This window comes from Cucurbita pepo, chromosome LG04 (assembly GCF_002806865.2).
Source record: "Cucurbita pepo subsp. pepo cultivar mu-cu-16 chromosome LG04, ASM280686v2, whole genome shotgun sequence".
Lineage (NCBI taxonomy): Eukaryota > Viridiplantae > Streptophyta > Magnoliopsida > Cucurbitales > Cucurbitaceae > Cucurbita > Cucurbita pepo.
In genome coordinates, this window is record NC_036641.1 from 9531570 (window position 1) to 9595309 (window position 63740).

The 63740-nt window shown below is 36.7% G+C and overlaps 9 protein-coding genes across 15 annotated transcripts; 3 read left to right on the forward strand and 6 right to left on the reverse strand.

Annotated features, from left to right (window-relative positions):
- Positions 1-170: 170 nt before the first annotated feature.
- On the reverse strand, positions 171-1215 carry LOC111792222 (mitochondrial import inner membrane translocase subunit TIM17-2-like). Its single transcript, XM_023673570.1, has one exon. It carries the CDS (start codon positions 1077-1079, stop codon positions 405-407), a length of 675 nt encoding a protein of 224 aa, XP_023529338.1. The 5' UTR covers positions 1080-1215; the 3' UTR covers positions 171-404.
- A 1132-nt stretch (positions 1216-2347) lies between these two features.
- Positions 2348-6827, forward strand: LOC111792110. The gene is made up of 14 exons (XM_023673445.1): positions 2348-2791; positions 3120-3175; positions 3240-3414; positions 3485-3586; positions 3718-3789; positions 3917-4033; positions 4143-4220; positions 4310-4372; positions 4451-4547; positions 4657-4735; positions 4823-5034; positions 5212-5357; positions 5455-5577; positions 6361-6827. The coding sequence occupies exons 1-14, from the start codon at positions 2684-2686 to the stop codon at positions 6520-6522; spliced, it is 1590 nt and encodes a 529-aa protein (XP_023529213.1). The 5' UTR covers positions 2348-2683; the 3' UTR covers positions 6523-6827.
- A 3912-nt stretch (positions 6828-10739) lies between these two features.
- LOC111793457 (putative ABC transporter B family member 8) lies at positions 10740-16965 on the forward strand. Its single transcript, XM_023675348.1, has 9 exons — positions 10740-10970; positions 11077-11131; positions 12006-12184; positions 12256-12713; positions 13466-14006; positions 14086-14265; positions 14348-15616; positions 15719-16125; positions 16213-16965. Exons 1-9 carry the CDS (start codon positions 10740-10742, stop codon positions 16568-16570), a joined length of 3678 nt encoding a protein of 1225 aa, XP_023531116.1. The 3' UTR covers positions 16571-16965.
- LOC111793456 (probable protein phosphatase 2C 53) lies at positions 16802-18837 on the reverse strand. Its single transcript, XM_023675347.1, has 4 exons — positions 18399-18837; positions 17605-17892; positions 17405-17510; positions 16802-17308 (listed from the first exon to the last, which is right to left on the reverse strand). The coding sequence occupies exons 1-4, from the start codon at positions 18771-18773 to the stop codon at positions 16998-17000; spliced, it is 1080 nt and encodes a 359-aa protein (XP_023531115.1). The 5' UTR covers positions 18774-18837; the 3' UTR covers positions 16802-16997.
- Positions 18838-19786: 949 nt separating this feature from the next.
- Positions 19787-25626, reverse strand: LOC111793455 (NADP-dependent malic enzyme-like). Its single transcript, XM_023675346.1, has 19 exons — positions 25409-25626; positions 24028-24148; positions 23887-23961; positions 23654-23805; positions 23488-23593; positions 23333-23398; positions 23167-23262; positions 23022-23093; positions 22858-22941; positions 22687-22785; positions 21951-21998; positions 21826-21879; positions 21618-21716; positions 21466-21555; positions 20709-20786; positions 20543-20617; positions 20354-20444; positions 20106-20234; positions 19787-20026 (listed from the first exon to the last, which is right to left on the reverse strand). The coding sequence occupies exons 1-19, from the start codon at positions 25513-25515 to the stop codon at positions 19950-19952; spliced, it is 1719 nt and encodes a 572-aa protein (XP_023531114.1). The 5' UTR covers positions 25516-25626; the 3' UTR covers positions 19787-19949.
- Positions 25627-27214: 1588 nt separating this feature from the next.
- LOC111793930 (probable RNA-dependent RNA polymerase 5) lies at positions 27215-35714 on the reverse strand. 4 transcript variants are annotated; one of them, XM_023676009.1, is made up of 19 exons: positions 35223-35714; positions 34959-35112; positions 34727-34856; positions 34443-34517; positions 33971-34160; positions 33170-33368; positions 33006-33093; positions 32705-32845; positions 32344-32418; positions 32172-32243; positions 31171-31277; positions 30221-30369; positions 29910-30132; positions 29343-29568; positions 28948-29093; positions 28664-28829; positions 27882-28020; positions 27633-27796; positions 27215-27562 (listed from the first exon to the last, which is right to left on the reverse strand). In XM_023676009.1, exons 1-19 carry the CDS (start codon positions 35590-35592, stop codon positions 27320-27322), a joined length of 3057 nt encoding a protein of 1018 aa, XP_023531777.1. In that variant the 5' UTR covers positions 35593-35714; the 3' UTR covers positions 27215-27319. The 4 variants fall into 4 exon arrangements, with proteins under 4 accessions (XP_023531777.1, XP_023531780.1, XP_023531779.1 ...); XM_023676011.1 differs by having other exon boundaries at positions 27360-27562; positions 27643-27796; XM_023676010.1 differs by having other exon boundaries at positions 27360-27568; positions 27643-27796.
- A 3268-nt stretch (positions 35715-38982) lies between these two features.
- Positions 38983-39570, reverse strand: LOC111792972. Its single transcript, XM_023674610.1, has one exon. The coding sequence runs from the start codon at positions 39568-39570 to the stop codon at positions 38983-38985; it is 588 nt and encodes a 195-aa protein (XP_023530378.1).
- A 970-nt stretch (positions 39571-40540) lies between these two features.
- LOC111793639 (cell division cycle protein 27 homolog B-like) lies at positions 40541-47675 on the reverse strand. 2 transcript variants are annotated; one of them, XM_023675607.1, is made up of 16 exons: positions 47487-47591; positions 46687-46759; positions 46427-46536; positions 46145-46191; positions 45829-45926; positions 45221-45525; positions 44578-44742; positions 44260-44476; positions 43338-43561; positions 43134-43199; positions 42563-42682; positions 42114-42190; positions 41793-41912; positions 41450-41669; positions 41077-41358; positions 40541-40949 (listed from the first exon to the last, which is right to left on the reverse strand). In XM_023675607.1, the coding sequence occupies exons 1-16, from the start codon at positions 47589-47591 to the stop codon at positions 40899-40901; spliced, it is 2280 nt and encodes a 759-aa protein (XP_023531375.1). In that variant the 3' UTR covers positions 40541-40898. The 2 variants fall into 2 exon arrangements, with proteins under 2 accessions (XP_023531375.1, XP_023531376.1); XM_023675608.1 differs by having other exon boundaries at positions 40795-40949; positions 44578-44733; positions 47487-47675.
- A 1443-nt stretch (positions 47676-49118) lies between these two features.
- On the forward strand, positions 49119-60356 carry LOC111793685 (dolichyl-diphosphooligosaccharide--protein glycosyltransferase subunit STT3A). 3 transcript variants are annotated; one of them, XM_023675686.1, is made up of 24 exons: positions 49119-49329; positions 49618-49680; positions 49857-49912; positions 50027-50098; positions 50286-50391; positions 50479-50529; positions 51112-51207; positions 51507-51566; positions 51697-51810; positions 51983-52069; positions 52706-52809; positions 52923-53018; positions 53471-53591; positions 53673-53753; positions 53849-53977; positions 54089-54319; positions 55235-55378; positions 55517-55703; positions 56661-56758; positions 56898-56977; positions 57092-57179; positions 57939-58028; positions 58139-58241; positions 60039-60356. In XM_023675686.1, the coding sequence occupies exons 1-23, from the start codon at positions 49213-49215 to the stop codon at positions 58199-58201; spliced, it is 2334 nt and encodes a 777-aa protein (XP_023531454.1). In that variant the 5' UTR covers positions 49119-49212; the 3' UTR covers positions 58202-58241; positions 60039-60356. The 3 variants fall into 3 exon arrangements, with proteins under 3 accessions (XP_023531454.1, XP_023531453.1, XP_023531452.1); XM_023675685.1 differs by lacking the exon at positions 60039-60356 and adding an exon at positions 58540-59069; XM_023675684.1 differs by lacking the exon at positions 60039-60356 and having other exon boundaries at positions 58139-58407.
- The last annotated feature ends 3384 nt before the right edge of the window (positions 60357-63740 follow it).

The window sequence follows — 63740 nt, forward strand, 5'->3', positions numbered from 1 at the left end:
TGTTTTCAGATACTATTCACTAAGAGTTCATGTTTATAGTTTCATTTCGCAGACGACTTCATGTCTGATGGTGTGCAGCTCTGTGAAGAGGTGAAATCCATGTTTAGTCTTTTGGCTCATTCAATATTTTTCAGAAGGTGGGAAAATTCATGACAATTCCTAAACCAGGCTTCAGAATTCCTTGCCATTTCCCAAGTTAACTTGGTAAATGGTGTTCAAATTGATAGAATATTGTTCTACAATGTCATCGTTACAGACTCACTAACTGTTCCAGAACAAAAAACAATGAAAAAACATTTGCCACTGCAATTTCAATTTCAATTTCAATTCGCGGTGAATATAGAATTTCAATTCTAATGCACTTCCCCTAAGAAACCAAATCTTAGAAAAAGAAAAAGGAATATTTACTTGTATTCGAAATTCGGCACCGGCGGCGAATCAAAGCTCTCCAAAATCTTCGTTTCGCTCTCTCCACGAGTTGCTTCTGAATCCTTTTTCTGTCCGCCATTGAACCATCCTCCGAACCACGATCCCGAGCCCCCACCCGCAGCCTCCTGAGGAAGAGTCTGCGGCGGCGTTAGACCCGGAATCTGTTCCATAGGATAACCAGGAACACCGCCCATAGCACCGGCATCGTCGATCATAATAGGAGCGTTCTGCGGTTGACTAAGAACCTTATTCAGCATGATCCCGGCCCCCTCGATCAGAGCCAACAGAACACCGCCGAACACAGCTGATCGAGCGGAGGCGCCGACACCCTGACGCATCTGGAGGAAACCGCCAGTAGCGGCACCGGCTATGATCGAGTTCCACGGATCTTCCTTCTGGCGGAGGTAAACCATGGAGCAATCAAATGTGGAGAACAAGCCGCCCCATACGGCAAAGCTACCACCAATACGAGGTGCGTTCATTTGGACGGCTTGAGAACCGCCGAGGAGGCGAGATCCTTTAGGAGAACTGTAGACGCCTTTGAGAAAGTGGAAGGCCGAGCCACCAACGGCGCCCATACCAAAGGCGCCACCGATGTCATCGAGGATCCGATCTGGACAAGGCTCCCGAGAAGTCTCCGGCGTTCCCATGGAAGCTTGATCGGAGGGTTATATTGATCGATCAAGCCCTTCTTGTGGCGTAACTACGCAGAGAAAAAAGTCGGCTGAAAACTGCGAATAGGTTTTCTTCGCCCTTGGTTAATGCTAATTGCTACAGAACATACTGTTCGGGTCGGAATAAGAATGGGTTTGCCCTAAAAAATTACTTTAATATTAATTATTAATTTATTTTACCGTCGAATCTAGCCAATGGTTGCATTTTCAATTCTCTCACTAAATATGAATATTTTTTTTTTATATGTTAAAAAAAATCAATTAGCATATAATGTGAATAATTTAGGCCTCATTTTCTGTAACTATTTAGTTTTTATTTATTTTTATTTTCCTTCATTTTTCTATCATGTTCTTTTTTTTTCTAGAAAACATTAAAATTCTCTACCAAATCCAAAAACAAAAATAAGATTATTACTTTTCAAATTTTTATTAACAAATAATAGAACAATGTAACACCTCAAACCCACCGTCAGTCGATATTGTCCGCTTTGGCTTGCTATGTACCGACGCCAGCCTCACGATTTAAATAAGTTTCAAGTTTCTATATCTTTATAAAAATGTTTCACACTTCACTCCTTTAGGTCCAACATCTTGTTGGCAAATGGCCTCCTACTTAACTCTGATATCATGTATAACACAAAGCCCAAACCATCGGTCGGAGAGAAGAACCGGTATGCGAACAAGAATGGTGAGCCACAAAACTAGATTTTGAATTCATTGGTTGGACATGAGCTGACGCGCCCCCTTCCCCATGTTTATCCTTCATAAAAGGAAACAAAGTTGGAGATGGCCCATGGACAACTCATTTCTTCCCTGTGTTTATCCCCCAACTTATTCTTCTTCTTGTCCCGTTGTTCTTATTTTACCCAATTCCTCATTCAGATGGAAATTTATTTTTAAAGAACAGTTATTTTTTTATTTTCTAATCATTAAAATAGATTTTTCATTTAAACACGGGTGGAATGATTCGAACATCTCATCTCATACATTTAAAAAATGACTAACAAAACTAACAAAACTGTACGTGACAGGGTGGATTCAAACATTTAATCTCATACATTTTAAAAATAAGAATTTATTCATTAACAAAATTCCATGTGACAGAATGGTGGGAGATGACATGGAATAATTTGATTGGGACATAAAAGGGATTGATTAAATAAATGAAGTAAGATAAAAAGGAGTAATGTTATGAGTTTGAATTAATTAAGGTAAGGTTGGGCATGGGTAACGGTCTCTCCCTCGTCTCTGGTTTTAAGCTTTGGTGCCTCAATCTCTGCTCCACAACATTACACACTAAAGTTATAATTGTGGATGTTGTTTGCGTCAATTCAGGCCCGCCCCCCTTCTTCCCACTATAAATTCATAAAGACTCTTCCTTTACTTCTTTCCCCCTTCTTCTCTTCTCCATTTTCCTCTGTTTTTCCTTCCAATTCCACGATTTTTGTGCATTCAGATCTCATTATTTCGGCAGGGCGGAGAAAGGGATGCGCCCTTTCGTCCCTTTCTAGGGTTTCTTTTCTTCGTTGCCTTTCCATTGCTCTTTTCCCCCTCTTTTTTTTTTTTGTTTCCTCTTTTCGATGGACGGAGGGGGAGGAACATTCACGTCAATCGACGCCTTTGATTCCTTCCTCTTCTCTCTCAGCAATGCCTTTTCTACTCCTCTCGCTCTTTTCATTCAGATCCAGGTTTGTTTCTGTCTTTTTTAGATCCACCTCTGTTTCGCTCTTTTCAATTCCATATTTTCAATTTCTGGGTTTTTCTGTGCCTCTTTTCAATTTTGATATCTCGCATTCTCAGCTCGTTCTGGGTAATTTAGCTTTTTTCATACCTTTGGGAGTTTCTACTTTTCTCTTCGAATTTTCTAGTGCCTGAGTTATCAGTGTTGGTGAAAGGCAAAGTTTGAATGCATTTTGATTTCTTGCCGTTTGAAATGTGCTTTGCAATTTGAATCAACTTTTGGCTCATCAAACATTAACCTCTCAGTCTCATTTCTTTGAATTTTTGTTGTTGTAGGGATGCTTAATCTGCCTGATTGTTGCATTTGGGTGGGCTTGTGCTGCTTATGTCAGGTACTCAAGTAACCCGAGCCTGTTTGATCGTTGGCCTAGTCTTAACTTTTCATTCCTTGTGCAGGAATAGAGAGATTAAACGTATAAAGGGGAGAGCTCGAGCTGGCAATAGCTTTGCTTTTATTTGCAACGACATTAGTGAACTCGAGCACTCCAATCAGGTCAATTTACCTAGAGTGACTGTTATTATGCCTTTAAAAGGCTTTGGAGAACATAACTTACACAATTGGAGAACTCAGGTGAGCTTTCCTTTTTCTTTAACTGTTGGCACATGTTGTGTTGCCTTCTCATTTATGAATGAATTTCCAGGTAACATCCCTTTATGGAGGTCCTTTAGAGTTTCTTTTTGTGGTGGAAAGTACGGAGGATCCTGCTTACAATGCTGTACTGCGCTTGCTATCTGATTATAGGGTTTGTATAAATACATTGTTCTTCACCAATTGTTTTCATTCATAGTTCTTGTCATCACTATTCATAGGAAGCCTAGAGTTCACATTTTTTTCACTATCCACTTGCTTCACTTGTATGCATGTTGTTTACAGGATGATGTTGATGCTAGAATTCTTGTGGCTGGTCTAGCAACAACTTGCAGCCAGAAAATCCACAATCAGTTGGTATGTGATAAATTTGTATAATCTTGATTTAGTACTTTCTGATGCAAAAATCTGTCTCAGAAATAAATGATGGGATATAATAAGATTTGGTTCTTATCAACATTGAGAATATAATGCTCGTCTGCAGGTCGGGGTGGAGAAAATGCATAAAGATAGCAAATATGTGCTATTTTTGGATGATGATGTTAGGTTACATCCTGGAACAATTGGTGCTCTCACAGCTGAAATGGAAAAAAACCCTGATGTATGTTACCATTCATTAGGAGTAGTTTCTTGTCTGGATGTCTCTTTTGGACTGCATATTGCTTGCATAACTCAGTTTTACGTTTAATTCTAGTTGAGATTGTATGCAGATATTTATCCAAACTGGATACCCGCTCGATTTACCTTCGGGGAGTTTAGGGAGTTACTGCATCTATGAATATCATATGGTATTCTTTTTTAACTTTATCTAGAAGAAGAGGAATGTTTTTATGTAGAATTGTTGGGTTTGAAGTACTTTTATGTGTCAACTTTACAGCCTTGTTCAATGGGCTTTGCTACTGGTGGAAAGACATTTTTTCTTTGGGGAGGTTGCATGATGGTAAGTAGATTTGACGTCGTTGTACTATTGTAACATGTAAGAGATCGAGTTTTCATAACTCGAATTGACCTGTTGCAGATGCACGCTGACGACTTTCGATATGATAGTTATGGAGTGGTCTCTGGACTACGAGATGGTGGATACTCGGACGATATGACTCTAGCAGCTATAGCTGGTAACATACAAATTACTGATCCTTATCAAGAGAAGAGGATATTTAAAGGGGGAATAGAAGCACAAATTTACATTTAATTCATTCATTCAAATAAACTGTTTCATTTCAGGTGCTCATAAGAGGCTTATTACATCACCTCCTGTTGCAATTTTCCCTCATCCTCTTGCTAGTGATCTAAACTTGGGAAGGTCTGATATCTATATAGACAAATATAGTGTGCCAATCTTGTTTTGTTTATTTACTTCCATGTTTGTCCTCTTTTACTGACATGGCAGGTATTGGAATTACTTGAGGAAACAAACTTTTGTTTTGGAATCATACACGTCACACGTTAACAAGATGATGAACCGGGCACTGTTTACTTCTCATTGCTATCTGTCATGGGGGTTTGTGGCACCATACTTTATGTCTATGATTCACGTCGCTGCAGCACTACGTTTCTACGTTAAAGGGTACTCACTCGAGGAAACAGGTTTTAGTACTGTGGGTGAGTACACTGCTTTCCAATTTAGTTAGGTTGATCCCCGGGTGGGTTACGTTTCACGTTCACTTTGCTCGATGCTGAATGTGAATATGATGAATTGTTTTTGGAATTGGAGCTTTGCTGTTGTGTTCAGTTTTTTGAGTCGTCACAGCTAACTGTTTTGTTGTTCTTCCATAATAGGTATGTTAATGGTGTGCAGTCTTGCTGTGTGCACTGTTATAGAACTCTTCTCAATGTGGAACTTGACAAGGGTAGAAGTTCACTTATGCAACATTCTGTCACCGGAGGCTCCCCAGCTCTCTCTTGCTTCCTACAACTGGGGATTGGTAAACATAATACAATCCAGTTGTTTGGGTTAAGTTATTATATCATGGCATCTCTTGATTAGATTAGTAAATATAGCATTTGTTTTTGGATGTGCAGGTATTCATTGCAATCTTGGTGGATAACTTTTTGTACACTATTTCTGCAATACGTTCTCATTTTTCTCAATCAATCAACTGGTCAGGCATCCGATACTACTTGAAAGATGGGAAGATACACAAGGTAAGTTGGCTAAAGCCTTATATTATATGACAAGATAAAAGACTGCCCAATGAACTGGTGTGTTAGCTTAAGAAAATTGTCCGAGTTTATTTGTGTAGATCCCACATTGGTTGGAGAAGAGAACAAAGCATTCTTTATAAGGATGCGGAAACCTCTACCTCTCTCTAGCAGATGCGTTTTAAAAACTTTGAGGGGAAGTCCAAAGAGGACAATATCTGCTAACGGTGGGCTTGGGCTGTTACAAATGGTATCAGAGGCAGACACCAATCGGTGTACCAGCGAGGACGCTGGGCCCCAAAGGGGGGTGAATTGTGAGATCACACATTGGTTGGGGAGGAGAACAAAAGCATTCTCTTTATAAGGGTGTGGAAACCTCTCCCCAGCACACACATTTTAAAAACCTTGAGGGGAACCCCGAAAGGAAAAACCCAAAGAGGACATGTGATGTCCCACCTTGGTTGGAGAGGAGAACAAAACACCCTTTATAAGGGTGTGGAAACCTTCCCCTAGAAGACGCATTTTAAAGTCTTGAGGGGAAGTCCAAAAGGGAAAGTCCAAAGAGGACAATATCTGCTAGTGGTGGGCCTGGGTCGTTACAGGACAATATCTGCTAATGGTGGGGTTAGACGGTTACAATTTGCTTGCCACCCAGAGGAGGTGGTTGCTTTGGTTCTTGCTGGGCAAGAAAAGGCTATCTGAAGTTGATATTGTAGTTTAATGACCATGGTAACGAAAGAATAGCCTAGGCAGCCAGTTATGACTAGTTGTTTTCATGCTCTGCAGATTGAAAAAAGTATACCGAAAGTCGATACGGGTCCGATTTATACGGATTTGGGAGGGAAGCATTTGTATGGAAAGAAAGGAATGGCTCCAAAGGTTTCATTTCTGGGTTCCTTGGCTAAAAGTTTGGCACAATGGCGCCAGCCTAAGAAATTTGATAGCTAGGATAGGTGGTTGGGTTGTTCACAAGAAGTGCTAATTATTGATATGGCGTGTTCTAACTCTCTGGGAGTACTGGGCTGCCACTCCATTTGTTGATTGAACATAGAGTTATAGCTACTTTCTCTTCATTCTTTTCTTTATTCCATCAAATTTGATTCTTGTACACCAAACACCTCTCGCGATTTGGCAGTGAGTTTTTCCTGTTTCTTGTAATTTCAAATACACCGTGTAAACTTGAGCTGTGAAACAATGAACTTGTGATTTGCCATCTTGTTTTCTGTTTGAAATGATATGAAGATTTTAGTGAATGTCGATGGTGCAAGTGTTGATCTTAGCGTTGCCATAAATGTTATTGTGCATTTGGACACAAATAACTGGCTTTGGCTTTGTTAAGTAGTTAGTACAGACAACATGTGATGGGGTGGACTGTGCCACAATCATGGCACAATCGTATTAGACAGCAATAACTTTGATAGTACGGACTTCAAGCTATGTCAAAGGTTGAGAGAGATGTCATGATACAATTGACAAGGACAATGTATCATCTAACATACTAAGGAAAGTGTTCAAAAAAGTCATAAGTCAAGCTAAGATATAACCAAGATTGGAACGGTGTTAGTACTGTTGGTAATAAGCTAAACAGGGACCATAACTTTTTATGTAACTCGTCAGTGGAGGATGTAGAGTTGTTGAAACAATCCTGGAGGACGGCGTTTCCCTAAGTTGGCGACAATTTTAAAATAATTAATCTCACATACATATTTAGATCTAGAAGATTCTACTAAAAAACGAATAATTTCATATAAAAATATTTTTATATGGATTTTTTTAGAAAATAGAGCATAAAAAAAAAATATAAAGTTGAGAATTATAAATATAGAAAATAAAATAAAAAAGTTGAAGTGGGGGGAAGATGATGGAATGGGAACACACTTAGAATTTCCATAATTGGAAAAAATAAGTTATAAAGTGATTAACAACAACTCCACCTCCTAACTTGCGTTCATACTAATGAATCATTCACGACAATTTGACATACCTTTCTTGGGATAACATATTTAAACATACAACTTTTTTATTACTTAATTCGCCATTTAATCAATTGTAAGTGAGGAAGATTCCAATTCTCTTCTAATTAAATATTAATTATTCTAAACTTATTTTCTTTTTTGTTTAATTTTTAAATTATTCGAAACCGTACACCATTCACAATTTTAATAAAGATTTGGTTCATAAATCTCTTAGATTCATGAATAATTTTGGTACATTCCTCGCTTCAATTCATGAATCTACTCTCACATTGGTATATGAATTAATATTGTTACGCCGGTATACATGTTTGTCTAGCATTGCATTGTCATTTTGTATTTGTCTAGAGGCAATAGAGAGAAATCTTGTATGATAAAGTTTATAGTGTGAAAGTCACATGTGAATGTAGGAGAATTTCTTCTCTTTGAACTATGTAAAAATCTTTGTGTCTCTATGTTCATTTATATTTGTGGGTGCATGAATATAATCGATTTTACGTCCGCTTTCGCTATAACAATTGATATTAGAGCATTTTAGTCGTGACATTAAATAGTCACGAATTTAGTTTTATTATTATTAAAAATACTTTTAAAAAAATTGATTAAAATAGGTAGAGATGAAACGGTCTAATTTTTTTTTTTTTCAAATTATTAGCTAATTTAATTAATTAAGACAGAAAAAGGAATGGGAGGACAATTATTAGTGGAGGAATAATTAATTAATTAATGAATATAATGTTAACAAACTTAGGTTAAAAAGAAGCAATAAGATTAAAAAGCATTGCATTATAAATGGTCCCAAGAAACAAACAAAGCAATTTAAAAGCCAAATTAAGTGGGATATAAATCAGCCTAAAAAGCATACCCCAAAAAAAAAAAAAAAAAAAAAAAAAAAAAAAAAAAAAAAANAGCAAATCTTGCTCACTTTCGAAAAATCCACGTGTCAACTTTTAAATTGAATAAAATAAATAGAAATTGGGCTTTGGGCTTTGGGCTTTGGGCAAAATAAAATGAAATGAAACTTCACATTTAATTAATTATGCTACAAAGCTTAGTGGAAACACATGGAATTTAAATAATATTAATACCATACTCCTTAAACTCACATGATTAATGTGTTCAATTTATATACTACCAAATACATGTATTGGAATAGGAGTTTTAAGGGACCCTTTAATTAGGTGTCGAGGAATATTTGACCAAACTAAATTAATGAACATAATACATTCAAAAGTCTCAAAAGTCAGTGGATCTTCGTTCGCATTCTACACATTATTATATATATTTAATTCATAAAAAAAAATAATTATTTAACCTTTCCAACTACAAGAGAAATGATAATTAGGTTTGGAAGAGATTTGATGATTGTGTTGGAAAAAAGGTAATATAATAAATCCAAAAATTATGAGTAATATAATAAATTCTTTTTTCCCAAATATATATATTTATTTATATATATAACCCACCACTTCAAAAGTTGTACCCATAATTTTCTCCAAAGTTGCCCTAACCCTAACCCTAACCCTACAACAAATTGCCCTTTCAACCCACTCAGCTCTTTAATCACAATACTATATGAGTACGTCATAAATAAAGTACAAAATTTAAATTATTTAGCCCTTCAATAATTATTATTTTTTTTTTCAAAATTTAACTTAAATATATACCATATTTATATTTATTTATTTATTTATTTACCTTGTTGAAATATTAAGGATATTTCAAATGTCACCAAACACATTTTGTCATGATCGGATAAAGTTGATTTGATTGGGAAAATTTAAAAAATGTTAATTATTTTTTAAAGTACTTTAAAAAAACACTTTTTAATTAACATTTTAAAAAAATCAAGTCATTGTTTTTAAAAATGCTTTACTTTTTATTTAAAAATGACTCTAGAAAAGTTATACCAAACTTTTGAAATTAACCCTAGTTTTAGAGAGAAAGAACCACGCAAGGACAAGACAAGGAGACAAACTTCCAAACCATTAACCAATATGGTAGCTAAATGTATGTAAGAAAAATGTAACAAAAACATTGAGACATAGATTGCTTAATTTTGATATGTTCTTATTCTTTTCCTTTAATGTGTTCTTAAGCAATTGATTTTACTATCATCCTATACTATTCACCATCGTTAATATTACTATAAAATTTTCGTCTTTCAAGGCTTATATTCTAGATGTGCATCTTCCATTTCGAGATTCAATCGGTAGGGTTTATAAGTTGATGTATTTTTTTTAATCTTAATCTTAATAATTTATTGTGAGTTTCAGGATCACTAACTGTAACCGCTCAAGCAAAGTTTTCTAATCTTAATCTTAAATATTCAAAGTTTTTTAGAACGCGTATGCTAGTGAGAAGTTTCCACACCTTTATAAAAAAAATACTTCGTTCTCCTCTTCAACTAATGTGGGATCTCACAATCCACCCCTTTCAAGGCCCAGCGTTCTCGCTGGCACTCGTTCCCTTCTCCAATCGAAGTGGGACCTCCCAATCCATCCTCTTTCGGGGCCCAACCTCCTCGCTGGTATATCGCCCAATGTCTGGCTTTGATACCATTTGTAATAGCTCAAGCCTACTGTTAGTAGCTATGGTTCTTTTTGGTGTTTCACTTTTGGAGTTCTCCTCAAAGTTTTTTAAAACGTGTTGGCTAGGGAGAGGTCTCCACGTTCTTATAGAAAATGATTCGTTCTCATCTTCAACCGACGTGGGATCTCACAGTAACTAGAGCTTTTCGTTTGAATTATTGGAGAATTATAAATGGGAGAAAAGGAAAAGAAGACGATAAGGGTATCATGAATGTGATGAAAATCGATGGAGAAATGAAGTTTAGAACATAATGGTTACACTGTTTTTGCATAAAAAGGTTGATATGTAATCAGCATAGAACACTAAATAAACCAATATAAAAATGTATAAAAATAAAGACAACAAAAAGAGGTGCCTTTTATTTGACAATTGCGCACTACTCATCTTTGTTTAAACCCATTTAAAAGTTGTATAAACTAAACCCCACCAAAATCATGAATTTTTTGTGTGTTTTTTTAAAACCCCACATAAAGCTCATGCTCATTTGGAGTTGTGTTTCATGGACAATCAATACAAAACCACTTTTTTCTTGTTTTGTATAAATATAACGCATTGTCTCTTTCATTTTCCACCATTGAAGGAGAAGCTCAATTTGCAGAGATGAGTTCAAGAGATGGAAAGGAAGAGAGAAGGGTCGGAGATCAGAAGCAATCAGTTGGTGCCATTTTTAGATATGCTGATTGGGTTGATGTTTTGCTTATGTTTTTGGGCACAATTGGAGCAATTGGAGATGGAATGTCCACCAACTGTTTGCTGGTTTTTGCTAGCAGTCTTATGAACAGTTTGGGGAATGGTAAAGTCCATGAAAACTTCATGGATAATGTGGAGAAGGTTAGTGGATAAAACTCAAACGTACCTCTCATTAAATTCTCTTCCATCTTTTGGGGTTTTTTTGGGTTTCTGTTTCTTATTTCTTTTCTTTTGGGGTTTTCAACAGTGCAGCTTATACTTTGTTTACTTGGGGCTAGCTGTGATGATTGTGGCTTTTATGGGTAACTTTCAAAAACCCTTCTTTTTCATTCATCTTATCTTTGTTTTGCTTTATCAATATTGCATGAAAAGCATCTCGGTTTTGTCATTACTTAAGGGGACAATTATTTCCATCCCGACCTCGTTTCGTCTCGTGAAATTTTAGAACCAAACGTAACTCAACTCATAAGATACCACATTTCAAGCTTCGTCAAATTACATTAGACTAACAATAAACAAACCCCATGTGACACGCGTTTTAAAAGACTTCAGGGACAGCTTGAAAGAGAAAAGACAATATCTACTAGTAGTGGATTTGAGCGGTTTAGGGTTTAGGGTTTAGAATGAGTGGGCGAAATGCGGCAAAAGGAAGGAAAATCCATGAACCGACCCCATCGTCTCCACCTCGTAGGAACTACAGATCACCCTAAGGACGCCTTAGGTATCTAGGGATTGCAGACCGACCATAGAACCCTGTGCAATAAGTGGAACGCATTAGCTGTCCGCTATCCGGTTGGGCAGTGAGGGTCGGAGAAGAGCAATCACTCATTCTTAAAACCAGCATTCTTAAGACCAAAGAGGCGGGCAGAAAAGGGGGGAAAGCTCTCCGTTCCTGGTTCTCTTGTAGCTAGATTCTTCAAAACCACAAGAATTCTTAGTTAAGGACGCGGGCTCCCAAAAGGGGTGAATTGGGAGATCCCACATTGGTTGGAGAGAGGAACGAAACATTTCTTATAAGGGTGTGGAAACCTCTCCCTACTAGACACGTTTTAAAACCGTATGACTGATGACGACGATACGTAACGAGTTAAAATGGACAATATTTGCTAGCGGTGTGTTTGTGGTATTGTATAGTATAAACTAAAAGTATGTATGCGTTTCATTTGTGAACTGTAGAAGGGTATTGTTGGAGTAAAACAAGCGAGAGACAAGTATTGAAAATTAGACATAAATATTTGGAAGCAGTACTGAGACAAGAAGTAGGGTTTTTTGATTCACAAGAAGCAACTACATCAGAGGTTGTCAACAGTATATCAAAAGACACCTCTCTCTTACAAGAAGTTCTAAGCGAAAAGGTACAAACTTTATTCTTCATTTGCAATGATGATTCTTCCTCTAATGGATGGTTCTTAAACATTGTTCACAGGTCCCATTATTTGTTATGAACTCATCGGTTTTCTTTTCGGGGCTGGCTTTCTCGACCTACTTTTCTTGGAGATTAGCAATAGTAGTGTTTCCAACGCTATTATTACTGGTAATTCCAGGAGTAACATACGGCAAATATTTGGTATATGTAACAAACAAGAGGCGTGAGGAGTATGGGAAAGCAAACGCCATAGTTGAACAAGCGCTAAGCTCCATAAAAACTATATATTCATTCACTGCTGAGAAGAGGGTTTTGGAGAATTATAGAACCATCTTGGATAGAACAACGAGGCTGGGGATAAAGCAAGGCATTGCTAAAGGGTTGGCTGTGGGCAGCTCGGGGCTGGCATTTGCTATATGGGCTTTGATTGCTTGGTATGGTAGCCGTTTGGTGATGTATAAAGGCGAAAGTGGTGGCAAAATCTATGCTGCTGGCATCTCCTTCATTTTGGCTGGCTTGTACGTTTCTATATACCATCTCCATCTATCTATATCTTTTTCATTCATGTTATTAAAATGCTTTCACTCGTAGCTTATTGTCGTCAGTTTCACAGTTTTAAAACGCATCTGCTAGAAATAGGTTTCCACACCCCTTATAAAAAAACGTTTCATTCTCCCCTCTAACCGACGTGGGACCTCACAACTCACCTTCCTTCGGAGCCCAGCATCTTAGCTGTTACTTGTTTCTTTCTCCAATCGATGTGGGACCCCCCAATCCACTCCCTTTGGGACCTAGCATTCATTTCCTTCTCGAATCGATGTGGGACCCCCCAATCCACCCCGACTCAGCGTTTGTTCCCTTCTCCAATCGATGTGGGACCCCCTCCCCCAATTCACCCCATTTGGGACTCAACGTTCTTGTTGGCACACCATCTTGTGTCCACCTCCCCTCAAGGCTCAGCCTCCTTGCTCGTACATCGCTCAATGTCTGACTTCAATACCATTTGTAACAGCCCAAGTCTACCACATATATTGTCCGTTGTGGCCCATTCCGTATCACCGTCAGCTCATGGTTTAAAAATGGGTCTGCCACGTTTATAAATAATGTTTCGTTCTCCTCCCCAACAGACGAATCTCACATTTACGATCATTCTACTCCAACAAATTTGGGAAGGCTTTTAGTGTTTTGTTTAGTTTGATTGATCTGTTGTATATTCAATTACGGTTACATTATGATTCATTAGAATTGCTCCAACGAACTTGGAATGCAGGTCGCTGGGAGTGGCACTTCCGGATTTGAAGCACTTGACAGAGGCCTCAGTTGCAGCATCGCGAATATTTGAGAGGATCGATCGGATTCCATTGATTGATGGAGAAGACACAAAAGGCCTTGTTCTTCAAAATCTCCAAGGCCAAATTGAATTCGATCGCATCACATTTGCATATCCCTCACGCCCCGATTCATTCGTCCTCAAGGATTTCAATCTCAAAGTCGATGCTGGAAAGACCGTCGCCCTCGTCGGCGCCAGTGGGAGCGGCAAGTCCACCGCCATTGCTTTGTTGCAACGCTTTTACGATGCGGATGATGGAGTTTTGAAGATCGATGGCGTCGATATCAAGACATTGCAGCTTAAATGGATTAGAGGGAAAATGGGTCTCGTCAGTCAGGAGCATGCTCTGTTTGGAACTTCGATTAAGGAGAACATTTTGTTTGGGAAGCTCGACGCCTCCATGGACGAGATTATGGCTGCAGCCATGGCTGCCAATGCGCATAATTTCATTACCCAGCTTCCTGAAGGGTACGAGACGAAGGTTCGTAATGTTCTTCCTTGCCGTTTTATCTGCATTTCTTTTGCTTGTGAAATCAATTGAATGTCGTAGTGTAACCTAGGTTGGGGAAAGAGGGGCTTTTCTATCTGGTGGACAAAAGCAGAGAATCGCCATAGCTAGGGCAATCGTTAAGAATCCTGCCATTCTCCTGCTTGATGAAGCTACCAGTGCTCTTGATTCTGAATCAGAAGCATTGGTCCAAAATGCGCTTGATCAAGCTTCTCTGGGAAGAACCACTCTGGTAAGCCAAATTTGTCTAAATTTTGAGTAGTTGAGCAACTTTGAGATAAATTTTGAGTGTTCATTCACTGATTGATGATCAGGTAGTTGCACATAAGCTATCTACAATCAGAAATGCAGACCTTATAGCTGTTGTAAGTGGTGGTTGTGTAGTTGAAATTGGTTCCCATAATGATCTTATAAACCGAAAAGTTGGTCACTATGCAAAACTAGTGAAATTGCAGCGACTAACAAGCTATGATGATGTTGAACAAAACATAGAAATACATACCTCTTCGGTTGGAAGAAGCAGTGCTAAATCAAGCCCAGCAGTCTTTGCAGTATCACCACTGCCTATGGAGACCCCTCAATCAACTTCTCCTAAGCCACCTTCCTTTACTCGTCTCTTATCTTTGAACTCTCCAGAATGGAAGCAAGCGCTAACAGGAAGCTTCTCAGCTATAGCTTTTGGGGCAGTGCAGCCTATATATGCACTTACCATTGGAGGTATGATATCAGCTTTCTTTGCTCCAAGCCATTACGAAATGCAGGTTCGAATCAGGACGTACTCGTTGATTTTCTGTTCATTCACTCTGATTTCCATTATTTTGAACCTTGTTCAACATTATAATTTCGCGTATATGGGCGAGCATTTGACGAAAAGAATTCGGCAGAGGACACTTGAAAAGATCTTGACATTTGAAACAGCTTGGTTTGATAAGGAGCAAAATTCTAGTGGAGCTCTTTGTTCAAGATTGAGCAATGAGGCTTCCTTGGTCAAGTCTCTTGTAGCTGACAGAGTTTCTCTATTAGTTCAAACCACTTCAGCTGTGACCATAGCAATGATCCTTGGTCTAGCAGTGGCATGGAAGCTCGCCCTTGTTATGATAGCCGTCCAGCCACTCACAATTCTCTGCTTTTACACACGGAAAGTCCTCCTCTCAACCATTTCCACAAACTTCATCAAGGCACAGAATCAAAGCACACAAATAGCTGTAGAAGCAGTGTATAACCATAGAATAGTAACATCTTTCAGCAGCATTGGGAAAGTGCTTGAAATCTTCGACAAAGCACAGGAGGCACCAAGAAAGGAAGCTAGAAAGAAATCATGGTTTGCAGGGATTGGCATGGGGTCTGCTCAATGCCTAACATTCATGTCATGGGCATTGGATTTCTGGTTTGGTGGAACACTCGTGGAGAAAGGTCAAATATCTGCAGGGGATGTGTTCAAAACTTTCTTTATCTTGGTAAGCACCGGCAAGGTCATTGCCGAGGCTGGCAGCATGACAACAGATTTAGCCAAGGGCTCGGCTGCTGTTGCCTCAGTGTTCGAGATTCTCGACCGACAATCACTCATTTCTGACCCATCAAAGGTACGCAAACACCCCTTTTTTTGGCAAATTACAGAATGAAAAGAACTTTATCTTCAACATTTCCAAAGCTGAACTCTATTTGAATACTGTTTGATTTGGTAGGATGGGAGAGGGAGGAAGTTGGAGAAGCTAAAAGGGAATATAGAGATGAAGAGAGTGGATTTTTGGTATCCAAGCAGGCCAAATAACATGGTGCTGCGCCAATTCAGCTTGGAAGTGAAGGCAGGGACGAGCGTTGGGCTAGTTGGGAAAAGTGGGTGTGGAAAATCAACTGTAATTGGTCTGATACTGAGGTTCTATGATGTGGGGAAGGGATGGGTGAAAGTGGACGGTGTGGATATCAGAGAAATGGATCTTCAATGGTACAGGAAGCATGTGGCACTTGTGAGCCAAGAGCCAGTGATTTACTCCGGCACCATACGCGACAACATCCTCTTTGGGAAGCTCGACGCTTCTGAGAATGAGGTTGTGGAGGCCGCCAGAGCCGCCAATGCCCATGAGTTTATCTCGTAAGTCTGCTGTTCTTTTCACAATCGTTCGGCCATGCTTTGACTTGGTTATTTTGAATCTATTTCATTGGGGGATGGTGGGTGTAGGTCATTGAAAGATGGTTACGAGACAGAATGTGGGGAAAGAGGAGTGCAACTCTCAGGAGGACAGAAGCAGAGACTAGCGATAGCCAGAGCCATAATTCGAAACCCAACAATTCTGTTGCTAGATGAAGCAACCAGCTCTCTGGATGTTCAATCTGAGCAAGTTGTGCAACAAGCACTGGATAGAATTATGGTAGGAAGGACGACCCTTGTCGTGGCCCACCGCCTGAACACCATCAAGAAGCTGAATTCCATTGCCTTCGTGGCTGATGGAAAGGTGGTTGAGCAAGGATCCTATGCTCAACTCAATCATCGAAGGGGTGCTTTCTTTAATCTTGCTAACCTCCAAATTCACCCCTAACCCTCTACCTCTACAGTTTTTTAGCTGTGCTTCAATTTTCTACTTGCTTTGCTTGTGGAACCAGATCATTTAGGACTCTGCATTGGCGTTTTGGTCTTGAGATAGCCAAAGCTAAGATGTTGTATAGTGATGGACAATTAGGTTGTATAGTCTGGAAATGTATTGTGTTGTCCAAATTGCTACTTAGGGGCACATACATATTGGTATGTTCAAGAACTACTACCTGTTTAGCCCAAGTAAAGCAGATTTTCCATTTTTGTTAGTGGGTTCTGTACATGTTTTTGATGCAGTGTGGTGAGAACAGTGACCAAAACAAAGATGGTTTGCTATCTATCAGTTATGGAAGAGAACAGGGTGGAGCTATTAGAATCTTCCCTTCCAGACATCAAGATTTTAGAAGAACAATATGAATGTCCAACTTGTTCTATCACTGCCTCTGTGGGTGTCCTTTCCTGGCTTTCAGATCGATGACAATGACAGAAATGTTATCAGAACTGTTTCTTCCGTATGCCATTTCAGTGAGATTATTAGCAACAATTTGCGCCGGAGGTGTGTTATCGGTTGTCGACGACCTGCGGTGCCGCCTGAGAAGATGGCAAGCCACCTGCCCAACCTCTTCATTCGTCATTACATCCCAGAGCCCGTCGCTTGCCAGAATCACACATTCATCCTCATCACTCCTGGTGGTGAAACTAACTTCCGGGACTGGAATTATCCACGGCCGAAGATATCGATCCCCTGAACACCATCCATACACAGAAAGACAATGGTCAAGCTGAGAGGCAAATGTATGTAAATTATACATCGACATGGAGGGGTAGGGGAGGCGGAAACCTATGGCTCTTGACATGGCAAGAACTCCAAGCACTCTAGCGCCCATCCAGTTTATGACTTTGCCTCCATCTCTCTCAATTCTCATCAGTTCATCCTTTCTATCAGGCTGTAACACCATCAATAAAACAAATGCAGCAGCCCCCTTAATGATTTGATTTCTCTAAACTAGCAAAAATTATAATGGTTTGGAAATTAATGACCTTTTGATCGACTGTTAATGGAATCGCTTTATTCCGCTGGAAAAGAACCGCCCGAGAGTCGCCGCAATTGGAAACGATAATCTGGCAGCCAGATAGAAGGAGTACAACGGCCGTGGATCCGATCATGTCGGTCGCAACCGCCTCTGAAACAACCTCATTATCAGTCCTCTGGAAGCCATTAGAGAAGGCTACTTCCCATCTCTTCTGCCAATCATGGCCGTTGATCCCTTCTCTTCCCCACTCTTCTGCTATCACTTCATGCATCCGCTCCGCACAGAATTTGGCCACCTACAGTTCATATATATACGAATCCACGCCGGAAAATGTCAGTTAACAATACCATATGCACCTCTGGAATCAATTATTCAAATATAACTTAGATCTAGAATTTCCAGCTCCCAAAAAATCCCAAAATCCTGCGTACAGATCTTGTACCTATCTCAAAATAAATCTTCTTTTGAGAAAATATATATATATTTAAAACACGTCAGATGAAGGCCCCTGTTTTCGTCATCCCCAAAATGATTATTACGTCATCGGAATCTTAAAATTCCATTGATCTCCCTGATTTCAACAACACGTGTCCTTACGTTAAATGGGAGCATCCAAAATTCTTTCCACTGAGGACCACTCATCGAGTGACATGTGTTGCTGCTTAGTAATAATAATATTAATAATCTAAAACTGGCTATGTGCAAATTAATTTTGGGTGGCTGTTTCTGGAAAAGATGAGCCGGAAATTAGCCCTAATTGGGATTTTAGATGAGAAATGCAGCGATTGTTACAGGACGCACCTGAGAGCCGCCGTGACCATCGTACACGGCGAAGAAATGAACGGGCGAGATCTCACCCGAGGTTCTGGAATCTGGAGCCGTACAACCTCCGACGTGGTTGCATCTTGAAGACATTAATCCCGGCTTCACCGCGATAGCGTCCTCCATCTCCATCCGCCGTCCAATAACCGAAGTGAGCCCCCAGTGCAGTCCGCTTCTATTGTTCCTCCCCACGCACTTCCTCCTCCCTGCTTCCGACACCTTCATCGGCTCGGTGCGAATAGAAGCAGGAATCTCGCCGGAACTGGAGGAGGTTCTGGAATCGTCGGTGCTGAGTATGGATAAACCAGAAAGAGAATCGGCTTGGTGGAGTTGGTGGTGGTCGGGATCGTCCATGGCTCCCTGTCGGTAGTCTCCCGGACGGAGAGAGAGAGAGAGAGAGAGAGAGAGAGAGAGAGAGAGAATGAAGGAAGAGGAAAGGGAGAGATAAAAAGGGGGAAGAAGAAAGGACAGCTATGATGTCGACACGTGTACACACATTTGGGGAAGGAAAGGCCATCAAGGATTGACTGTTTTTCCTTTTTCTTTTCGTCTTTACTCAAATTACTTTTCGCTTCAACCGCCTCGTGTCCTTTTCTCATCCCATGGTGTTCAGTTCACGCCGTTGTTCTGGTCGACTAACCATGCTGACTCTTCATTGGATGATAAAAATCCATTTTCTTTTGCTTTAAAATTCACAAAAGGAAACATTCACTGCAATGATTCTGACACGTTTTCAAGATCCAACGGTTGGAGTTCTCTGAGGGTGTACACGTCGATGAGATTGGCAGCTGGGTGACTAAAAAGCCAGGATAATTAACTAGTTCTGGTAAGTGGGCCCCATCTGACGTCGTATCATCGTGTTCCTGTACTTTCATTTGTACAGCTCACACGGCGTTGTATCCATGTGATTGGTGGAAGGGTAACACGTGGAACATAGAAACTAACACATCAAATTCAACACGAAAACTTACTGCCTAGATATTATGAAAAGTTAAATTGTGAAAAGACTAAATTTATACTTTAATTATAAATAAATTATAAAAAAATATCTCTAGATTATATAAAAAAAAAGTATTTTTATTTTTTAAAAATTAAAATACTATTAAATGTTTTTATTCGAGGATAAATTAATCTCGAATATCACTTAAAATATTTTAAGAATATTTTAGTTAAAAAAAATTGTTAAACGTATTTATTTATAAATATTAGTAAATTTGAAGAAATTATATCATTAATGTTTTCAATATCCAATTTAAGTACGATAAAACAGACAAAAAAAAAGTTATCAACGTGTCACCAGTACTTATATCAAACAAGATTCATAACTCGAGAATTTTTTTTTTTTTTTAAAAAAACATATTTATTAGTAGAAGTTCATCCAAATGCTTATTTCATTAATAAAGAAGTTGACTTATGAAGCAAAAACATTACAAACATTATACCATTACAAGTAAAGATTTTGGGAACACTTCAAGTTCTCTCCTAAGCACAAACATGCTGCTCGAGATCTCGTTATATTTATCGGTCGGTTTAGTAGACGGGGCTGTACATGCTGCTCTCAGCATACTTGACAAGATCTGCCGGGCGCGGGCGACGGGTTGCCAAGCCTGGGGAGTAAGTAATTTATGTTATGGAAGAGTACCCAAAACTACATTAATAGTAACATATTCAAACAAAATGTCTCACCAAGTTCATATGCCTTGGCAGCCACATTAGCTGCAATGTGTGCTGAGATCTTTCGGATGTTAGTGAAGGGTGGGTAGATCATCCCCTTGTCATAGTTCTCTTTGGAGACTTGGGCAGCCAATGCTTCCGCTAGTTTGACAAAGGCGAAATAAGATATAAGTCAACTCGGTGAGCCTGTTGTTACTATTATGGATGTCCGTTGTTTCTAACTAGATAAGATTAGTTAAGAACTAAACAATCCTACTTACCAGCAGCCAGAAGCATGTCGTCATGCACACGAACTGCTCCGGAAATTAAGATACCTAAACCAAAGCCAGGGAATATGTAGGCATTGTTGGCCTGATATGAGATTTGACAAGCTCAATATGTCAGCTCTTGGTATGGGACAACAGTGATGAAGAGTAACTCATCCAACATAATGATAAAAGTAGAAAAACCTGGCCAGGGACAAAGGTTTTCCCCTTGTATTTGAATGGATCGAAAGGACTTCCGCTAGCAAAGATCGCACAGCCCTTCAATTTGCATATAGAAGCTAAGTAAATAGAGAGGTTCCAATGAAAAAGAGAGGAAAAACTTTGGCTTTAAAATGTCATGTGATATTACCTTACTCCAAGTGTAAACCTCTTCAGCAGTGCATTCAGATTGAGATGTGGGGTTGGAAAGAGCCATTATAAGAGGTTTCTGCACAATGGTATGACAAAAAACAATGTCAGTTTGTATCGAGGAATATGTTTTTGTGACAATCCAAGTCCACTGCTAGCAAATATTGTCTTTTTGAGCTTTCTTTCAAGGTTGTTAAAACGCGTATGTTTCGTTCTACTCCCCATTCGATATAGGATCTCATAATTCATCCTCATTCAGGGCCAGCATCTTCGTTGGCACTCGTTCCCTTCTCCAATCGAAGTGGGACCCCTCTATCCACCCTCCTATGGAGCCCACTGTCCTTGTTGGCACACCGCTTCGTGCTCACCCTCTTTGGGGCTCAACCTTCTCGCTGACACATCGTCCGGTGTCTGATTCTGGTACCAACTGTAAGAGCCCAAGTCCACCGCAAGCAAATATTGTCATCTTTGGGTTTTTCATTTCAGGCTTTCCCTCAAGGTTTTTAAAACGCGTCTGCTATGGAGAGGTTTCCACACCCTTATAAGGAATGCTTCATTCTCTTCCCTAATCCCTAACTGATGTGGGATTTCACAGTTCTCAACTCTTCTCTTCATCTTAGGTCGACGGATCTTCTCTATTGAATAGAACGAAAGTATTCTATGTTGGAGTTCTTATTGCGTTTGTGTCAAACAAGTCTTAACATGCATCCAATATGTTTATTTGGTTAGGCATGAATGAGTGAGGGAGAAGAAAGAACCTGATTGATGGAGGACATAGCCTCGACCACTTCTTTCGTAAATGTTCTTCCAACTCCAGATGATCCAATCAAAACTGTTGGCTTAATTGCCTGAAATAGTGAGAAAAGGTGAGCAACAACAAAGCATTTCGAGATTAAGAGATGGTACACACCTTGACAGCACTTAATAGATCCTTAACAGGTTGATGCTCATGAGCCCATGGCTTCTTGAAGTGTGGAAGTGAATCCTTACGGGAGCGGACAATTAATCCCTACAACAACATCATTCTGTTTATGGTTGAAGCAAGAGAGCAATGGCATGAACACATAAAGAAATAATTATGGTTCTTCTGTCATAAGCTTCATTAAACTTTCTACCACCTTCGAGTCCACAAGCCAGATCTTCTTGCGGGTCTCCTCAATTGGAACATTTGTCTAAAACAACAAAACACACAAGATGAATTATAAGAAACATAGGTTTATGTTTGGTTTAGCTTCACAAGTACCTGTTTTGATACTTCATAAGCTATAAGCTCTGCAATACCAGTTCCTGCCTGCAGCCAGGCCAAAAAATATGTAAGAACATTTTGAACATGAATGTCTGCAATACCACTGCTGGCATATATCGGGCCATTACATATCGCCGTCAGCTTCACGGTTTTAAAACGCGTCTACTAGGGAGAGATTTCCACACCCTTATAAGGAATGTTTCGTTCCCCTCTCCAACCGATGTGGGATCTCATAATTCACCTCCCCAAGGAGCCAGCGTCCTCGTTGGCACATTGTCGGGTGTCTAGCTTTGATACCATTTGTAACAGTCCAAGCCCACTGTTAGTAGCTATTATTTGCTTTGGCCCATTACGTATCGCTATCAACCTTATGGTTTTAAAACGTGTCTACTCGTGAGAGTTTTCCACACCCTAGAAATGCTACGTTCCCCACTCCAACCGATGTGGGATCTCATAATCCATTCCCCTTAGTGGCCAGCATCCTCGTTGGCACACCGCCCGATGTTTGGTTTTTATATCATTTGTAACAGCTCAAGTCCACTGCTAGTAGATATTGTCCGCTTTGGTATGTTATATATTGTCATCAACCTCATCGTTTTAAAACGTGTCTACTAGGGAGAGGTTTCCACACCCTTACAAGGAATGCTTCGTTCTTCTCTCCAACGAACGTGGGATCTTACAAGAATTTACAACATTAGAGGGAGGAATGGAAGAATGGAAGGAGAGATCTTACTTCCCCAGCACCAAGGAACAAGAAAGTGTGATCAGCCAAGGCACCACCAATGAGTTTCAGAGCAGAAACAACTCCCGCAAGAACAACAGACGCTGTCCCCTGAAACAAGAACAAGAGTGTGGATATGAAAATTTGACAACTTCCCAACTGATGAGTATCAAATTTCAGTACCTGAATATCATCATTGAAAACTAGATGCGATGTGCGATACTTGGCCAGTAGCTCGAAAGCATTATGGTTGGCAAAATCCTCAAACTGAAAGTTTCAAATACAACCAGTAAGTACACAAACGAATCAAACACACACATATATATATATATATAACATATTCTAACCTGAATAAGAACTTTTTCCCCATAATTCTGCTTAACAGCCATCATAAACTCATGTAGAAGGTCATAGTACTCCTGCATAGAACATAGGCATCCATATAAAATATACTTAAACCAGCCAAAAGCAACACAAAGACGCCTCCTGAACCTTTCCAGTTGCTCTTCTTTGTTTAAGCCCAATGTAGAATTCATCATTCAACAGTTTCTCATTGTTTGTCCCGACATCAATTGCAATAGGCAAACACTGACAAGAAAATGTGGTATTAGCTGAAATGAACAGCACCGTGGTATTGCTTTACAAGTAAGATGCTTACTGCAGAAGGACGAACTCCTCCAAGTGCAGCGTATAAAGAAAGCTTCCCAACTGAAATTCCCATTCCCTAAAACATCCAATAAATTCATATCAAAATCAGTCAGTCTAGAATGAAAGTAGGTGTAATTCATCAGAGAATGTTTGCATAGAAATTACTTGACAACCAAGATCACCAAGACCCAAAATACGCTCCCCATCAGTCACGACTATTACTTGGATGCTCTTTTGGGGCCAATTCTTCAATACTTCAACGATCTTACCCCTGCATGACTCAATGTTATAAGATTCACAGAGCCCTGGAAGTCATGAAAAGCATACTTACTTCTCTTTCAAACTGATGTAAAGACCCTGAGGACGCCTGAAGATGCTTCCGTATTTTTGGCAAGCTTCACCAACTGTGGGAGTGTAGACAATAGGAAGCAGTTCTGTGACATTGTCAATTAGAAGTTTGTAAAAAAGCCTTTCATTTCTTTCCTGTACACCAAATTTCAAACTCCATTGAATCAAAATTGGCACATATTTAGAAGAAAAACAAATGGTAGGTAAAGTGAGAACCTGAAGTTCAATCATGGCAATAAATTTTTGTAGTGGAAGTTGATATTGTCTAATGTTCTGCATCAACCTCTTCTCCTGGTATCACAAATGGAAAAGGTCATGAAGGAGTACATCAGAGACATGACCACTAAAAAACTCAACCTGAAGTTGTTGAGAAGCAACGGCAGGCGGCAAAAGCCCCCGTAAATGATGAGCATCTCTTTCCTTCTCTGTAAATGCCAACCCCTTGTATTGGCGGGGATCCCTCAGCAAGGAATAGCCACTGCATCAAACCAGATTGCAAAAAGGATCCATGTTTACATTTTAAGAACATTGTCCATTTTACATAGAATATTAATATTCTAAGAATCCAACTCAAACTAGAGGCCCGCTGTTAGTGATCACGACTCTCCACAATGGTATGATATTGTCCACGCTCTCATGGCTTTGCTTTGGGCTTCCCAAAATGCATCGTACCAATAGAGATAGTATTCCTCACCACCATGATCTTCCACTAAATTGACCAACGTGGGACTCACTCCTAATAATCCTCAACATCAACATGATTAGAATCAAAAGGATGAATCAAAAGCTCCTAGTGGTAATTCACTATCACAAATCCTTTCTTCGTGTAAGGCCACCGTTAGTAGATATTGTCCACTTTAGTCCGTTATGTATCGTCGTCAACTTCACCATTTTAAAACGTATCTGTTAGGGAGAGGTTTTCACACCCTTATAAAGAATGCTTTGTTCTCCTCTCGATTCGATGTAGGATCTCACAATCCACCCTCCTCTTGGGGGCTAGCATCTTCACTCACAGACACACCGCCTAGTGTCTGGCTTTAATACCATTTGTGACAGTCCAAGCTTGCCACTAGCAAATATTGTCTGCTCCGGCCCATTACGTATCATCGTCAGCTTCACAATTTTAAAACGCGTCTGATAGGGAGAGGCTTCCACACTTTTAGAAGGATTGTTTCATTCCCCTCCCAACTAATGTGGGATCTCACAATCCATTCCCCTTAGGGGCCCAACGTCCTCGCTGGCACACCGCTCGATGTCTAGCTCTAATATCATTTGTAACAACGCAAGCCTATCGCTAATAGATATTGTCCGCTTTGGCCCGTTACATATCGCCGTCAACCTCACAGTTTTAAAACGCGTCTACTAGGGAGCGATTTCCACACCCTTATAAGGAATGTTTTTGAGCTCAGCATCCTTGCCGGCACACGACCCGAGGATACTATTTGTAACAGCCCGAGGACACCACTAGCAGATATTGTCCGCTTTGGCTACCCGTTACGTAATGCTGTCAACCTCAAAGTTTTAAAACGCATATGGCAGGAAGAGATTTCCACACTCTGATAAGAGAGGCTTCATTCCCTCTCCAACCAACGTGGAATCTCACACATCACGGTAAAAGCAAGTTTGTTCCCATAAGTTGGGATTATGTTACATCCAATGATGAACTGAGAGTGTTAAGTAATCAGTCAAACCACAAGCCATTATACCAAACCCAAACATCCAAGACAGTTGGATATACCTGGCAACTGAGGAAGTCCCTGGAGTGACGAGCTGCTTCTCTGTAGCACGGTGTTCTCCATTGATGTCCTGAACGCCATCACCTACCTCCTTCAAAGTGCTCTTCATCACTCAACTCAAATTGGAAGCACCCCACGAAAAGAGAGTGGCAGAAAGAAGAAGCAAGAAACAAAATCTGCCCAGAAATGAATAAATTACGAAGTGGGCAAACATAATTTATCCACCAACAGTTTTGTAAGTTTAAATATGCACAAAAAATAATCCAATCTAACTATAGATAATGTAAATAAAGTCAAAAGTTTGATCTTTTATTCCTACAACATTGTTGAAACACTCGAATCATCTTTATCCTCTCTAAAGATAGCACGTTTTATTCTATGTTCTTCAACTCCAAGTAAACAAGATATATATAATTAACAATACCCAATGCAATTAGAAAAAAGTACACTAACCTTATTTTCAAATTTGATTTTCAACCATTTTAGTACTTCAAAATTGGCAAAAGGCTATTTTCATATCACACGTACTTACTATCATATCATTTTTCATCTCATACTAAAAATATTTAAATAGGATTAATCCTGCTATCTTGTGAAGTATTCGACTTTTAAACAAAAAAATTGTTCTTTATCTAAAGAGATTAGATTCAAGACAATCGTTGTAAGATTTAATCTTTAGAGTATTAATCTAGTTGGTTCCTAACAATCCATTCATAAATAAATAAATTTGATTCGTAACACTTTATTCTCAAGTGTCGAATGGAATATTATAAAATTACATTATTCTTTGCATAATTCAATTAAAAAAAAAAAAAAAAAAAATATGCATTAAATTTTATGAAAGTAAAAGATGTTCATATAAATTTTCTACTTATTATACAATGGCATTATGAATCTAATTAGCTATTTTTAGAATAGAACTGAGTAATTATTTATTATTGGAAACATTTCAATTCACAAATTTGACAGATTAATGATGTTTTTAAAGTTTTAATTATCCCACTCATACTTTAAAAAATAATTGAAATGCCATTTTTACCCAAATTTCATTGTATTAAATCGAGTGTTATAATCTCTATTTTAAACATTAAATATAAATTAATTAGGTTATCGGGTTTCATATACATCCTTAATTAAAATTAATGAACGAAAATTTAACTTTTTTATAGAAACACTTATCTAAATTTAGGATTCAATTCAATGAAATTGAAAGTTTATGCTAGAAATTGATATGTTCTATCATGGTAGACGCCTTCTTTTTCAACTTTAATCTAATCGTTTAAGAAAAAAAAATCAACCTAGCTTAAAAGTTCTCGCTCTTTAATTTTTTTTAAAAAAAAGTTTCGATGCTCCATTCCAAAAAAAAAAAAAAAAAATAATTAAACAATTAGGTCAAACCATTTCAAAAAAATAATAATTAAACAACTCGGTCAAAATTCTATTTTATTTTAATTGAGGAAATACTTAGAAATGATTTTATTCTACAAAATTAAAAGTTCTCAATATTAAAATGAAGCTTCCAAAGGATAGGCTTAAGGTTAAAATCACTCATATGGTTTAAAATCATTTTACAGTTTAAGCATATGATTCCATCTATGCCAAAAAAAAAATATAACATATTGTTTGAATATTATCTTTTTATATATATTTAAATTATTTATTTATTAGTTTTATTAGTTTTTTTTTTTTTTTTTTTTTTTTCAAAAATTAATTTAGTCCGTATAGAAAACTAATATTCAACGACATATTATACTTTGACTTTGATATAAAAAATATATGTATGTATATGTATTATAAAGTTAATATGGAGTTAAATATTTGGGGTAATTTAAATATTTTAATATGATCCCTAATATTTACGTTATTTTACATCTCGGGGTATGTATAATTAATTATGCACATAATATTATTAACTAAGATGAACAAAGAATCTGACGCATGACTGAAGGGAGGCAAAGAAAGCTGTTTTCAGAATGTTTTCTGGCACAGAGGTTGAAGAGAGCCGAACCTGCAACTCTCCATGCAAAGCTGCAATAGCGCACACACCCATGGCTCATCGCATACTCATATGTAACGTGATATATTGCAAGAGCTTCCTTGTATACCTCCTCCATCCACCTCGGGCTGCCGTCCAGCTCTTCCGCACCGTACAATATCTGAAGCTAATAACAATTAATGAGTAGCAATTTAACAAGAAGGTGTTGATCACTGGATTTTGAAGTTAACCTCTTTGTACTTTTTAATGGTGGCTTCAGCAGCTACGTTTTTGGCATCAGGATCGAGCTGCAAGGCGTCCCTCATCTCTTTTCTATACATCTCATACTGAAACTTCCACTTCATCAAGGTATCATCAGCCACTTCTTCTTCAAAGCATGGAAGTTTTTGAACCTCTGAATATTGTAGAACCGATGTGATGCATAAGGAGCCTTAATTCAGTGAACAAAAACATGGTAATTATGACAGTGAAAAACTAACCAATGTTTGGCGCTTCTTCTTGAAACATGTTAACAGTATCAAAAATTTGTCCTAGAATTGATGTTGAGGTATATGATTTTTTTCCCCTTTCCATGAAATGAGGGAACGTTCCTGCCTTCAGGTGTTCTGGAACTTCAATCTATCAAAAGGGAAGAAAAATCCACATGAAAGCCCTTGATTCAAAAGCATCATTCTAACCATGTTCAGTTGGAGGATTAAATTGTCCGTTTTGGCTTGTTACGTATCGTCATTAGCCTCACGGTTTTTTAAAACGCGTCTACTATGAAGAGGGTCTAGCCCTTTTCCGACCAGTGCCTCGCACCGTCTAGCGACTGGCTTTGATACCATTTCTAACAGCCAAAACCCACCGCTAGTAGATATTGTCTGCTTCAGCCCGTTACATACCGTCGTCAGCCTTATGGTTTTAAAACGCATCTACTAGGGAGAGATTTCCACACGTTATAAGTAATGCTTCGTTTCCCTTTCTAACTGATATGAGATCTCACAAGGGGGCACAGCGTCTTCACTAGCACACCGCTCAATATCATAGGATGATAAGAAGACCCTATTGTTTTTTCATTTCATAGGATGATAAGAAAGCTCTACATTGAACAAGGAAGTTATTGTTTGAGAAATAAGTTATCACCATGATGGATCTCCACCTATCTATTGTCTGTGCAATAAATAATTCCAAATCTCTCACTGGATCCAAGAAACACAATGATGAACATAAAAAGTATAACAATTTCATGAAGAGACAGAGTATCATTAACAGAACTGACCTCTTTCCCGCCTTTTTTAGGTGCATCTAAAGCATCATAATACATATTGATCAACCGGAGAATCTTTGCCCTTACACGATTTCTTTCTTCTTTACAGTCTTCACCCAGCATTAGTAGTTGATCCATCAATGCTACCCAGTTATCAGCTGCAACACTCTTTGCATAACTGAACGTACCACAGAATAATCCCAATCTTCCATCAGTAAGCATAATTGATGGGAAACTTCACCGCACTCGAATCTTAAAAGTAAAAACTACATAGATAGATACACTCCATCACATACCTTGGCTGAAACCGAGCTGTCAAGAATAATTTAAATAGCTCCGCCTCTAGATCCTCCGCAGAAAATTCATTTGGCTTTATATCAGCTATTACTTCCATTGAAGGACTTGGCCTCCAAGGTTCACCTGGTCTGAAATACTCTAACAACTGAAATAATTCCAAAAATAAGAACATAGAATAGGTATGCGGTGACTCTATTGTATTGAATGAATTTTTTTCCAAAATTTATAGTGTGAAGTCGTAATTTCAGAAAACAACTTACGGTGCGTGCAGACGATTCAGAAATAGAAGATACTGACAAAACTAAACCATAAAACAATTCGAGCATAAATTTCATGAGAAAAAGGCATGTGCGAGCATCAGGTGATAGAAGTTTGAGGTTGAATGTGTCTTAACCTGAGAATTTCTGGAAACCCAGTACATATCACCATCAAAATCACCACCGGCTATTTCATCAGCTACTGAACGGGGACCCTTACAAGAGAAGAATATACCATATTTTGCATTTCCCACCACAGGTACCAAGTCCTCCACATATTTAGCCGTTAAAACATGGATATCACCAAAATGTAATCCAGGATTGCGATAGACAAGAACCTTCCCATTGATTTGACCATTCTCACTAGTTGGACATGAACACAGAACATGTCGATACTTAATACATGAACGAAAAGAAAATAACAAAACAAAAGCAGGGATTTCAAGTAACAGAAGTAAATTATCAGTTATAATTCTATCCTATTTATCAGATGTTTGTCAATCAATTGAAAAGCATTAAAGATAATATAATATGTTTGTATAAAAAGAATTAAGATAATATACTTTTTGCTTATCTTATCTTCATTCAATTTCTCATCCCCAGCAATAAAGCCAAATAGTTGGTGAACGTATTATAATGCTTACATTAAATGCTTCCATACAATCAAGTAAGACGAAGTGAAATATCATGCATGTAATACATACAGGATAACGCAGACTTCATTGCTCTCAAGAGTACAGGTGGGGTCGGCTGTCCCCATCAAATAGTAACAATCAGGCACGTGAAGCCTTCCGCTTTTCAAGCTCTTTTTCTCCTCCCTCAGAAGCATAGACAACCGATATTGCAAATACGATTCATTCAGAGGAATTCCAGATAAAATCATTCTTGCAACTAGGAAGTCATCCATATCACCGTTGTTAATGGAAACTGCAAGAGAGACACCGAGAGAGTAACAAAAAATATGGAACAGTACTTTGAAAGAGAAGAAAAGAAAACAGCTCAAAAAGCCTAATACCTCTTAAAGCTGCACGCTTACTAGAAAAAACACCCTGAACATCTCTCAAAGCATCCACAAGGATATTCATGAAATACTCTCTTGGGACGCCTCCATAATTTAAGAGTGCTATTAAGTTTCTTGAAATATATGCCCTCTTTGGCGGATTACTGAGAAAATCATTAGACAAAGGAAACTGCCACATTATTCAGAAACTCTTTGAAGGTAAATACAAGTGAAAAGCCATTGCAGGGAAAATTGCAATAAAACCTTTAAAGAGGTTAGCAACCACCGTTGCTTGTTGTTATCCCAACATATAGTTAAGAAGAAAAAAAATTGCCAAATTTTATTTCTTTGAAGGCATCATCAATTGCATTTTCTTAATGATGAACAAGCATAAGTTTATTATTTCCAATGGTACAAGCTAAGCCATGCCCTTAACTTCCCCATGTCAATAAAATCCTCAAATGTCGAACAAAGAAGTTGTGAGACTCGAAGGTGTACTCAAAAGATGACTCAAGTGTCAAACAAATGGTGTACTTTGTTTGAGGGCGCTAGAGAAAGGAGTCGAGTCTCGATTAAGGGGAGGTTGTTCGAGGGCTCCATAGGCCTTAGGGGAGGCTCTATGGTGTACTTTGTTCGAGTGGAAGATGATTGAGGATTGTTGGGAGGGATTCCCACATTGGCTAATTAAGGGGATGATCATGAGTTTATAAGTAAGGAATACATCTCTATAGGTATGAGGCCCTTTGGGGAAACCAAAAGCAAAGCCATGAGAGTTTATACTCAAAGTGGACAATATCATACCATTGTGGAGGGTCGTGGTTCCTAACACTATACAATAACGGTGCAAAGGAATATATATAAACCCTATCATATGCCCAATGGGAAAGAAAATGACGTTGAACTCCAAAACCATGGCAAAAGAAAAAAAAAATAACATTGGAAAAAAAAAATCAAATGTTGGATACCTGGTTCCTACCACCTCCAGTGAGTTCTCTGTTTCAGCATTTTCAAGATTTGGATCTTTTTCAACTTTGATCATAGAATTGCGAATTTGAATTGTTCTAGAAGGAAGCTGCAATTTTAAGTTAACAAACTATAACATACAACAGTAGATAACATAAGAAAATTACATCTATACTGAAAATAGAGCTGGGACATTTTGAATTGTGTTGAACTAATAAAATCGTATCGTACTCAGATTTCATGTCATGATATTGGTAATAACTCTGGATAGAGGAGCTGGAAAATCCAGTCTAAGACTAGCAAAGACAACTATTAAATATATACATGAAGGCCCTTCTCTTTATTTGTGAGACTAAAATGAAAAATGGTTCCAAATAGAAGATACTGATGTTTAAGTGCAAAACGAAGACATCCGAAAAATCAATACTCGTTGGAAAACAGCTATCCACAAACTGATTCACTTAACCAACGCATAACTCAACAAGTATCATCCATATTTTCTCAAAAAATAAAGAAAAAACAAAAATTAATGTCCTCCAAACAGAGTAGCCACCTTTCTCAACCCAAATTACTAGGAATGAGTATAATGATAGAATGCCACAGTGGATTTTCTTGATGGAAACACCAATTATATATGATCCAATATTTTTAAAAATCCAAGCCATCGACATTTTCATGGATATCGTCCTTTTACTCCTGGAAAATGATCTGGAATAGCAAAATGAATAAACTGTGGATGTCAGCTGTTGTATTTTATGATATTACATAAAAGTAACAGTGAATATGATATTAGAATTCAAAGCATCATATTCACTTCTTCTGGGCACTGAAATGGATTATCATACTAGATGGAGAAGTTTTAGAACAATCAAGAAGACAATATGTATGAGGTCAATAACCTATAGCTCATAATTATGGAGTAATCATTACTGTAAACCCAGGAGCAAGATGGATGCCAAAAAACATATAACTTATGGTCCACTTCTTACACTACAAAGTATACCTGTTTATTCACTAGAAATGTTCCTTTAACAGCAAGACCGTTGTAAAAAAGTCGGAACTGAATTAGCAAGGGCTTCCAATGGAAAGAGAATTAAATAAAAGTCAGTGTTTACATAAAACAAAGAAGTAACTCCACACAATAACTCGAAGGGATAAAGTTTAGATACACATACTGGTTCTCGAAGTTCAAGCCCGGGCAGTATTACTTGCGAAGTCTTATTCTGAAATACTTCAAAGGCAGGAATTCTCTATTATATGAATGTCAGACAGCATGCACAATAAACATCAAACAAATTTACATGATTTAGAATAATATAACCAGTCAAATATGTGAGAAGGAAAAAAAAAAAAACAATCATACAAAGAAGAGAAGGTAGAAGGAGATGACGAAGTTCCGAGAAACCAACGGATATCAAACCCTAGAACAAAACTTAACAATATGGATTTTCTCACCTTCACGTGCGAAGATTTAAATCATGCATTGTAAATTCTGATATTTTTTCCCCTAATGTTTATTAACATGAAATCACAAACCTTAAGGCCAGCATCATGCTTTGCCTGCCCTTTAAATACATTCATAGGGCACTCCAAAGCTAAGTCCTCCGATATAAATCCCGTTCCGTCTGTATGTATAAGTGGTTTTCCATCTCTATACATGACATTACCATTGACATCCTGCAGCTTGGAATAAACCAAAATAAGTAGCTATAAATATAATGTGCAGCAAAGAAGTCAACTAAAACTACAAGGATGGTGTAGGAGGGATTTTCATTTTTCAATTGTATCCCCTTCCTCTCCACCACAAGGCTGCAGTAGTAGTGGTGGAACACCGTACTTTGCAAGGTATATCCGCGATTCTTTGAACATTTACTGAAGATAAATCAATTTTGAGGTTTATCGTCTTCGACAGAATGAGTGAAAACCTACATAACAGAACGGTCAGGACAATGGCATAGAAGTTGCTAGGTTAAATAAATGCATTCTCTATCACCAACATACCTAGCCATGTAGCTTGCTACACTAGACACCGTGTGTGGATGCATGAAAAGACTCCTAGCTTCAAAAATTGTTCTATTAGATAATTTATAAGGTTGAAGCTTATCAAAATATGCCGCTGACTCCATTCTGACAAAATAGCACTTCACTGCTGATGTGGTTGGATTCTTCTTTTTTTCCTCCTTGCCACCATCTTTGAAAACTATTCGATATACATACAAAACAATAGTGAGAAAAAAAATTGCCCATTATGCATAGACAATAAAAGCATAAGAAAATGACTAAAAAGTTGTTATGGCAAAAAATTAATTTAAAACTTGAATCTTAATCATTTGTCTAAATAGAGTATCATAGCACTAAAATACTATACAAGCCATGAGAAGATAGAATAGCCGAAAGACAACAATATCAAAGACGTTGGACCATTCAACTAATGTAATGAGGTGATTACACATATGAGGAAAAAAAAAACACTTGAGGTGCTTAAAAATTGAACAGAATTCAATATTGAAACAAGTGCCAACCCAAGTATGAACTAGCATGAGCAATAAAAGGAAAGAAATGACAAACAGAAAAAAATTATTAGAAACAATTTTATTGATGTGTGAACTTCCAGGGGGTAAGAGCCCCAATCCATGAGACAAACAGCCAAATTTAAAATAATGGACACTAACTTTAAGCTAAGAGAACAAGAATCTTCTCTTCTTTTTTTTCTTTTTTTTTTTTTTTGGTGGGGAACGGGAGGTGACAGCAGAAACAAGCACCACTACTGAATTCATAAAAAAGGCATCATAAAAGACTTACCAAAAAACTGATATCGACGCAATCCAAGAAGAATGCCGTCTCTAGCAATCTTTTTATAAGCATAAAATGATCCACCAGGATGGCTTATTGAACATCTATCAGAGACGTCTTCAGCAAACTTGACCATCAGAACATTGTCATCGCCTAAAACCCTTTGCAGATGAGTTTTTGTATGGTTCAAATATGGACCCTGAACAAAGATCCCATGTAGTAACACTGCAACTCAGAAACTTCTTCAACAATACTTCCAACAATCCTCACTTGTGGGCTTAAAAATTTACATGAGATCCAACAAGTAGCTATCAATATTATTAATTAAGGAGGAAATGACATTAGAGGAGTTTTGAAATACAAGATCTATTTTGATACTAAGTTAAATCACTGTTGAACTCAAAAGCTTAAGCTTATCATCTATTTGAAAGACCCTTAAAAGAATGTTATCAACGTTTAAATACTGCTGGCATACACTTACCTTGAACCTATAACTCCCATCCAATTCAACATAACAGTGGTAGATGTGTGTTTTCCTACGATCCCAATCAACATACTGCAACAGAAACAGAGAAGAGAAAGTGTGTACATAAGAAAGAAAAGTGTCCCCCTTATAGAAATTTGAAAATAGTCCATTGATCTATTAGCATCAACTTGAGTATCTTCAGTGCTTAAGCTAAAAGCACCTCCATGATTTAGGGAGACGCTTGTTTTGGCATAAAAGAAAATAACCCTACAGCATTTAGAGATGCTAATCAAATTTACCACTCGTCTGTCTTCCTTATTAACGTATTTTTCACCAAATGCTTTCCAAACTTCAGACTCAAATTTCTCCATCGCCAACTGGCTCAGACTTTGAATTTGGTCTGCTGTTGTGACTCTTTCTAAGCTTTCTCTGCATTGATAAAAGGGATGGAACCACTTCGATTTCAGCATAATGTACATAAAGCTATAAACTAACACGACAATAAAAACATAAATGCAAGGAAGTGTTTACCCTCCAATATAACTCAATATCAAAAACGCCCTTCTAAATTCAAGCTCACCCAAAGCCACAAATTGCGGAATCTTTACTCTATCTGAAACCAACGATGAATAGATTGCAGATTTGTCTGGAGTTGACGCCTCAAACTTTGTTTTCTCAGCAGTTCCTAATCGATAAAATGTTTTAACGTCGACCCTCAAACCATAAAAGTACGTGCAGAAGAATACTTATTTCAGAAAAGCCAAACAAGGGCACAGAACAGGGAAGACAAAGAACCTTGTGGGCTAGAAACGCGACAAGATGAAAGACTTTGATACAGAGAAACGGAGCAAGTCGAAGGACTGTGAAGCTGAGAAACACAGCCAGTGGAAGATGGACTCGTATGCGGAGAAAAAACGGCAACCATCTTGTTCTGAGGTGAAATGCAAGGATCATTACGAACCATATGCATGATGAAACCGCTAAGGTTCCTAACAGAGCAGGAGGAGATTTTGCGGAGAGCATCAAGAGCCATTTCTTCTCCTAAAGAAGCTAACGCCCGTCGCGCTTTGGCATCAGGCGGTGGCTGATTCTGTTGCGTACAGATTTGGAGAAGAAACTGCTCGACGGACGGCGGAAGAGGCACTTCGTGAAAATGATCAGCCATCAGAACAATGCAGGCTTCCTTCACGACGGAGAGCGGTGGCAGTGCTGATCAGTATACAGCCGAAAACCCCTCCGTTAGGTAGGTCCGTCGACACGACCGGTCAAACCCATTTACTTACCATTTTCAACGTCAAGTTCAGTCAAAGCATATAAAAATATTCACTTCGATATATACAAAATTAAATTTTAACCACATTTTTCAGAGGCCATTTACACAAAATATATAAATTTTATTCACTAAATTGCTATAAATTTAAAAATTAAAGGACTAATTCGTCATTTTCACACCCGATTAATTTATTCTCTATAATTTTAATTATCAATGTAATAAAAATTGTCACCTCATTAAAATTAAATGTCACTTTTTTTAGTCAACTAGCGGTCAAATTAATATATGTAGTATCCAATAAATTTATATCCATTTAATTAAAACTACAATTATAAATAAACTTTAAAGAAAACGTTATATTTTTTAATTTAAGAAATGTTTGTTTATTAATTTAAAAATAATAATAATAAATAATCAAAAGTGGTGTTGAGTGCTTGTCTATTAGTTTTTTTTTTCTTTTTTTTCTTTTTCCTATCTCTATTTTGTTCTACTTTTTTAGTGCTTGCATTTTTAAAATGGCGAAATTACCCCTTGCACTAAAAAATAGTGTATGAAGTAACATAAAAATCATTTTCAAATGTAGAACAAAATTTCAAAATAGTTTGTTATCAAGTCCTTTTACTAAAGTGCCCTTATAATTAAAGTAACAAAAGCAAACAAAAAAAAAAGTAGTTGTTATATATAATTTAAAACAGTTAAAAGTGATATTCATTTTTATTTTTAAAAAATTAAATTTATAAATATTATCTACCCTCTTCTTTTCTTACATATAACCGAATCAACTGTAACTAAAAAAACTAAATTATCAAATACAACCATAAATAATCATGGGATAAAACCAGAGATGTTTATGGGGTGGGGACGGGAAAAGTTTTCCGTCCTCATCTCCACCATTTATTTCATTCTCCATTTATTTTTGTGGGAATGCGTAGTTTCCATGAATAAATTTTTACCTGTTATTTTATAGTTTAATTTTTTAATATAATTTTTAGTAAAAAAATTAATATATTAGCGTTATTTTTAAACATTCAAATTTTAATATTACAACCTATTTAGTTTTTAGTTTAAATATTACAATTACAATCTCAAAATTAACTAATTTATTTTTTAATATAGTAAAAAGCCCATATATATATATTTATATATTTTTTTTTATGGAAAATATGTTTATGTTAAATAGGACAAGAATAGGGTCATAAGAGGAATTGGACAGTTAGACAAAAAATTTATCTTTATAGATTGGAAATATATTTATATTAAATGGGACAACAACAGTGTTTTCGGAGGAATTGGGCAGAATAGAGATAGAAAATATAATTTATATTCGGTCCCATTTATCTAACAGAGAAAAAATGTTCTCCACTCTCTCCTCTATTTTTCGTCTAAACGGAGAATCTCCACTCCGTTTCGGACAAATCCTCGCTAATAAAATGGACGTCTCTGTCTTGAATAAAGTGTGTGCTTGAGAAAATGGGATCTGAAAGTCCAATAATTGAATTACACACAACCAACACCAAATCAACCCCAAAAATCCCCACAAAACTTTCCAACACACTAACACAAATTTCAAATAAAACAAACACTCCCTTGAGAAAAGCCTCCAAAGAAGCCCACTTTTGCTTCTTTTTTTAATTGCCACATATTTTATCTTTTCCTTTCCTTTCAGATAACACGTCCTACGACAAAATCAGCCAGAAATTGCAATATTATTTGTCTAAATAAACCAAACACCCCCACCAATATATAATATAATATGTACATTTTTTTCAAACTTGTATAAAGTTTTTGGCTTTGTGCTCAACCTAAATCAAACTGCAAGTGCTCGCTTTTCTCGACAATGATATTAAATTTGGTATCTTTTAAGGCAAAGTTTGATTATATTTAATTATATTACAAAGTTTTAAAGATAAGCGCAACATCGTTAGAGGTAGATATTATAAGGTTTAGATTATTAAGTAAAGTTCATTTTTTTTTATGCATAACAAGATAATGTTTGGAATAAAAACTATAAATTTCAAAAAAAAAAAAAAAAAAAAAAAAAAATCTAAAAAAAAGTTGATCTCTCGAGTGTGGAAAAGATTGAGCCAATTTCTTGTTCCACAAGCAACTAATAAGAAAAAAAGGGAAATAGAAAGATACGTGCGGACTAGTGAGTCTAAATAAAAAGGTGTAATCACATATAAAAAATAAATCAAGAAATTCCAAACATTATACTCGGAAATTATAGTAAATATGAGAGAAATCATAGTTATTTATCTTAAGAACCAAAAAAAAAAGTTTTGGATCAAATATGTCCACGTCAACGTCTTTACTAATTATCTCACGTACCCATTAAATTTATCGTGCACCAATCATTTTTGTATTTTCAATCTTCAATCGTTTAACATTGCCATTATAAGGCATAACTATATATTCAATCATTCTTGAGAATTGAAATATATATAGTACTTTTTTTTTTACTATTTTTTTTTTGTTTACACCTCAACAAACTATAAATCATTTTATCTTTTATAAAAATTTGATGTTAGGATGACATTCTTATCTTAAAAAAAAAAAAACGAATGAATTATAAGATATTATTTACTATCAATAAGATATGAATGCTTAAAATGGATAACATGTTAACCATCAAGTACGAACCGTAAAAGATAATAATGCAATGTCTGTCCACCGCTCTTCTAAGTCAAAGACTCATATAAAAATATCTCGATAACGGCTTGAATTAAGTACTAACTAAAGCGGGTAAATCAAAAAAACTATTTACCCTACTAGCTTTATGAAAAGAAGAGACATTATTCACATTCATGACCCACAAACGTCTTTTTTTTTTTTTTTTTTTTTCCTAAACACCCCTTTACTTTAGTTTCAATTTCAATGAAAAATCAAATTGTTCTTTATTAAGCTTGGCTCACACAAAAGATTATTCCTTAAATACACTAATTAAAGACAATAATCAACAATTTTATAATTCAAAATTGCGCTTGGGCTTTAAAATATCATATATTAAAATTTTAAAAAACGATTACAAAAGCCCATTGATACCGGCGTATCCATTCACCGGTTATAATACATTACAATATTGTTTTTTTTTTTTTTTTTTTTTTTTTTTTTTTTTTTTTTTNTGTGAAGTACGATGGTTGATATCTGTACTTGGTCGCTGTTGTGGTATACAAAGTGAAGACGACATGTCGTTCACTCAAAAAGCATTTGCGGAAAACCGACAAACTTCATCTATACAGCTCCAAAACATGGATAGGTTACCCAAAACGATTCGTTTTAATTTCATCGGCCCCACATATCGTGGTACGGCGACGGAGATTCCATACCCGGCGTGATTCTCTGCTGCTTCAGGTTACTGTAAAACCGTTTGATAAACGCCTCTGCCGCTTCGTCCACCTTGTGGTCCCCGTCGTCCTTCACCGGAAACGGCGAGTCTGTTACTCTAACCGTCGGATTCTTTTCAAACTTCACCATCGGCGACGCTACATCCGCTGCCGCTGCTTCGCTGTTTAACATCTGTAGTACTCGTTTCACGGCGCCGACGGTGGTTACGTCGTTGTATCGATGGCGGTTCTTGCCACCACGCTTGCCGTAGATCTGCAGCGCTGGAAAAGCAGGGCTGTTACTGCAACTGAACTCGTAGTCCTGTGGAGCAATGGCGATGGAATTAGCTATATCGGTGGTGGTCTGGCTGCTGAGAGTACCGGAGCTCTGGTGGAGATGCATCAGATTGAGCATAGCCTTTCCGGCGAGCTTGCCTCTCTTCATCATCAAATGAAGATCGGACATTATGATTCTGCCTTTTGATAACTCCTTTCGCAGCATCAACGCGATTGCTCGAACCATATTCCAGAATTTCTTCGCCGCCATAGCTTGTCTTCGCTGGATTTCCATTAACCGATCTGTACTGTAAGTTTTGCCGGTATAGAGAGAGAGAGAGAGATCAGAGAGAATTTTGTTTGCTTGTTTTCAGGGTTTTCTGATTTCGGCGTGGAGAAGGGGGAAGGGGGAGCTAGCATTTATATAGAAACGAAATAATTAATTAGGAATATAATTATTGATTGGTTAACTATGATTTAGCAGGAGACTTAAATAAAAACCCCACGGACGGAGAAACGCGCGTGAGAAGAAGGAACGTTAAAAGGTCCAATTTTAGTAATGAATAAAAGTGGGAGTGGATGACACGCGCCATGGATGAGGAGATTATTTTAACTTTTCTTTTTTTCTTTTTGATTAGGAAAATTCCTATGTAGTTGGAAGTTGTGGGTGAAATGACGAAAATATCCCTGAAATAGGAATTGAATTACTTAAGCTACCAATTGGTCGTGTTGATTAAGATATTATTAGCAACAAGAAACACACAAAACCTCGCCGCCAGTTTAACTGTGTATTGAGCTTTAAATTGCATAAAGTTTTAAAATCTTTATATTTTAATTCAATTGTCACAGTAATACCATAATTTTATAGAATAAAAATATAGAAGCAAGCCATTTTGTGGTTTCTTTCATGCTAAGTCTTCCTGATTGGCGGGCCGATCGGACAACCCTAACACACCTGGTCCTCTAGATAACCACCACGTGGCTTCTTCTTTTACTCACTTTTTTACCACCTTTATTTTTTTATGGAACAGAGAGTTTTGATACTTTCTGTTCCTGGTCCCTGCTGCCACCATTTGTCCATCACTTAAATTTCAGTAATTATTGCACCGTTAGATTAATAGTTTAATAGACGAGATACTAATTAGTTTAATAAATAAGATACTAATTAGTATAATAGTTCAATCTCGATCTTTAAACAAGATCCTGTGAGAAACAGACGTCCAACTAGCCAATCGATCAGATTGCAGAAGAGAATTTTCTCAGGAGTATTATACCAACAAACGGGTGAATCAAATATATTGCCAGGCTAATGTTACAAACATTACTGATTTGTTGTGACTTGATTACAGCCCTTTGTACAAGTAATGGGGCACATTTTTGCACCCTTGGCTCACATAGTTTACCTCTGTTAGTATGTGAACTCACCTACAAAACTGAGGTTCTACCAGAGCTAGATTGATCGGCCCATTTGATCGGGGCACCACAACCTCTCGCTGATGCTTGTATAGTTAACTCGTTTTCTGGGGCCAAGCAAATTCCGTGCCTTTTAAGTTACACCGTATTCTTCATTGTCTCGTTTCCCCCTTTCGAAGAGATTTCTCATAAGTTGTCTTCTATTTCATCAGGTACAAGCAACTTCTCGATGGCAGCCTATTAAACAATAGAGGTCAGAACACTAGTTAGTATTTAAAAATGCTAGTTCAATTTAAAATTTTAGAGAACAAGTGATGTGTGAAAATCTGAGGATAGAAACAAGATGAGTAAGCAAGCAGAACACCTTAATGGTAGCTACATCTGCGGCAGATGGTTTCAAGTCCAAGGCAATACCGAAATGAAGCATTGCTTTATCGTGCATGTACCGTCTTTTGTAGATATTGCCCATCAAAGCATACACACTGCTTTCTCGTGGGGCATACTCTTTTAGCTCCTCTAGAACTTGTAAAGCTTCATCGAAACGTTCAAGGCTTACAAGTATGTTAGCTTTCTGATACATCGGAAGTGGGTTTTTCTTATCTGCAAGGATGGCTTTCTCCATCATCATCATAGCATCTTCACTCCTCTGAAACATAATTGAACAATAGGGTAGGTAATTTACATAAATCATCCGTCATTAAGCAACCATATTACTCCTGAATATGACATAGACAAACCTGCAACGCATGCAAAGATGTACCAAGATATGACATTACAACAGAAGATCGAGGATTTATTTGGAAAGCCATTCGGAAGTGATGCTCAGAGAACTCCAACTTCTCTTGTTTAAGATATATCATCCCAAGTCCATACCAGGAGTTATAATGTCTAGAATCTACTCGTAGTGCACTCTGGTAGCTCTTGATTCCGTTCTCAAAATCTTCCAGGGCCACATATCTGAGTTAAGATTATGATTTGCCAATAACAAATAAGTAGCTGGAATAACCTGACCACCAAATGCAGTAGAGAAAAACTCCACTTCCTAGTCCATTGAATGACACAAAAGGGTAATGTACATACTCATGTCCACAGAGGGTATGTGCGTAGGCAAATCTTGGATTCAGTTGAACAGCACGCTGGAAATTTTTTAACGCAGTCTCATGGTCCTTTTGCAAGCTATAGCAATTTCCCATGGCACACCTGCATTTCCACATGGGAGATAAAACTATATATACCTACTTGGAGGATAAAATGGAAGCAGTGTAAAAAATTGGCCAATGACCTCCCCCTAAGGGGGCCAATGGGAATTTTAAATTTAGATGGATAGGGTCTGATCACCAAAAAGCTAAAAAAATTGAGGATGGAGTGTAGAGAATGTATGACAGAAATTGGCATATCTACCAAGATTGAGGAGCTAAGCGGTCAGTTGATATCAATTCCTGAGCCAGGTAGCTTAGTTTCATGTCTTCCTTCAAATGCTGCAAACAGATTAAGAGTAATTTAGGGAAGCAAACGCTCTCTCTGTGCAGGGAAAGGGGAAAGAAGTTCTGGAGCTACAAGCAATAAGCATAGAACATTATGTGTGTGTGTGTTCTATTTTTCTGACTTGAAGGGTGAATTAGAGGAACAAAATATCAAATTTTAAGTGCATATAAAATAAAGTTCAGGCATCTTGGTATAAACCATAGAAGAACAGGAGAAAAAGAACTTAAAATTGAAATGGGTGCGGATCAAATGCAATCGNAAAGGGTTTTTAGACCATCCTTGCCAGTCCTCCCGCAAAGCCTCTTAACCTATGTTTCTAGGTTTGGGGAGACAATTTGTTCAAGATACCAATAAAAATAACTCACATAAAGAACTGTAGAATACACATCCATTCCTTCCAAACTGTGAGGTGAAGCATGGCGAGCAAGACTGAAAGCTCGATCAGCTTCTAAATAATCTACCAATTCAAAATACACTTTGCCAACCTGCAACTCAGACATGCCAAAGTAGTCAGAGAGAATAGCAGCACTGGCCAGGACTCGCAATTCAATCGATTGAAATTATTACTAGAAATAACAAGGTTATGTAATAGCCAGTAAGAATATAGAGAGTGTGATATAATAGTATTACATGGATTGATAAGGATGAAACGGGTTACCAGTATTATACAGAAAGGGCCAGAAGTGAAATAAATCAAGTGCCAGAGAATATGCAGAAAAGAAGCAAACTGTTTTGACTCCTTTTTTTTCTTTTGGTAAGAAATCGCGCTTTCATTGAAAGAAAGGAAAGAATACACAAGGGTAAGGAAACCAAAAAGGAGTCCGAACCCTAACAAATCCTTATTCCACAGGAATAATCACCAGTAACAGGCTAGACAGTTTGATCAGGTAGGCATACATGACTGTGTGTCAAGAGATCATGAAAGTCATACAGTACCTGTGAAAGCACCCAGCCCGTATTGTAATGCTTGTAAGGAAGTTTTAGGTAGACATCCAGGGCATCCTGTACAATCAAGAAGCTGTCTTAAGATAATCATTAACGTTGCCTGCATTCTTAATCATTTAGAGTCCAAAATTCTTTTCCACCATCTTTTCAGTGAATAATTTGTGTAAGCTATATCATCAACATTAGAATGGAAACCTGGCATCTGAACAGGCATGAAAGTCTATATCCTTCCCCTAATATTCTCAGGAGGCATAATATTTCTGATGCACCATTAATTATTTTAGCATCACTTGTGAGACTTCCTCCAACTGATTTGGGTGCTCCTTGCTCAAGAGTTCGATTATCACTAGAAGGAGATGAACTGGAGATAGATAACGAGGCATTGGAACGAGAATCATCAAAAGCCTCGTTTTGAATACCTAGTCATAGGTCAATAAGACACCCATTAGTATATCAAGGATAATTATTGGACACTACAATAACCACATCAAATAATAGCCAAGGACCATACAACTGTACATAAAGCACTTCACAATCAGTGATAAGTGTATATGGTTGATGGATAAAAGACACACCAGAATACCTACTAAGACATGAATGCATCATTAAGGAAGTCATACACTCTTATAGATATGTCCATTTGTAAACTACAACTTTAGTGCAAATTAAAACTAGTGGCTAGAACATGCACATCACTCTTTTCATAGAGCGGTGGATGCACAGGGTAAGTGAGAATCATGCCTCATGTGTTCTTTATGAATATTTCAGTAGATGCCACGGTAACTATCTAATGAATATATGATAAAAACCAAAACTATCTAATGAATATATGAATAAAAACCAATAACCCTTAGATATCCAAGATTTGGAGCACATATGTATGCAGATAAAATAATATTATTTTCATTGACTCTGTAAGGGATGGCTAAATTTTGAAACATTTTCAAAATTATTTATCCAAGTGATCATTTGTTTACAATACATCTCTTATAATAATAATCATGAAAGATTCCAGTATTCAAATTACAGTCCAATAGGTCTACTAGACTATCTGACAAAAAATGATTGTGCATATCTAACCATGCAGCAGATGGAAGTTCGATGAAATATTTGTTACCTTCGTCGACATTCTCATTTGCAAAGGATTGTCCTTTACGAACGGCTACAGAACGAAATGTAATAGAATTCATCTTGGAGCTACCAAGATATTTGGTGGCGTTGGTAGTTCCATTATTGGCAGCTCCTGCAGCACTTACGTTTGTGTTGGCTCCTGCTTCTCCAGCAAGTCTGCTACTTCTTCGAGGGCCAGAATCAGAAAATAACCTCCCTGAAATCTGAAGACAAGAAAATGAACTCTTGGATATGATTATGAATTCATATATTAAAGCAGAGAAGTAAAGATATATTCTGCTACAAAGTTTCTATAACATTTTACCTTCCGTAATTTCCCTTCATCAACAAATTTTCTTCGAGGGGCTTGAATGATAGAGTTTATAGTTGACCTTGAACAGCTATCTGCACCAAGTGAGTTCAGACTAGATCCATTCTGCTGTGTATTTCTGCATAATGGTGGAGGAGCGATGGCAGATAACTGCAAATTCTAAACAATGAGGAATTAGTCGCATAACTTGATGTACAGGAGAGAAGCACAGATAATAAATAAAAGGTGGATATGAATAGATAGAAGACAGAGAAATACATTTCAAATGATAAATATGCAAGGAAAAAAACATAAAATTGGAGAATTAACATAAAAAAGAGAAATAGATATACACAATATACAATACCACCAATATAATTCATCCTCTATGGGACCAAACAAGGCACTAAAGGAAAAGTTTAGGTTACAGAGTACATTATTCAATCAAAATAGAAGAAGAGAAAAAACACACTTAAATATCTGTTGTGAGGATGAAGGAGATGAACGAAAGAGGGAGACTAAAATCTGCCACCTTGACACGCCATAGGTTCAATTAGGCATTGTTCAAATAAACATGGCCAAACAATCACCACCAACATCCAAGGCACAAACTACAATAAAATCTTCAGCACCATGAGCTATAATTATTCTTACGTACCTGCGCAGCTACAGGTGAAGGGGTGTTATAAAATGATATATTTGAACCGCCATTTACAGCCTGACTTCCAGCTCCTCCCAAGTTAACTGCCCCGTGATAATTTGTAGGAATATCTCTTAAATTATTGCTTTGAGTATGTTTTGACTGCCTAGTTCGGACATCGTCGGAATTACTATTCCTAGAAGAAGCTGAGTTCATATCATCATTTGATGTCTGCAAATTTTCGGATCTATGATGTAGATACTGCTTCTGTATGCAAAGAACAGCCGCTTCACCAAAAACTGAAGATGCATCTTCAGCAGCACCTAATATAGTAAACAGCAAAATAATTTAACTCATCCTCACCTCAAATATTTGTTTCCCCAGAAGAAAAATAAATCTCAATCAACAAACAGGTGGTCATCAGTGATCAAAAAGAAAAGAAAATAGCATAATAAAGTACTATATACCTCATACAAAAATACAAAGTGCAACTATAGTATCATGAAAAGCAACTAAATATGTATGATGTACTCAATCTTGCGACGAATCAGTTTAGTTTGAGAGCAGATTCATTCCTACAACTGGGAACATGCTGTTCACAAGGATCAGTGATGATTTGTACATACCTAATACACAGAGCTCCTCGTAAGCACACCACATCAAAGGATCTAGAGACAATGCCAGCTGAAAATGTTGAATAGCACTTCTCCTTCTGTCAGTGTACCTATAACAAGAAAATCCGAACAAATAATATTTATGGAGTGAAATTGAAGCATAATATCTTATGAGAAAAGGTGATCATCTGGTCAGCTAACAGACAAGTTCCTCCACAAAAAATTGCAGATGGACCACACAACGTATGTGTAAATATGTCGCAAGCGAAGGGCAATCATCAATGCATGAAAGTTCACAACTGAACAAAGATAAAAATATATTAGCAACCTGTATATGAGCCCGAGAAGGTAATGACCTGCTGCACCATTTGGAATCTGCAAAAAGAACACATGCAAAAGACATATATTATGCACAAGATAATGGAGCTAGGTACCACGTGATAGATACAGACATCATTTTATTGGGGTTAAAAAACCAGACCAGATGGCTGCCTGATCCCACACAGTACATGTTAGAACGAAATCATAACAACATTAAAAAAAAATTACCCTCTAAGAGGAAAAGACGGCAAACAACCAAAAATTACAATGAATATTCATTCTTCAATACCTCAGCACCAGGCTCATTAGGTGGACATAATGCAGCCTCTGCCTCGTGAAGAAGATCCATCTGAAAGCATGATATTGCAAACAAGTAGCGGGATTGAGCCATTTGTGTTCCTTCATATAAGCATGGAGAGAAAAGGGGAAAAGTTCATAGATGAGAAATACTCAAACAAAGCTACTGATATAAGTTCAAGAGAGACGTCACTAAAGATTGATAGGAATATAATAGAGGAATGGACTGAACTGAGCAACAATCCAACTTACCTTTTAGTATACGGTATGCAGCATAAGCTTGATTGTTGTGCAAAAAACAGCCAGCTAGTAACTGCATATTTGTCTGTGAAGATAAAAGGAGAAATCATATAAATGCTGAAAGAAAGTAATTCAATCCTTACATCAATCAGAAGATAGCAGTCTAAAAAATACAGTTGATTCAGCTAATAAGGCAAAAATTGTATGTGATTGTGCATTATATATATATAGACTCTGGAAAATTAGAAACCTTAAAGGGCGTAGCTATTGTTACCCCCGGGGGTTCATCGGCAAATTTAAACCGCCCGAGAAACCCCTATTCGTCTATACTTTCAAACTCTCATTCTTTTCTGACGAGATTCAACCATAGGTGCAGCTATAATTCAAATGATAATAGTAAAAGCCCATCTTCTTAAAAATTGATCTCCAGACAATAAAGCTAGTAAAAAACAGATCTCCAATTAAACAAAACATGCGGGATATGTTGACGTAGCGAGCAACTGTCAACACAAAATACTTTCTAGGGGAAAGAAAGGCGGTGGAGATTGCAAACAAAACCAAATCAAACATATGGGGGGCACCGCACGAACAATTTCCACGAGCAGCGTAAACGTCCACTTCAGTTTAAACTACCAATGCAGAAAAAAACGAAAAGAAAAATTGGTGCACGGAACGACCTACTCCGACCGGATTTCCGAAATCAACCTCATAATCCCGCTATTCGAGATTTGTACAGTTTCTAGTCAGCTAAAAAGCTAGACAGGAAAGTGAGTGAGTGAACTATTGAAGAAGAGGAGAAAGAGATGTAGAACCTCAGATGGGAACTCTGCGCAAAGTCTCTCGCACATGAAAATGGCATTCCGGTGCATAAAATGGCGAAGACTGTGATGAACACAGTCTGTAAGTGTGGCTTCCATGGCCGCTTCGATTCAGAGCGAGAGGGAAGGAGGAGGAAGAGAGGGAAGGAGGAGAGGGGTTTCTGGCTTTTTAGCGTTTGTGGGGGCTTCTCCTCTAGTTTCAAATCGGTATGGCACGTGTTACCTCATATTTCAAAGAACATGGGTCACGTGACCCGGGATTGAGAAGTTTGAAATTTTAGTACACCATCTCAAACTTGGGCTTCAATACTTTAAATTTGCTCAAATTTAATTATATTTTACATTTTAGTTTAAATTTTTCATTTTAATTATTCTTTTTGTTCTTTTAATATAATTAAATTAAATATATATATATATATATAGTTGTGTTCAATTTTATGATAATTTTTTTCAAATCGTTTCACAAATTTTTAGCTTTTAAATCACATTTATTGAATGGGAAATTAATTATCCTATTTTTTATTTATTAATTGTTTTTATATCTATTAAAATTATACGTATAAGTTGTCATTTTCTTATATGATATTTTAATTACATTCTCATGTAAATACGTAATTTTTTTTTTCAAATAGTATTTATGATATTTTAAACTAAATTTTTGAGACTACATAATGTTGAATTTAAGAATCATAATCAATAAATGAAATATTGATATAAATGATAAATTAATTAAAAAAATTGCAGAAGAAACAAAAATATATATATATATATAAATTATTGTTCAAATCTACTTATTATTGTATAGTTTGATTGATGTTGTATTTATTATCGTTTATAATGATGGTGGTCTCCTCTTGCACCCCAGCATTAACGAATTGCGAGGAAAAAAATCCATCAAAATACGTCAATCGATAGACATAAGTTTCATAAACTTGATTATTCAACTCATCTTTCGTTGCCTATTATCATTCTTGAACTTATATGAATTTAAACGTTAAAGGCATGTGAATATAAATAAAATATGTAGTAAAATTTACCTATGTTTTTATATTTTAACAACATTTAGAATAGGTAATTCAAACTTACAATCTTTAGATCGATGATATATGTTAAACTATATAGTCACGCTCATTGTAGTCAAACATCCACATTTTAATTGTACAAATAAATTATTTGGAATGATACAAATTTATATTGTTTATATTTTATTTGTCGAAGTACGACGAATCAAAATAAATATATAATATGTACGTTTCAAAATGATGTGTTTTGTTTATATATACATGCATACACATATATATATGAATGAAAATAAATATTTGAACATTTAACCTTTTAGTGAAAATACACGTGTTAAATTAGTTAAGTTATTTTTATATTTGATATAAGGTATTATTTAAATTTAAATATTTGAGTCTACTTGGATTTAATATTTGGTAGGAATCGCTATTAATATTTCTTTAAACTAATTGACATATTAGATATTGATTTAAGTTTTATTTTTAATAAGATTATAAAATTTTAATTTTGAATTAGATATTCATTAAAAAAAAAAAAAAAAAAAAAAAAAATACTCGTGGACTTGGGACTTGGACTCCGTAATACTTGTGTTTGCAAAGTCGTTTATATCTCTCTGGTTCTATCTCAGTTGAGTTGCGACCTACTCTTGTTTCGCGGTATCCCCTCTGATAGACACTTTCGCGCCTCTATCCGGCCGTCAATGGCTGTCTCAGTTCCCGCAAAAGGATCAACGCTAAGGGACGCATTTGGAAATGTTCTCTCTGTCTTCATTCTCATCTTGATCGGCGTCCTCGCATTCTCAATTCGGCTCTTTTCTGTAAGCTTTTCGATCTCTCATTTCTCCTCATCCCTTGATCTGACGCTTTCTTAATTATTCATCCCGAACGCCCACAAAGCTGTATAGACAAGCCATGGTTTAGATCAAGGAGCTCCATTTCGCATGGTTGTTGTAAATTATTGCTCAAATGCTGCATCTCTCTCTGGTTTATACGAAACGTGGAGAATTAGTCTATAGAGTAGTCCAAAATCTGTTTTTTGGTTGACTTTTTTAATATGTGTATTACTATGAGCATTTAGTCACATTATTACTTACAATGATTTGCAGGTGATAAAGTATGAGAGTGTTATTCACGAATTTGATCCTTATTTTAACTACCGAGTTACCCAGGTTTGTTTTCTGACTGATACCTGTTCATTTTATTGCTTATACGGAATTCTTATAAAGCTTAAGGCTAGGAGTTTCGGGCTTAGTATGTTAGCTCGCTTGGTAATCTTGCATGCCAACCTCTCCACAATTACCCCTTCAGCTGCACCGGAAGTTAATGTCTGGATTTTTCTTTTCAGTATCTTTCAAAGAAGGGAATTTATGAATTTTGGAACTGGTTTGATGATCGGACCTGGTAACGTTTACTTTTCTGGGCTGCAAATTCTCAGAGCCAAGTCTTCATGGCTTGGACTTTCGTTTCTTTTACCCTAACAGCTTTAAAGTGATTTTGTGTGTTGATGTTCTCTAGGTATCCTCTAGGGAGAGTAATTGGTGGAACCGTTTATCCTGGTCTCACATTAACTGCAGGCACATTATGGCGGTGTGTGTTTGAGAATTTATATTAATCGATTCTGAAATAACAATCCTTCTCATCATCTCACCTGTCTATCAGTTAAGGAGGCAAGCATTCTTTATGGATGTCTCTTCTTAACGAGGTGGAAGAAATTGATAATCCTTGCTATAAATGTCCTATACCGACTAATGTTCTCTTTATTTCTTTCTGCTAGGGTATTCAATGCCTTAAACATTCCTTTATCCGTGGAAACTGTTTGTGTATTCACTGCACCCATATTCTCTGCTTTTGCTTCATGGGCAACTTACCTGTTAACTAAGGTTTGGATTCCTGCACCATGTCATATTTTTTTGACTCATGCCGTGCTCTTTGATTAGTCAAAATAATTCCCGTGCGCTAATTATCAGGAAGTTAAAGGTGCTGGTGCTGGACTGACAGCTGCTGCTCTTTTGGCCATGGTATTTACACATCACTGATATTTCATAAAACCATGAAACTCCACTTATGGACCTCTTTGTAGTCGACTATTATCACAATAACATCAAACACCAACAGTTTGACATTTCCCCATTATCTATAGTTATAATCATTTTAGTTTTTATTCATATGACTTATTTTCCAAATTGCAACATCCAATCAGCTTATTGTAGTGACCTTAGGCTCAGTATGGTGAGTGTTGAGAGTGGAGTGTTTCTTAATGAAATGGTTACTCCTCATTGGTAATAAACAATACTCCCGTGAAGAATAGGCGACTGTTGTTTTCATTCCCATGTGTGATCCACGTCTGATATGTATCATTCTATTTTTATGGCCAAATGCCTGGTAATTGTTCTGTTGTTTTTGTATGAACCAAGCCCTAATGTAAATTTGCTGCAAAATCTCCAAACTCTTCCATGCATGGAGGCTGCTAGACCAGAATGCATCTCTAGATCATGTCTGTCTACTAAGTATTGTGTGCTTGTTTGAAACTGTACAATTGATAGATATGGAAATTCGTAGTTAAGTTGCTGCTCTTTTTTTTCTTTTTTCTTTTTTCACAGGTTCCTTCATATATATCGCGGTCTGTGGCTGGCAGCTATGACAATGAAGCTGTTGCTATATTTGCTCTGATCTTCACTTTCTATCTCTATATAAAGGTCAGATTTTGTTATATGAGAGGAACGTTAAATTTTCAAGGAGAGTGGCATACTTATTTTAATAGTGCTCAAATGCTGTTACTTAAGGAGTTGCTTTGCTGTAGTCAGATTGAGTTACTGGTCGATGGATTTATCTGTATGATGCTTCTCAGATGCTTAATTTTATATTCCCATTATCTTGTTACTATAATAATCATCATTATATTGATAGGAAGCAAAGTTTCGTTGATGTCTGAGCTTACACTGTCTTATTCTGTTCTACTTTACCATACACTGAGTTGGTTACATATGAAATGCAGACATTGAACACTGGATCCCTTTTTTATGCCACTTTAAACGCCATTGCATATTTCTACATGGTAAGATTATTTATGCTTCATCATTTTATAACTTTATTCTTATTTGTCTTCTTTGCATTCTGATATGTTTCATGCATATCTTTTCTGCCTATTTTTTATTTGTTTTCTTTCTTCATGCCCCTCTTTTCAGGTTTGCTCATGGGGAGGTTACACATTCATTATTAATCTTATTCCGATGCATGCACTCTTGTGCATTGTAACTGGGCGCTATTCTCCTCGATTGTATATTGCATATGCTCCTCTTGTAAGTGTCACCTGGCTTAGCTTGGAGTGCCTTTTCCTGATGAAAATTGTAGATTTGAAGCGATTGAATAAAAATCTTCCAAATTCAAAAACATATAATACCTTAATGTAAAAGTTTAATTTATGTGCGAGATTCATTAGCTCATCTTGAACTTATGGATTTTACAATTCAGGTCGTCTTGGGAACTTTATTGGCTGCACTGGTGCCTGTCGTTGGATTTAATGCAGTTATGACATCAGAACATTTTGCATCATTTTTGGTTAGTATTATTGCTGATACTTTGACTGACAAGCTCCAATTATTTTTAGCAAATTGTCTTGTTAATGCTCAAGTTTGATTTTTGTTCCGTCTTTAGCTTAGTTTTTGTGACTAAAGGATTTAATTGCACTTTGCTTTTTTTTTTTCTTTTGTTATTACTGGAGGACATTAATTTGCCGCGCCTTTAAACTATAAGTATTCTAGATTATGATTTTTTTACAACAAGAACTCCAAAGAAGACTGATAAATTTTTAAATATTAACCATCACGGGTAGGCCTAGGGGTTGTAAGGGCCGTGGAAAAATAAGAGGGAACGGGTTCAATCCATGTTGGCCACCTACCTAAGATTTAATATCCCATGTCTTTCCTGTCAACCAAATGTATTAGAATATGACGGTTGTCTGGTGAGATTAGTCTAGGTGCAGGCAAACTGGCCCAAACGCTCATCGATATTAATAAATGAAAATTTAAATATCAGCAAGAAGATTTATGACTAGTAGTGAGTTTATTTGTTTGTTTGTTATTTTTTTTCATTTGACTCAATATTTTATTGATGTGTAATAATGTGAGCAATAGTTTAGTCTCTTAAAATTTGTTTTGCTCATGGCTTGTTTCCTCGTTTCTGGTTTGTTTTCAGGTTTTCATCATTATCCATGTGGTGGCTCTCGTTTACTATATCAAAGGAATTCTCTCCCAGAAAATGTTTAAAGTAGCTGTTACTCTCGTAGTATCTATTGGGCTGTAAGCTTTCTGTGCCCTTCCTCTCCCACAAAAATAAGCTCTCAAACCCTCACTGCTGAGTGTTTGTAGGAGGAATATACAATTGACCTCACCCTTTATTGTTTACTCTTCAGGGCAGTTTGTTGTGCAGTCATTGCGGTTCTGGTAGCTCTTGTTGCTTCCAGCCCAACCAAGGGGTGGAGTGGGCGTAGTCTGAGTCTTTTAGACCCGTAAGAAACCAGCTCTCACAGGATCATGTTGTTTTAATTTAAATTTGTTCATGAATTTTTCTGATAGTTGTATGAATAGAGTGTGATCATGATGTAGCTAAGATTTGATCCTTAATGAAAAAGAATGATGCAAATTGGCATAACGGTTCTCTTGGCTGCTATCCTATCTAACAACATTGTTGATCCTATTTAATTTAATTTGCTTTTCCGGTCTTTTTTCTAACCTTGAGTTGTTAGGATGTAAAACACTTGTTGGGCACTTACGCTCATTTTAACACTTAAAACATTTCAAATTATTCTGTTTGTTTCTCTCCCCTTTTTAACTTTTTAGCATGATCATTGGCATGGGAAAGTGTTTCTTACAGCCTAAATAAGTGGTGTAATATTTTATTTTCTATCTTCATTTCCTGAAACACTCTTCACATTTATTTTGTTTTGCTGCAATCGAACAGAACTTATGCAAGCAAGTATATACCAATAATTGCTAGTGTTAGTGAGCATCAACCACCTACTTGGCCATCTTACTTTATGGACATCAACGTTTTGGCATTCTTGGTTCCAGCTGGTATTATTGTACGTATTTTTTTTAGATTACTTATTGTTTTTAAAATGTTTCAATCATCAGAAATTTACCAAGGTTCTTACCTTTGATAGGCATGCTTTTCACCATTATCTGATGCTAGCTCATTTGTAGTCCTCTACATTGTTACAGCAGTGTACTTCTCTGGAGTTATGGTGAGAACCATTTTCTGACTTCCAAATTAAAAATTTAATCATTTAACGCACATCATCTACCCTTTAACACATTTCTTATTTGGATGATACTACAGGTGCGTCTTATGCTTGTACTTGCCCCAGCAGCATGCATTTTGTCTGGAATTGCACTTTCTCAAGCCTTTGAAGTTTTTACTCGGTCTATCAAGTTTCAGAAGCCCGGAGAGGCACTGGATACACAAGAAGTAAATTTTATTCCCTTGGTGGTGTTGGTTAAGTTTATGTTTGCTATTTTTTTTCCTCTTACAAGACCATCAAAATGGAACTAATGTTGGTTCTTGGATCTTGAAATTAAGGGGGGAGATACCGTCTCTGATGGTGTTGTAGCACAACATGATGTGGTGAAGCCTGAAAAAAGTGAAGATACAATTAAAGAACGACCCTCAAAAAAGAATAGAAAGAAGGAAAAGGAGCCAGTTGAAAAGCCTTCACTCAAGTCCCAAATTCGTAAAAGGCTGCTAGTTTTACCCTTCGCGACATCAATTATTGCTCTTTTCTTACTTATTTTGCTGGGTGCCTTTTATGTGGTAAGTAAAAAATATCTGTCTTTATCTTTTTGGGTACTTTATCACTCCTCTGCTGACGTTAATGATCACAATGTTGATTGAAGCTGCCTATTAAGTTTAAATTGTCCAATTGTTCTACTCTGTTAATATCTTTCTTTGATTCCTTCATTCTATCTCAAGATTTTTATAAGAACTGACGGGGCTTGAAAGGTAAAATAACGAACTTGAACTAAAGAAAGGAAAAGGCAACATAGGCTTCATAGGTATAAAATTAAATGTAAAATAGAAAATAGTGGTAGAAAATTGGTTGCTGCTGTGGAGCAGGATTTTTTAATTTCTGTGCTTCTGATAGCTTCTAACTTGATTTCGTCTTTATGAGGAAACACATTGCCGGTTGTAACAAAATCATCAGTTAAACTATAGCAATGACTCTTCCCGAACATAAAAAAAAAAACTACGAGTTTTTCATTGCTAAAATTAAAGGGGGTCAAAAGGTTGTCTTTGTGAGATTAGTTGAGGTGCATCTAATTTGGTTTAAGCACCCGCAAATATAAAAAGTAACCTATCCTTTCACGCTCTTCTTGATTTGTTCTTGTGTTCTTTGAGTAAAACACATGGTGGCACGTTAGGTACTTTTGTGTTAAAAGCGGATATACTGATAGGTTTAATTACATTTAGAAAAGTGCTATAAATTAACAAAATAATAATAATAACAACAGTATCACAGTTGAATGTGAGAAGATTTCTGATGGTTCTTTATGGCTTTACACTGTACTTAGGAATATGTGCAAAGGAACAGCTATATTGGTCCAAGCTTGCACTTTTATAGCACATAAAACAGAAAACTAATGTTCTCACTTCTTTTGCTCCTTGTTCTCCATTTCTCATACAATATTTATTTACTGACATGGTTTTTGTGTTTACGGGCTGTTGTAGGTTCATTGTGTCTGGGCAGCTGCAGAAGCTTATTCAGCCCCTTCTATTGTTTTAACTTCTCACTCCCGTGATGGTCTCCATGTTTTTGATGACTTTAGAGAAGCTTATGCATGGTTAAGCCACAACACTGAGGTTGATGATAAAGTAAGCTTTAACTCACTCTTATATTTCTACATTGAAATGTTTAGTGCTCCCAAGATCCTACTAAATTTGTTGATAAACTATCATAAGCAATAACTTGTTCTGCGGTGTTGTTGCTTCTTGTTCAAACGTGTTTCCTAGGTTGCATCATGGTGGGACTATGGCTATCAAACTACTGCTATGGCTAATCGTACTGTCATTGTTGACAACAATACCTGGAACAATACCCATATTGCAACTGTTGGTACTGCTATGTCTTCTCCTGAAAAGGCAGCCTGGGAAATTTTCAACTCCCTAGATGTAAAATATGTTCTTGTTGTCTTTGGAGGTTAGCTTTTACTGTTGCAATCCCTATGCGCTGGATTAAACTATGCTATTTTTTTTTGTTATTCATATTTACCTTGTTTCTTGGAGCCATTAGGATTTTTTTTTTCTCAGTCAATTCAGTGAAGTTTTTTTTAAAAAAATTATTTAGATTTCATTAACTGCATCATGTAAACCTTTTGTTTTAATGAACCTGAAGGAGTTACATGAAGGGTATCAAAAAATAAAGGCCAACAGGTTAAACTGTGGCAATGTGTGTGACGAGAACTAGAAAGTATAAGACCTCTAGTAGAGGTGATTGATGACTTCGCTCTTAGTAGTGGAGATTTTTTATTTTTGAAAATTGGTTCCTTCAGGTATTTCCTTGTCAAAGCCCCTTATTCTAGGAACTAACAACCTCATTATTGATATCGAAGTCCTACTGAATGCGTTTTGGAAAATGAAAAGCATGGTGAAAATAGCCCAAAACTGTGGTGCCTTGTGGTGTTCTAAATCATACCTATTTTTTCACTGCTCATACAGTAGGAAATGTTGTGAATTCTATTTCTTGTTTTGAATTCTCATAGGTGTTTCTGACATTACTCTTCAGTTTTTTTATTATCTTAGTTTCAAAAGTAGGGATAAAACTCTTTGAATGAATGCCACGAAAAGAATCATTTAGAGACGTGGGCATGAAGAACTCAAATACTGTTAAGGGGACGCTTATTGAATGGGAGGAATAGGCCAATTAAGCGAAGTATCAGACATCTTTTTGGAGTGTATTTTCTTGTGTTTTTATGCAATTGTACTACTGACAAAATCAGATACCAATTAGTTTTTTTTTTTTTTTTTGACAATTCCTCACAAGAGCATTATGGTATTTTGGTTCTAACCTTACGACCTATAAATGAGAAGTCTATTTTAAATGAATCATCTTAACTAATGAAAATGTGAAGTCTGATTTATTTTGCTGTTTTCGCAGGTCTTGTTGGTTATCCAAGTGATGATATCAATAAGTTCTTGTGGATGGTTCGTATAGGAGGTGGTGTATTTCCTCATATCAAGGAACCGGATTACCTAGTANTGGGAACATGGATATAATTTCTTTATTTTTTGCTAACATACTGAAACTTGAATGCTGGTTTGGCTTGTTTGACTAGTTTGTAAACTAGGTTCTCTAACTTATATTTTGTTTTCTTCGTTTTCTTTCTTGGTAAAGAGAGATGGTCAGTATCGAATTGATTCTCAGGCCACTCCAACAATGCTGAATTCTCTCATGTACAAACTCTCGTACTACAGGTTTGTAATTGTTTAGCAGCCATAATTTTTTAATTTGGCACGGTTCCTTTCTTGGTTTTATAGTTTTTTCTTTTTTCACCATTATAATTCTTATTCTTTTCCGTCCGTTTGTAGGTTTGTGGAAACAGATGGTAAAGGATTTGATAGGGTGAGGCAGACAGAAATTGGGAAGAAATATTTTAAGCTTTCGCATTTTGAAGAGGTAAATAATAAAGTCTTCCAAAGAGGAAAGACCATCTTTTTATTCTCCACAGAAAATTTAACTTTCAAATTTGATTCAAGAATTTCTTTCCCGGGGATTGTAAGATGGAGGATTTGTGATTTGTGTTAAGAAAATATGGGATTTTCATGAAAAAGTAGAAGAGGTAAAAAAAAAATCTCGTCGTTTCTTTTACGGATATTGGACGCTTTCAACAAGCACTCTAATGTATATTTACACAGGAAAAGAAACTATAAAAAAAATTCCAGCTTGTTGAGATAGTGGAGCATTTATAACTATTTAACCCCTTTTTTAATTTCTAATTCTTTAGCTTTTACATTTTAAAGAAAAGATGTTTCATTGTTGCCTGACATTGTAAAAAGGGGAGAGGAAAGCCTCTCAACCCTCCGATGGAAGATTACATAAAATGCTTCCAGTTGGAACCTAAAAGAGAAAGGGGTTAATTTCAAGACAGGGAAGCAAATTTTCACCAAGGGATAATTAACGTAAATTAAATTGTGAAAAAAAAAATGGCACTATCTTTGTTTCTTTGTAGTAGTTCCACTCAATCCAAGTTGTGCGATCTAATTTGATCATTTTTGATAATATGTTTTTGCAATATTGTTAGTATTAATGGTGATCTAGTGTCAATGAGGATTAGCTTAGTGAGTAGTTTTGAGTTTTTGTGACCAGCTGTGTATATTCAAGTTGCCATCCAAAGTACTATTATGTGGTTTCTGATTTGAATATGGATCTTTTTAGGCATTCACCACTCACCATTGGATGGTACGAATCTACAAATTGAAAGCTCCAAAGAACAGAATCAGGGGAAAGACTAAAAAGGCAAAGACGGTATGTACACTTCAACTTCTATTCACTTGGTTAAGCGGACACCAATTTGTTCTAGATTACTGTTGCCATCATCCTTTAATTATTGCTATATGCTGGTTACCAATTTGCAGAAGTCCAGTTCAACTACCAGTTCCAAAAGAAAAGAAACAAAAAAGAGAAATCCGTGGCAATGAAAAATCATCTGATGATGGTGGGACAGCTTTCAAAAAGCATGTAAGCTACATGTCTATTTGACAACCTTGGCAGATACTTGTTGAGGCATTGTGGTAATTTATCTACGGATGGAGAAATTTTGTAGTCATCAATATTTTTCCCTTTCATATATGCCAAGTTTTAACAGGATCTTGAAATATTGACGGCCACAGATCTTTTGACTCTCTTTCTGTGGTGTTTATTCATCAAATTTCTCCTCGTCTCTTGGATGCTTGCTCACGAAGAACCATCCCTCTACCTAGATATGACTAACCAGAACAATTACCATGACTTACTATTGTTCTCTCCTTCTATTTAGGTTGGAAGTTCCCATATTCTTTTCCATTTCCCCATTTGTATGCTGTCGAAAACAGAACGAGAAAACGCTGCAGCTCATGATGAATTCAAACAATAGATTCCTGACTTATTAGGTTCACCGCATAGCTGCCATTGTTTGGACAGAGGATGATAGATGGAACAAGAACCCAACTTTGCTTCTGTGGCAGCACATTCTGCCCCAGGTTAATTGTGAACGATTGTTACAAGGCCTTGCAATCCAACGTTAAATCTTCCAGGGAATTAGAATTGTTGAGTTTTTCTCTTTTAAGATGGAGCTCATTCATCAAGGCTACTGCCCCTCGTGGCCTCATCCATGGTTGAAGTTTCAGTTCCTCCAAAGCATAGGTATCTAATGCTCGAGTGGATGTAATGTTCTAGTTCAGCTATTATATCATGGAGGGGAAAATTTCAACTCATCAACCCAGCAAAATCTTAGGTTGAACTTAATGATTTGATATTCTCCTATGATCTCACTGAAATTTTGTAACGACCTAAGCCCCTCGTTAGCAGATATTGTCTTCTTTTGGCTTTTCCTTTTAAGCTCTCCTCAAGGCTTTAAAATGTGTCTGCTAGGAAAAGATTTTCACTTTTTTTATAAAGGGTGTTTCGTTCTCCTCTAATGTGGGATCTCACAAATTTCTTGCACATTCCATATAATCTCTTTATTATTATGGCTTTTAATATAGTTTTATTGAAAAAGAAAACAAATCTAAATGGGTTTGATCAACCTTCACCTATGTCAACTTAGATTCATCCCTTCTCACAAAAGTCATCAAATTCATCCCTTCTCACAAAAGTCATCAAATACCTGTAAGTGACTTAGATTCATCCCTTCTTACAAAAGTCATCAAATACCGGTAAACTCTACACAGGCATGTAAGACCTCGTGACACTCTAGTTTACTCTAGTTTTCCATGTCTCATCCCTTCTTACAAAAGTCATCAAATACCTGTAAACTCTACGTAGGCATGTAAGACCTCGTGACACTCGAGTTTTCCATGTCATTCATCAGTGAAGAGAAACAGAAAACAAACCGACAAGTTTACCAAGAAAAAAGTGTACAATCAAAGAGGCTGCTGTAATGATAGCACATAATCATCTTTTATTTGAAGATTGCATCATCAATGACATAAAAGGTGGGAAAAGAGGGCTGCAGTTCTCTATTATTGAGTAAGAAGGAAACAATATTCATATTCTTTTTTGCCTCTGCTGATGATAAAATTAGCTGAAGTAGCTTCTTTTCTTTACATTGTCAGTTTATTTGTCTGCATTGAATTCAGTACTAGTCATGAAAGTTCAGCTGAATGGACTCTAATCAAAATGCTGAATGGTGTCTATATTTCATCTTGTACAGCCTCTTCTAGATATCACATGATCAGTCCATTCTTAGTAGCACAAGTTTAAGTTGTGATTGCTTAAACTTCGTTGAAATAAAGTTCCATGGTTTGATGTAGTTATCATTGTACTTTTGTGCTGCAGAAACCACATGTTTGGAAGCCTGGCTGCTAATTGAAAGTTGTAGGGAATCTCGTGGAGAAAATCTGGCGAACATTTTGGCACATCTAAGTGAATGATTTGATATAGAGCCAATGGCATGTAGCCTCACCACAAACACCCTAATTTTCTTTTTGTCAGTCTCTGCTCTGCTTGACCCTTTTTTTTTTGGCTGCTCTCTCTTTGTCTCTGCAATTAGGTGTAATCAATATGGAGAAGCAACAGAAATGTGTTCTGTAATGGAGATTTCCATGCTAAACGGTTGATTGTTCAAGTTGGGCCATAGGGGGAAATATTGAAATACACATGTAGCATCTGTATATAACATGGTTAGATTGAAATTTTATCAAAAAAATTTAGAGAATAAATGAGAGATCCCAAATCGGTTGGAGAAGGGAATGAAACATTGTTTATAAGGGTGTGAAACCTCTTCCTATCGTAAAGCCAAGTTACGGGTCAAAATGAACAATATTTGTTAGCGGTGGACTTGAATAGTTACTGTAGGTATGGAAATTCATTGAACAAAAAATGTGTAGTGATTTGATGTCAGTTTGAATCATGTTTTGTAATTATTTGTGAGATGTTAGTGTTCATCTAGAACTCCATAGAAACAGTGAATCAAACTCCCGACTTACCAAACTTTTTTAAAGGACAAGAACGTTAAGCCACTTGTTAAACATGTTCTACTTTTTCAACGTTCAATCATTTTCTAACCTTTTTTCTCTTTTGTTATTTGAGCTTGACTTTTCTGGCTCTTTATGTTCTCAAAATTTGATATAATCATTTAAATTCCCGAAGTTTTATATTGATATTCAATAGTATTGGGCCTTACAAATGTGGATAGTCACCAAATAGAGCGTCTGTTTTCTATATATTCAAGGGTGTGAAATTCCATATTAATTGGTTAGAGAGTGAAACGAAACATTCATTTCTTTAGTGATATATATTACAATGCTCTGGCTGCAACGTACTATCACAAATTACTTCATCAAATAAAATTTAATTAAAGTTGAAGAAAAAAAAAAACATGACGGGACAAAAGAATATATAGAAAAAAGAAAAATAGAAATATTTGGGCCCATGAATGAGAAAAACAACAAAATTTTGTTTTTGGAAAGGGAAATGGTTGAAAATTAAAAGAAAGAAAGTGGGGAGTGGGACGGTTGCCGTCGGTCGGTCGGGAAGCTGCCGGTGGAAGGAGCAGGAGAAATTAAATCCGTGTAGAAAAGTCCGCACGTGGGAGGATTTCTTTGAAAACCTTACAATATCTCTGCGGACCCCCTTCCCCTCCTTCCTCCCTTCTTCAACACCCTCCATATTTTTCAGGTCCCCACGCTGCCGCCTACCTCCCCGACCACCGCCACCGCCCCACCGCCCCACCACTCAACACCACCTTCTCTACACCTCTAACCATTCATTAACAAAAAAATTAAAAAAAAAAAAAAAAAAAAAAAAACCCTTTTAATTCTATTGGGAAAACAAAAAAAAGTTCATTTTTGTTTAATTCAAAAAAAACATTAAATATGACCAAAAGTTGTAAGATCCGTTTAAAAGTCGCCGGAAACTGACCTCACCGGATCTTGTAGTTTTGCGGGCATGATTGTGACGGCTGAGACGATGGGGGGACCTCACCGCACGACCGGAACGTTCATGGAAAGCTACTTCCAAGCTACTCTCTGCCATTTCGGATTTTGACTTCGTGTCGGCATCTCATTCGTCGCAAATCAATCAATGTGTTTCCAATTTTAATTCCCCTTTTTAAATTTAATTTTATTCTATGGTTAAATTAAATGTTTTCCGTACATAATTTTGCAGGAAAGCAAAAAAAATTAAATAAACTTCTTTTCATATCTTTAAAATCTTGACCTCCTCCTCCTCCTAGGTTGCTTCATAAAAGTTAAAATTATATATTTAAAGATTTTATTATAAAATTATTAATTTTTTCACTGCATAAATGTAATAAATACGGCTTTTAGGAAATTTCCTTCGCTGTGTCCTTTTATTAAATAAATAGATTTTAGTACGATTACATATCTGTATAAATAAATAAATAAATAAATAAATAAATAAATAAATATAATATCTTTGTTGAAATACAATTATATTTTATTAAGCTAAAAAAAAATAATTAAGGAGAGAGAAAGAGAGTCAAAAGATTGTCAAATAAATATATTAATAAATTTGAAGGGTAATAATGTAATGTCAGAGAGCCGCAAATCTTGAAAATATAAAACAAAAAGTAGCAGTGAGAATCCAGGTGGGGTGGCATCTTAAAACCGGCAATGCCCAGTTACCAGTCATCCCTCTCCCCTTACCTGAAAGCCACGTGCACTCACCTGCCACTGCCGACATTTACTGTTTACCCTCCTCCTCTTCTGTTACCCTGTCACTGTCTGTTCCTCTGTAAACCCTAAACCACCGCAGCGTTTCCACCCCAGCACTGCTCCGGCGCCACCGCCGCGAAGTTTTCCTCGATGGACCCGAGTCCGATCTCGTCCACGTGCACGCTTCTATGACCATCCCCCATTTAATATTAAATTTAAACTCTTATTAATTAATTAACATTCAATGTGTTCACATAGCTCTACCTAAATCCCTCCTCACTTTTATTCTTATTTTTATGTCACTTCCATTTAAATTCACATAAAAAAATATAAATATAAATAAAATTACAGTCCCAAAAATAAAATCGAGGCAATTTAATCATATGATAGAAGCATAATTTGTTGGCCACCGAGTGCAAATCTTAGAAATCATCTCCTAATATATATTATATTTACAAATTGAATTGGTAACTCGAACAACGTATCATTAGTTCCAACTCATTTAAAATCCGAATCAGACACAGAGACAAAGTTGCAATGAAATGAGTTGGGCATATGGCCAAGTGGAAAGGTGGAATTTGTCTCTTTCCTCTCAGTGGGTTGAGAGAGAGAGAGAATAGTATTTGTATGTATTAATAAAGTTTTAATATATAGTCAGGGAGGGTTTATATTATATAGTGCTAAAGTTTTAATTAGGAGATTGATTAGGTGAATTAAAAAGTAATAAAACACGTAGGTTTAATTAATTAGTGTTGGTTGGGTTGGTCGTGTAGTTAATGTCAAATCATGCTGATACTCATAGCAATGCACATACTCCATTCATTTCATCCCCAATCTCATTAACCAATCAATAATAATAATAACAACTCATTATCCCAATTAAATTAAATTAAATTAAATTAAATTAAATTAAATGGGTTTGAAAAAGTAGTTAATTATTATTATTATTATTATTGTTGGGTAAGTAGGAGCTATATTTATTATTATATATGACTGTTTTTTCGGTGACCAATTAAATTATGGTAATTATAACATATTCTCCATTAATTTGGGCTCCACCCCATATTATTTTTTTAACCTTTTAATTTTGTCCAAACCTAGACTAAACTTGAAACTAGTGATATATAATAATAAAAAATATATATATAAATCTGTAAGTAAAGAAATAAAGTAGATTTTATTTGACAAAGAAGCAGAGATAAGAGCTGGCGCATGCCAAGCACGTGGGATTGCAGTTGACGCAATTATTGAGTCACAAATCTCTAAGACATGGTTTTGTTCTTAGATTACTCATTTTTAATTCATCGTTATGCTAAATCTCTGTATTTAATTTATGATTAAACTGTATACAACTCAGTTTTAC

Excerpts from the sequence above, each read along its gene's own strand:
- LOC111793455 (XM_023675346.1), bottom strand. The coding sequence starts at position 25,515 with ATGAAGAGCACTTTGAAGGAGGTAGGTGATGGCGTTCAGGACATCAAT. Across the intron at positions 22,786-22,857 it reads TTTTCAATGATGATATTCAG|GGGACAGCGTCTGTTGTTCT; the intron begins GTACTGAAATTT and ends TTCTTGTTTCAG. Across the intron at positions 21,556-21,617 it reads ATCTATTAAGTGCTGTCAAG|GCAATTAAGCCAACAGTTTT; the intron begins GTGTGTACCATC and ends TCACTATTTCAG.
- LOC111792222 (XM_023673570.1), bottom strand. The coding sequence starts at position 1,079 with ATGGGAACGCCGGAGACTTCTCGGGAGCCTTGTCCAGATCGGATCCTC.
- LOC111793457 (XM_023675348.1), top strand. The coding sequence starts at position 10,740 with ATGAGTTCAAGAGATGGAAAGGAAGAGAGAAGGGTCGGAGATCAGAAG. Across the intron at positions 11,132-12,005 it reads GATGATTGTGGCTTTTATGG|AAGGGTATTGTTGGAGTAAA; the intron begins GTAACTTTCAAA and ends TGTGAACTGTAG. Across the intron at positions 14,007-14,085 it reads CTGAAGGGTACGAGACGAAG|GTTGGGGAAAGAGGGGCTTT; the intron begins GTTCGTAATGTT and ends AGTGTAACCTAG.
- LOC111792110 (XM_023673445.1), top strand. The coding sequence starts at position 2,684 with ATGGACGGAGGGGGAGGAACATTCACGTCAATCGACGCCTTTGATTCC. Across the intron at positions 4,034-4,142 it reads AAATGGAAAAAAACCCTGAT|ATATTTATCCAAACTGGATA; the intron begins GTATGTTACCAT and ends GATTGTATGCAG. Across the intron at positions 5,035-5,211 it reads AACAGGTTTTAGTACTGTGG|GTATGTTAATGGTGTGCAGT; the intron begins GTGAGTACACTG and ends CTTCCATAATAG.
- LOC111793685 (XM_023675686.1), top strand. The coding sequence starts at position 49,213 with ATGGCTGTCTCAGTTCCCGCAAAAGGATCAACGCTAAGGGACGCATTT. Across the intron at positions 51,567-51,696 it reads CCATTGCATATTTCTACATG|GTTTGCTCATGGGGAGGTTA; the intron begins GTAAGATTATTT and ends CCCTCTTTTCAG. Across the intron at positions 53,592-53,672 it reads TGGTTCCAGCTGGTATTATT|GCATGCTTTTCACCATTATC; the intron begins GTACGTATTTTT and ends TACCTTTGATAG.
- LOC111792972 (XM_023674610.1), bottom strand. The coding sequence starts at position 39,570 with ATGGCGGCGAAGAAATTCTGGAATATGGTTCGAGCAATCGCGTTGATG.
- LOC111793456 (XM_023675347.1), bottom strand. The coding sequence starts at position 18,773 with ATGGACGATCCCGACCACCACCAACTCCACCAAGCCGATTCTCTTTCT. Across the intron at positions 17,511-17,604 it reads CATTAACAGTCGATCAAAAG|CCTGATAGAAAGGATGAACT; the intron begins GTCATTAATTTC and ends ATGGTGTTACAG. Across the intron at positions 17,309-17,404 it reads TGCCATGTCAAGAGCCATAG|GGGATCGATATCTTCGGCCG; the intron begins GTTTCCGCCTCC and ends GATGGTGTTCAG.
- LOC111793639 (XM_023675607.1), bottom strand. The coding sequence starts at position 47,591 with ATGGAAGCCACACTTACAGACTGTGTTCATCACAGTCTTCGCCATTTT. Across the intron at positions 46,760-47,486 it reads GCGCAGAGTTCCCATCTGAG|ACAAATATGCAGTTACTAGC; the intron begins GTTCTACATCTC and ends TTATCTTCACAG. Across the intron at positions 40,950-41,076 it reads CAGATGTAGCTACCATTAAG|GCTGCCATCGAGAAGTTGCT; the intron begins GTGTTCTGCTTG and ends ATTGTTTAATAG.
- LOC111793930 (XM_023676009.1), bottom strand. The coding sequence starts at position 35,592 with ATGGCTGATCATTTTCACGAAGTGCCTCTTCCGCCGTCCGTCGAGCAG. Across the intron at positions 33,094-33,169 it reads GTAGCAAGCTACATGGCTAG|GTTTTCACTCATTCTGTCGA; the intron begins GTATGTTGGTGA and ends TCTGTTATGTAG. Across the intron at positions 29,094-29,342 it reads GGGTTTCCAGAAATTCTCAG|TTGTTAGAGTATTTCAGACC; the intron begins GTTAAGACACAT and ends GAATTATTTCAG.